This window comes from Phoenix dactylifera, chromosome 8 (assembly GCF_051530095.1).
Source record: "Phoenix dactylifera cultivar Ajwa chromosome 8, Ajwa_hap1_PhDact_Kaust_v1.1, whole genome shotgun sequence".
Taxonomy (NCBI): domain Eukaryota; kingdom Viridiplantae; phylum Streptophyta; class Magnoliopsida; order Arecales; family Arecaceae; genus Phoenix; species Phoenix dactylifera.
Window position 1 is genome coordinate 24,026,011 of NC_143197.1, and position 72,089 is coordinate 24,098,099.

General features: G+C 44.5%; 1 protein-coding gene across 12 annotated transcripts; it reads left to right on the forward strand.

Annotated features, from left to right (window-relative positions):
- The first annotated feature begins 21,811 nt into the window (after positions 1-21,811).
- LOC103707037 (pentatricopeptide repeat-containing protein At2g13600-like) lies at positions 21,812-51,092 on the forward strand. 12 transcript variants are annotated; one of them, XM_039124686.3, is made up of 5 exons: positions 21,812-23,882; positions 36,234-36,558; positions 36,735-36,791; positions 43,570-43,689; positions 49,803-51,092. In XM_039124686.3, exon 1 carries the CDS (start codon positions 21,907-21,909, stop codon positions 23,623-23,625), a length of 1,719 nt encoding a protein of 572 aa, XP_038980614.3. In that variant the 5' UTR covers positions 21,812-21,906; the 3' UTR covers positions 23,626-23,882; positions 36,234-36,558; positions 36,735-36,791; positions 43,570-43,689; positions 49,803-51,092. The 12 variants fall into 12 exon arrangements, with proteins under 12 accessions (XP_038980614.3, XP_026660426.4, XP_008789586.4 ...); XM_026804625.4 differs by having other exon boundaries at positions 50,379-51,092; XM_008791364.6 differs by having other exon boundaries at positions 43,624-43,689.
- Positions 51,093-72,089: the final 20,997 nt, after the last annotated feature.

The following is a 72,089-nucleotide window of genomic DNA, read 5'->3' on the forward strand; positions in this document are numbered from 1 at the left end:
TCGACTCCTAAGGAATTCGAGTCGACTCCAATGGTTGCCGAGTCGACTCCAAAGAAAGCGAGAGTCGACTCTCAGTGGTACACAAGGGAAAACTCAGAGAAGCAGTTTTTGGACACTGAGATTCGAGTCGACTCCCACAAAGTCCGAGTCGACTCCAAAGACAGAACAACCCCAAGACAGAAGACGGTATTTTCGTCTCTGAGAGGGGAGTCGACTCCAAGACAAGTCGAGTCGACTCCAAGGCAGCGCGGCTCCAAAATACAGAGGATCAGTTTTCCGACTCTGAGATTCGAGTCGACTCCCAGACAGCTCGAGTCGACTCCAAGGCAGCGCTACACTAAGATGGCAGAAGACCAACTTTCGGAAACTGAGAGCCGAGTCGACTCCAAGGAAGTTCGAGTCGACTCCAAGACTGGATGAGCCAAAAGACAGAGAATCGGGAGTTCGGGCTCTGAGATTCGAGTCGACTCCCAGGACAGTCGAGTCGACTCGAGTGGACAAAATTCAAATTTGGATCCACGGACTACAGAGGATGAGCCGACTCCAAAATTGCCAGGTCAGCGCCAGAAGTTGGCGAGTCGACTCCGGGTTAAGTCGAGTCGACTCCCAGTCAAGACGGCAACTTTAATTCAAACTTGGAACAGTTGCCGAGTCGACTCCGGAAAAGCTCGAGTCGACTCCTGCTACAGCCGAGCCGACTCCTGATCGCGCGAGTCGACTCCAAACCCAACGGTCATATTGTCAGGAGCTGCAGACTGGTTCCAACGGCTCTATTTTTGGCTCTAACGGCTATATTCTTGTTTCCACGTTATCAAAAGCTATAAAAACAAGAAGAGAGCTAGGAGAGAACGGATGGAAGTGGGAGAAAACATTTAGGAAAGAGATTACAAGGAAAATCTCCCATAAGCACAAAAAGGGCCATCCAAAGAGAAATAGAGAGAAGAAGAGCTTCCAAGTGAATCCCAAAGCTTCCTCTCCATCAGTGTGCTGCCTCGGTGATCCTCTACTTCGTGCCAAATCAGAAGAGGGTCAAGTAAAGAAGAAGTCGAGCTCCTCCATCTTCAAAACTCGTTTGAGGGCTTCTCTTTACTCTGTTTGTTTATATTGTTATATTTGCTTGTTTAAGAAGCTTTGATTTGTTTTAAACTTTGTTTTATTATCTTGTAACTTGATTCAATCACGGGATTGAATCAAGGGGTTAAGGTTTGTTGGTGAGCCAAAGGGAAAACCAACGGTGTAAGGTTTGTTGGTGAGCCGAAGGGAAAACCAACGGAGATAGGTTTGTTGGTGAGCCGAGGGTAAAACCAACGTGAAAGGGTTTGATTGTGAGCCCGGGAAAACAATCGGGGTTGGTTCTAGTCGGTGAGCCTGGGAAAACCGACCGAGTTCGTTGTGATCTCGCAAAACAACAAGTTGGGTTGTGAGCTTGTAAAACAACCGACTGTAATCTGTAGGATTATAGTGAAATTCCCAAGAAGTCTTGGGGAGTGGATGTAGGTGCTGGGGTGCACCGAACCACTATATGTTTGCTGTGTTTGTAATGCTTTTTGTCATTATCTAACTCACACACTTACTCACTTAGATAAATTGCTTGCTTAACTATTATCCGCGAATTCTTTAGTTGCAAGCATACTCAATCAAGTCACATTCTATACATCAAACTGTCGCTAAGTTTAACTTTCACTGCGCATATATACAACTTAGCATAATTAATCAAAAAGTGCTAGAAGTAGCTTAAAAGTTTTAAAAGACCCAATTCACCCCCCCTCTTGGGTTGTATCTACTGGGAAACAGTACCCCAAGGAAACTAGGGGTTATTACTTCTACCTTCCTAATGAACAAAAGGTGTTCGTAGGACTTAAGGCAACCTTTTTGGAAAGGGAATTTCTTAGTGAAGGAATTGTTGCCTCTAAGGTTGAACTTAGTGAAGTTCAGCAGGTGGAAGATTTAACACAATCTACTGAACCCACAGAACCGGATTCAATTAGATCAAACCCGAAGCCCAATGTAGAAGCACCATTAAGGCGATCAGGTAGAGTACTGCGTCAAGTGGATAGATACCATGGTTTCTTGGTCCAAGACACAGATCCCATTGAGCTCGATGAGAACAATGAGGATCCGATCACCTATATGGATGCTATGCAGAGGTCCGACTCTGAGTTATGGCTTAACGCCATGAGATTCGAAATGGAATCCATGGAAATCAATAGTGTATGGACACTAGTTGATCCACCCGAAGGGATAAAACCCATAGGGTGCAAATGGATCTTCAAAAGAAAGAGAGGCGCAGACGAAAAGGTGGAGACCTATAAAGCCCGTCTGGTTGCCAAGGGGTATCGTCAACGTTATGGTATCGATTATGACGAGACTTTTTCCCCTGTGGCAATGCTAAAATCTATTCGGATCATGCTAGCTATAGCAGCATATATGGATTATGAAATCTGGCAAATGGATGTGAAAACAGCATTTCTAAATGGAGAGCTGGAAGAAGAGGTGTATATGATACAACCTGAGGGTTTCATATCCACAGACGAGTCCAAAGTATGCAAGCTGCAAAAGTCCATTTATGGACTTAAGCAAGCTTCTCGAAGTTGGAACATACGTTTCGATAAAACTATCAAAACGTATGGCTTCGTTAAGAACGAAGAAGAACCTTGTGTTTACAAGTGGGCTAACGGTTCAGTGATCATATTCCTTGTCTTGTATGTGGATGACATTCTCTTAATTGGGAATGACATTCCTGCATTACAAAATGTGAAACTCTGGCTGTCATCACAGTTCTCCATGAAGGATCTGGGAGAAGCATCCTACATCCTAGGGATGAAAATCTATAGAGATAGATCTAAGAGGTTGCTTGGATTATCCCAATCCACGTACATCGACACTATGTTGAAGCGGTTCAACATGGAGCATTCCAAGAAGGGCTATCTTCCGATAGGCCAAGGAATTTCTCTCTCTAAGAAAGATTGTCCGACAACTTCCGAAGAAAGAGAGCGTATGAGTAGAATCCCATATGCTTCTGCAGTAGGTTCTATCATGTACGCCATGACATGTACAAGACCGGACGTTGCTTACTCACTAGCAGTAGCGAGTAGGTATCAGTCTAATCCGGGTGAGAACCATTGGAAGGTGGTGAAAACCATCCTTAAGTATTTGAGAAATACTAAGGACCAATGGTTAATCTATGGAGAATCCGACTTAAAACTTGTGGGGTTTACAGACTCTAGTTTTCAGTCAGACCATGATGATAGTAAGAGTATGTCAGGATTTGTGTTTACCCTGAATAGAGGAGCAGTCTGCTGGAAAAGTTCCAAGCAGCATTCAGTAGCCGATTCCGTATGCGAAGCAGAGTATGTTGCTGCATCAGATGCGGCAAAGGAAGCTGTTTGGATCAAGAAGTTTGTAAATCAACTTGGTGTTGCTCCCTCAATCAATGGTCCAGTTCTTTTGTATTGTGACAATACTGGAGCCATTGCACAAGCAAAGGAGCCAAAGTCCCACCATAGAACCAAGCACATTCTGCGTCGCTACCACCTTGTACGAGAGATCGTGGAACGAGGTGACGTCAATCTTCAAAAGATCGATGGAAAGGAGAACCTAGCTGACCCATTCACTAAAGCCCTTTCTGTAAAGGAGTTCGATTATCACAAATCGAAGATGGGTATTAGATACTGTACAAATTGGCTTTAGTTCAAGTGGGAGTTGTTGGAAATTGTGTCCCAAAGCCAATTTTTTAATTGTAAGAAATTGAATTATGTATATGTTTTATTAAAATGAATAAAAATTTATTCTGGCAATTTTCTATTCATCACAAGTGTTGCATCTTCAAATTGAACTCCTGTGTATTGTGATGAAGTCCTTAGGACTAATTTAGTGGATAAAAGAGGTTTTATCATTTAGTCCTTGAACCAGTTCGCGATCAAATGACGAGCTGTCAATTGGACGATAGCTATGTCAAGTATAGGTCGTTGTGTGCCATTTAGTTGGTTGTCCTCTTAAACCAAGGAGTGTGGAGACCCTGTATGGCATACAGGTGAGATGTAGGAGTACATCGTCACTGAATAGTGACTCACCTGAGTAGCACTCCACTGTCGGGAGTTAGCTCGTAAAACGTATGGGCATAAGTACCCCTTAGACCTGAGACTGTCACGGTGACTTGCAAGCAACTCACTGTACTTAGGCACTGGATGACCTGAATTTCTAATTCAGGGATCAGAAGGATGCTGGGTGCAGTCAAGTACTCGCGAAGTCTGTGTATGAGTCAAGATGGGATTGACCGCTCCAGATTTTAGGAGTTGATGTCTCACTGTATTTCAATTCAGTAAAACCTTGGCCAGGGTAAACCAAGTGATAGGTCACTTGATTTGATTATTTGAAATACACTATGGATGACCGGACCCAGAGGTCGACAGTCCACTCTGAGGTCATCTTGAGCATCGAAGGTCATAGGGATGAATTATGCAACAACCATACGTCTAGGTTCTTGAATGTTGCTTTGCATATTCGACCTATCCGGACGTCGGGTATCATTGCTAGATGGTCACCTCGATTAGTGCATGGAGTAGTCCATGTACTACCGGCTTAGTGTTCGAACCTATCGGAGTCACGCACATAAGTCAAGTTAAGTAGGAAGGACTTGATCCAATTTAATTGAGAATTAAATTGTGGGTCATTTGAGATTTGATTTTGTCTATGTTCAGCTAGCACTGAACATGAGGTACATACTGAATTTCATGGATGTGTATTTAATTATGTCTGTATTCTGGCTTAATCAAGTTTCAATTAATGTAATTGAAATTGATTTGGACTCATTTGTTGAGTTTGTTTTTGAATTGGATTCAAATGAATGTAATTGGGCTTCATGATGATTTTATTAGAATTTATTCCATATTTATTCTAGTCCAAGTGTGACTTGGATTGATCCGAAAATTGAACTAATTGGAGTTCACATGAATCAGATTCATGTGGAATTTTTCCGGATCCAAAACCTTTCAAATTGGTCTTCAATTTGGTTTAGAACCAATGATGGACCCAAGCCCATTTGATTCAGCCCATTTGAATTAACCCATTTAAGTCAAGTCTGGAAATTTACGTGTTTGCCCCTCAAATTGAATGACACGGTTTAGTTCTGGTTTCTTCCTCGGTCCATGGACCAATTTCTCTGCAAATATTCTCCCGTGGACCGCGTTCTTCTTCTTCTTCCGAACACATCGAAGGCCGCTTGATCTTCCCTCTTTCGGCTACCATTTGAAGATCCGAAGAGACGTGTCTCTTCGGTTTTGAAACCTCTTTAACATAGGACTGATTTAATTGAAATCAAACGGTTAAAAAAATTCAATAAAATCATGAATCGTTTGGCGTTCACTCTTCCCTTTTGGCGTTTTCTCTTCCCTGGTTCAGTCTTGTCTTTGCCTATAAATAGGCTAGCTTTCTCTTCATTCTGTGCTAGAGATTTTATCTGGGGAGAGGGGAGATTCGTGATCTTTTGAGTAGCTTGAAAAGAGAGGAAAAGGAAACGGGAAGAAAGAGGAAAAGAAAGAAAAGAAAAAAAAAAGGGGAAGAAAGAATTTTTGAAATTCTTTTCTTCCAGGGGTTTATTTGCAAAAAGGGTTTTTGCACTATACAGACATCATCCTACCTTCCTGCATTTCTTGGCGTGCGTGTGAAGTAGAGGGTCCGTACATCCGGGCCTCGCATAGCACCAGATCCATCAGTACCAGATCCGGCACCAGATCCAGTTCCAGATCCAGTTCCCGATCCAGTACCAGATCTAGCATCTGATCCAGTATCTGATCCAGCACTTGGCCCTGTACCAGATTCTGTTCCTGAGTACCTTGACCATCTTCCGCTGCGGGATCGAGGTATGGTAAACATAATATAGTTATGTTATTTATTTAATATTCTTTTTCCAGCACTTATCAATGTTCTTAAACGGATAACTACTTGTTTTACCATGAAATTGAATAAACAATGAAATAAATTTAGATTATGGTAAGAGGTAAATAATACTTTTCTTAAAACAGACTCTGAATTTGTCTCTCTTCTGGTTGAGATCTTTCATAAAAACATATACGGAGGAGATTGTGTTGACCCGAATTATTAACCTGATGGAGTTGCAATCAAGCTAAGGGTATAATTCAATGGGCTTTGGTCCTGGTTAGATTGAAAGTTATAATTATATGAAAAAATATTTGATTAACCCTTTTATTAAGTCACGGTCTGATCTGGTTGAGTTCAATCTGAAGCGGTATAGAATGAATTAAATGTCATTGGGCTCGAGAACAAATTCAAGCAAATCAACAATCATGACCCACCTCAAACCCAAAGTCAATTCCCAACCAATGCCTTGCGTGCCTTCATATAAAATTTATAATTTTAAAATAAAAAAATAAAAAAATAATAATAATAAATAATAATAATAAAATAATAAAATAAATAAAAATAATTTCGGGAAGAATTACTGTTCATATGAACAGTATCCCGTGAAAACACTGTTCATATGAACAGTGTTTTTACAAATATATATATATATATTTATGTATATATATAAATCAAATAATAAATAAATTAATAAATGATATCCCACTGTTTATCTTCTTTCCCCCCTCCCCCGCAGTGCATCCGGGCCGTTCCGCTTCTTCCCGTTGATCCCGCGTCGATCCGCCGCCCGTGCCAACTCCCAGCAGCCAGCGATGCAAATCCTCCACGCGGTGCAGCCGGCGACCAGCTCCTCCGCGATCATCGTGCGTGCAGTCAGCCTCCCGTTCCTCCGCCTCTTTCTCCGCCTGCATCCCCGCCTCCGCGCTGCCGTTCCGAGCATCCAAGATCCCGGCAGTCCAGCCTCTTCCGTCGTCCATTAACCACCCGGATCCACCTCCCGGAACTCCAGCACCCCAGCAAAGCCGCAAGAATCGGTCCGAATTTCCTCACGCGCCCGTTTCTTCTCCCACCAGCCCACGGGTCATCACCAATCCTCACGGCATCCCGCAACGTCCCAGCTTTTCCGTGACCCAAGCACCGCATCCGGATGATCGCCTCCTCCTCCGCCTCTGCTTCCGCCGTGATGCAGCCAGCTTCATCATCCACGGATCACCTCTTCCGCAACCAGCTCCCGAGATCCAGCCCTTCACCTCTTTGTTCACGGATCTAGCTAGTATGCACTTGGAATTTGAAGTTTCATCAATTGAATTAAAAAAAAAAAAAAAAAAACAACAACAACAAATTAATCATAACAATAAATGATATTGAAGTTTGTGGGTATCTTCACTGGAAATCCTCACGAGACTATAACTCGTCCACTAGGGTAACCTAGGGGTTTAAAGCCTTGTTGCATATGGTAAATGCAATCGCGATGCCTGCGAAAGTGAGTTAGAGCTTTTCTTTAATTTCATTTTGCTCGAGGACTAGCAAAACATAGGTTTGGGGGTGTGATAAGTGCTGATTAATCTATAATTTAATATTCTTTTTCCAGCACTTATCAATGTTCTTAAACGGATAACTACTTGTTTTACCATGAAATTGAATAAACAATGAAATAAATTTAAATTATGGTAAGAGGTAAATAATACTTTTCTTAAAACAAACTCTGAATTTGTCTCTCTTCTGGTTGAGATCTTTCATAAAAACATATAAGGAGGAGATTGTGTTGACCCGAATTATTAACCTGATGGAGTTGCAATCAAGCTAAGGGTATAATTCAATGGGCTTTGGTCCTGGTTAGATTGAAAGTTATAATTATATGGAAAAATATTTGATTAACCCTTTTATTAAGTCACGGTCTGATCTGGTTGAGTTCAATCTGAAGCGGTATAGAAAGAATTAAATGTCATTGGGCTCGAGAACAAATTCAAGCAAATCAACAATCATGACCCACCTCAAACCCAAAGTCAATTCCCAACCAATGCCTTGCGTGCCTTCATATAAAATTTATAATTTTAAAATAAAAAAAAATAAAAAAATAATAATAATAAATAATAATAATAAAATAATAAAATAAATAAAAATAATTTCGGGAAGAATTACTGTTCATATGAACAGTATCCCGTGAAAACACTGTTCATATGAACAGTGTTTTTACAAATATATATATATATATATTTATGTATATATATAAATCAAATAATAAATAAATTAATAAATGATATCCCACTGTTTATCTTCTTTCCCCCCTCCCCCGCAGTGCATCCGGGCCGTTCCGCTTCTTCCCGTTGATCCCGTGTCGATCCGCCGCCCGTGCCAACTCCCAGCAGCCAGCGATGCAAATCCTCCACGCGGTGCAGCCGGCGACCAGCTCCTCCGCGATCATCGTGCGTGCAGTCAGCCTCCCGTTCCTCCGCCTCTTTCTCCGCCTGCATCCCCGCCTCCGCGCTGCCGTTCCGAGCATCGAAGATCCCGGCAGTCCAGCCTCTTCCGTCGTCCATTAACCACCCGGATCCACCTCCCGGAACTCCAGCACCCCAGCAAAGCCGCAAGAATCGGTCCGAATTTCCTCACGCGCCCGTTTCTTCTCCCACCAGCCCACGGGTCATCACCAATCCTCACGGCATCCCGCAACGTCCCAGCTTTTCCGTGACCCAAGCACCGCATCCGGATGATCGCCTCCTCCTCCGCCTCTGCTTCCGCCGTGATGCAGCCAGCTTCATCATCCGCGGATCACCTCTTCCGCAACCAGCTCCCGAGATCCAGCCCTTCACCTCTTTGTTCACGGATCTAGCTAGTATGCACTTGGAATTTGAAGTTTCATCAATCGAATTAAAAAAAAAAAAAAAAACAACAACAAATTAATCATAACAATAAATGATATTGAAGTTTGTGGGTATCTTCACTGGAAATCCTCACGAGACTATAACTCGTCCACTAGGGTAACCTAGGGGTTTAAAGCCTTGTTGCATATGGTAAATGCAATCGCGATGCCTGCGAAAGTGAGTTAGAGCTTTTCTTTAATTTCATTTTGCTCGAGGACTAGCAAAACATAGGTTTGGGGGTGTGATAAGTGCTGATTAATCTATAATTTAATATTCTTTTTCCAGCACTTATCAATGTTCTTAAACGGATAACTACTTGTTTTACCATGAAATTGAATAAACAATGAAATAAATTTAAATTATGGTAAGAGGTAAATAATACTTTTCTTAAAACAAACTCTGAATTTGTCTCTCTTCTGGTTGAGATCTTTCATAAAAACATATAAGGAGGAGATTGTGTTGACCCGAATTATTAACCTGATGGAGTTGCAATCAAGCTAAGGGTATAATTCAATGGGCTTTGGTCCTGGTTAGATTGAAAGTTATAATTATATGGAAAAATATTTGATTAACCCTTTTATTAAGTCACGGTCTGATCTGGTTGAGTTCAATCTGAAGCGGTATAGAAAGAATTAAATGTCATTGGGCTCGAGAACAAATTCAAGCAAATCAACAATCATGACCCACCTCAAACCCAAAGTCAATTCCCAACCAATGCCTTGCGTGCCTTCATATAAAATTTATAATTTTAAAATAAAAAAAATAAAAAAAATAATAATAATAAATAATAATAATAAAATAATAAAATAAATAAAAATAATTTCGGGAAGAATTACTGTTCATATGAACAGTATCCCGTGAAAACACTGTTCATATGAACAGTGTTTTTACAAATATATATATATATATATATATATATTTATGTATATATATAAATCAAATAATAAATAAATTAATAAATGATATCCCACTGTTTATCTTCTTTCCCCCCTCCCCCGCAGTGCATCCGGGCCGTTCCGCTTCTTCCCGTTGATCCCGCGTCGATCCGCCGCCCGTGCCAACTCCCAGCAGCCAGCGATGCAAATCCTCCACGCGGTGCAGCCGGCGACCAGCTCCTCCGCGATCATCGTGCGTGCAGTCAGCCTCCCGTTCCTCCGCCTCTTTCTCCGCCTGCATCCCCGCCTCCGCGCTGCCGTTCCGAGCATCCAAGATCCCGGCAGTCCAGCCTCTTCCGTCGTCCATTAACCACCCGGATCCACCTCCCGGAACTCCAGCACCCCAGCAAAGCCGCAAGAATCGGTCCGAATTTCCTCACGCGCCCGTTTCTTCTCCCACCAGCCCACAGGTCATCACCAATCCTCACGGCATCCCGCAACGTCCCAGCTTTTCCGTGACCCAAGCACCGCATCCGGATGATCGCCTCCTCCTCCGCCTCTGCTTCCGCCGTGATGCAGCCAGCTTCATCATCCACGGATCACCTCTTCCGCAACCAGCTCCCGAGATCCAGCCCTTCATCGTCTTCGTTCGCGACTGCCCTCCGGCATCACGCCCCGAAATCAGCCACCCATAATCTCTTCTCCCTTCCCAAATGAGCACTCCGGACGGCTATAAAAGGAGGAGGGCGTTCGGTGGCAAAAGGGGGGGGCTCGGTTCGAAAGAAAACAGGGGAACCCCTGTTTCGGTGAAGAAGAAGAAGGAGAAAGCCGAGAGAAAGAAATAAAAAAAGAAGAGAGAGGGGAGGAGAGAGAATAGTTTGTGATATATTGGGAAGAATGGGAGGTGAAGGCTTTCATTTGAAGATGGAAGGACATCCGGCCACCATGCGCGGCTAAACGTCTAGTCTAGGGCTGGATGAAGCCCTAGCAATGTAACAGGGCATTGTAGTTCTTACTCTTTTAATCTTTTTGGAGTTTGTTTAAATTCTCATTCTCAATGAAACATTATTTTATGATGTTTAAACCTTGAGCATGCCATTTACTATTCATGTTTGCTAAAGTAGTCTAAGATGATCCATGCCTAGGAAGATGAGATGTGCTACACCCTAGATTAGCATACTTAGGTAGACACTTCATGCTATACCGAAGATGGATCTTCCTAAAACTCTTTATGTTTTTATTTTAAAAGGCTTGTAGCCAAAATTGCATGCCTCTCCAAAAGATAAAAACTAAGAACACAATCCTTGATGCAATGCTATGTGGTGGATTCCAAACCCTAGATCTATTTACTTTGATAAAATTTCAATTCGTACTCATAGATTAATTTAGTTAAATCAAGTTAGCAAATCCTTCTTTTTGATTTATTTTTAAAAGAAAAATAACTTGTCTCCAATCCCTGTGGACCGACACCCGTAATCACTATCCTACGGGATACGTGCTATTGCGTGGTTTATTTTCAAAATTGAAAGAACCGATCAAGAGGCCACCCGAATCCGTAGGAGAGGCCCCGAGGCAGCCATGGGTCCTGCACTCGGACGGGTCTTCGACCTCGGAGGGTAGCGGGGCCGGACTTATCCTCACCAGTCCAGATGGAGTGGTGGCCGAGCAAGCTTTGCGCCTCGAATTCCCGGCCTCGAACAATGAGGCCGAGTATGAGGCTCTCATCGCCGGGCTCAAGCTGGCGAAAGAACTAAGAGTGGAAGACCTGACGGCCTTCAGTGACTCCCAGCTGGTGGTGAACCAGGTCCAAGGAGATTTTGGAGCTAAAGAGCCATCCATGCAAAAGTATCTCCAAAAGGTGCGGGAACTCATATCTGCCCTGAATTCTTTCAATATTCAATACATCCCCAGAGCGGAAAACCTCAGGGCAGACCAGCTATCCAAATTGGCAACCTCCCACATGAGCGAGCTTCCCAAGGGAACAGCACTCGAGTATCTTCAGATCCCCAGCACGGAGGAACCCGAGCCCACCATGTGCATCGACTCCGAGCCGAGCTGGATCGATGGGCTCGTCTGCTACCTTCAAGACGGAACCCTACCTCACGATGAGATGGAGGCTCGCCGAATCAAGCGCCAGGCTCCCCGGTATGTCTTGTACGAGAATAAACTCTATCGACGATCATTTACTTCTCCCCTTCTCAGATGCCTCCGCCCCTCCGAGGCGGACTATGCCCTCCGAGAGGTCCATGAAGGGATCTGCGGAAATCACCTGGGGGGTCGAGCACTAGCCCATAAAGTCCTGCGACAAGGATATTATTGGCCCACACTCCAGAAGGATGCAACGGATTTCGTCCGGAAGTGCGATCGGTGCCAACGAAACGCCAATGTCCAGCGCCGACCCTCAGCTCTGCTGACCTCCATCATCGCCCCTTGGCCGTTCGCCCAATGGGGGATCGACATCCTGGGGCCCTTTCCCCTGGCCACCGGACAGAGAAAGTTCCTGGTCGTCTCCATTGACTACTTCACCAAATGGGTCGAGGCCGAACCCGTCGCCCGGATCACCGAGCAAAAGATGCGGGACTTCGTGTGGAAGTCCATAATCTGCAGATTCGGACTACCCCGTATCCTTATATCTGACAATGGTCGACAATTTGACAATGGGCTCAAGGCTAGGCTTGATCGGTCCAAAGGACAGTGGGTCGAGGACTTGTACAATGTCCTTTGGGCATACCGGACCACATTCCGACTGCCCACAGGAGAGACCCCCTTCAACCTAGCATACGGCACCGAGGCCGTCATCCCGTTGGAGATCGGCCTGCCTTCTTCAAGGGTGGAGCATTACGACCCCGACACCAATTCTTCCCAGCTCAGGAGCAACTTGGACCTCGTCGAAGAGACAAGAGAGGTTGCCCGGGTCCGCATGGCGAGATACCAACAGCGAACGGCCCAATACTACAACTCTAGAGTCAAGCCCAAGCTCTTCAAAGTGGGGGACCTCGTCCTCAGGAGAGCCGAGGCTTCTCAACCAACTGAGCAAGAAAAGCTCGCCCCAAATTGGGAGGGGCCGTATCAGATCGCCCGGGTACAACGACCAGGGGCGTATAAATTAAAGTCCCTAGAGGGGACCCTGATCCCGCGAAGCTGGAACTCCGAGAATCTACGAATGTACTACCAGTAAAACCCCTAGGGGTTCAAGACAATCAGGACAATGGACTCATCTTCCTTTTCGCAAATAATTCTCTTATCCTGATGGCTGTAATTCTCTTCTAATATTGGGTCGTCTGTGATCCTCAGATTCCCCGGCCAAAATCGGGATGCCTCGAGGCTCGACCGTAGAGTCCCAAACTCCCTCGACCTCGGGAAGAATCGCAGGACGATGAAATATCGACTTGGCGCGAAATTTCCTCGACTAAGGTCAGAATGCCCCGGTTCGTCGGGATGCCCCGGCTATAGGGATGCTCGAGACGTCAAGATATGAGTACGGTCCTCTCTGACCAGACGAGCTCGGCTCGTTCTCCATCAACTTCCATCTATGAGCACGGTCCTCTCTGACCAGACGAGCTCGGCTCGTTCTCCATCAACTTCCATCTATGAGCACGGTCCTCTCTGACCAGACGAGCTCGGCTCGTTCTCCATCAACTTCCCCCTATGAGCACGGTCCTCTCTGACCAGACGAGCTCGGCTCGTTCTCCTACCTCGACTAAGGTCGGGATGCCCCGAGGGTCGACCGTAGAGAACCAGACTCCCTCGACCTCGGGAAGGCGCCGTGAGGGGTGGAAAGGGTGGCTCCACCCGGGGCGCCACGAAGTGGACCCCCGGGAGCGGTCGACGATCTCCGATCCCCGAAGCGAGCGATCCCTCGACTAAGGTCGGGATGCCCCGAGGGTCGACCGTAGAGAACCAGACTCCCTCGACCTCGGGAAGCGTCGCAGGTCGGTAGAGCGTGCCCAGACCCGCCGACTTGACGAACGATCCCTCGACTAAGGTCGGGATGCCCCGAGGGTCGACCGTAGAGAACCAGACTCCCTCGACCTCGGAAAGGCGCCGTGAGGGGTGGAAAGGGTGGCTCCACCCGGGGCGCCACGAAGTGGACCCCCGGGAGCGATCGACGATCCCCGATCCCCGAAGCGAGCGATCCCTCGACTAAGGTCGGGATGCCCCGAGGGTCGACCGTAGAGAACCAGACTCCCTCGACCTCGGGAAGCGTCGCAGGTCGGTAGAGCGTGCCCAGACCCGCCGACTTGACGAACGATCCCTCGACTAAGGTCGGGATGCCCCGAGGGTCGACCGTAGAGAACCAGACTCCCTCGACCTCGGGAAGCCGCCGTAAGGGGTGGAAAGGGTGGCTCCACCCGGGGCGCCACGAAGTGGACCCCCGAGAGCGGTCGACGATCCCCGATCCCCGAAGCGAGCGATCCCTCGACTAAGGTCGGGATGCCCCGAGGGTCGACCGTAGAGAACCAGACTTCCTCGACCTCGGGAAGCGTCGCAGGTCGGTAGAGCGTGCCCAGACCCGCCGACTTGACGAACGATCCCTCGACTAAGGTCGAGATGCCCCGAGGGTCGACCGTAGAGAACCAGACTCCCTCGACCTCGGGAAGAAGCCGTAAGGGGTGGAAAGGGTGGCTCCACCCGGGGCGCCACGAAGTGGACCCCCGGGAGCGGTCGACGATCCCCGATCCCCGAAGCAAGCTATTCCCCGACTAAGGTCGGGATGCCCCGAGGGTCGGCCGTAGAGAACCAGACTCCCTCGACCTCGGGAAGCGTCGCAGGTCGGTAGAGCGTGCCCAGACCCGCCGACCTGACGAACGATCCCCCGACTAAGGTCGGGATGCCCCGAGGGTCGACCGTAGAGTCCCAAACTCCCTCGACCACGGGAGGCACCACAGGTCAGCAAAGCGTCCGCGGACTCGCCGACCTGACGCAAGATCCCTCGACCAAGGTTGAGACGCCCGAGGTCCTACCATGGGGTCTGAAACTCCCTCGACCTCGCAGAGAGCTACAATTCAATAAAGCCTCGCCAAATCCTCTCAACCTCGGTGGGCGCTGTTGGGTCCGTGAGAAACCCGAGCCCCCCTTTAAGTCAAAATGACTCCGGAGGTCAACGAGGAAAGGAGGCAACCTACTCCACCATGCGAAGCGTGACTCGGAGAATGCAGGAGGTACATCCAACTAGACGCCCTCCTTGTTAAATTTTATCTACATATTGCTGGGCGGAATCCCAACGTTGGAGTCTTGCCTCGCCCCAAAGTCGGGCCTCTCTAATGGGTCGGCTTAAGATCGACCCCCTAACTACATTATGAAGGCTCCGTTCGTCAAGTCTCCGCAATCTGTACGAAGGCTTCATAAATTAGGGCCCAACTCGGCTCTTCTACGTAAACTCCGACATCTAGCTGAGAAAGTGGTCTCGACCACGAGTGTGTCAGCCAAACATGGATACCAAGGCAATTTTCGGAAATCCCAGCCCTGCTCACCGAGATCTCGGCAGAGTCCGAGAACGATAACTACGAAAACCTTCGACGATGACTTACTTATTAGCCCGCGCTCCCTACGAGGGGTTCGGAGTTGAGTTCGAAAACCCGACTAAAATCTCCGAAGGGCTAAGGCCCGACCTCGATGCCTTGGGATTTTCCTAAAGGCTAAACGTGATGACTTCCACGATTCTTAGATCCGAGCTATGGGACTTAGAGGAATTTTCTAAAAAACCTAAGACTCGGAGCTCCTTTTGGTCGGAGTGACTGGAACCCGAGAAGGCTAAGACATAGCCCAGGAAAAGGGGACAACTTCGTTAAGTAACCCAAAAACTAAGATCTGAAGTTAGAGGTCGTCGAGGCAGTTAGCTAAGGCTCTAGCCTCGTTCGCAACAAAAAAGAAAGGCAAACACATAATGATGAAAGTGTTTTTCATTAACAGAAGGCCGAAGGCCGATTACAAAATTGGAGGTCGACCATTTAAGAGCCGACCTCGGATACAATGAAAAAGAAAGGAAAAATACGCTAAGTCCTAAGCGGCGGGAGCAACGTCCGGGGGGTCGTCCGGCACGTTGATGATCTCGAGGTTTTCAGCCGGCACAGGCTCGGGATTGGGGGCAGGGGCCTCGGGTACCGCCTCCGGGATGGCGTCCGTCTCGGCCGCCGGAGCCGCCTCTATGGTGCCAACCGCCTCGGCCACCCCCGTCGAAGGCTCGGCGGGGTCTTCTTCGTATATCCCCGCCTCGGATGTCAAAATGGCGGGGAGGGCTTCCACATCGGACCCCAGGCCCAGGTCCTCCCTCGGACGGATCGTCGAGAGGTCGTACTGAGGGCAGTACCGGCGCATCTGAGCCCGGAAGTTCTCGAAACCTCGGAGGAACCCGTCCACTGTCTCCTCCTCCAACATGTCGCGGAACTCTTGCGACTCCTTGAAGAGCTCCACGGCATGTTCGGCTCGCTCGAGTGCCCTCCTCTCCCGGGCCTCAAGTTGCTCGATTCGGAGGCGGGAGACCCCGTCCTCATACCTGAGGGCCGCGCCGGGACGAGCTGGTACTCGGCCAGCAGCTGGCTCACGAACTCGTGGGCGGGAAAACGCAGGCCAGCCCAAAGTGTCTCGCGGAAGACCGCGATCCGACCTGGGGGCGGCTGCGTCACCCTGTCCTCCGGCCCCGCAGTTTCAAGACGAAACCCGGGCTGGAAGAAGAACCGGGAGCGGATCAGCTCCAACTCCTCCCCCGATAGGCTCGATCCCACTTCCTCAGGACCCAAACCCATTCCTACAGAAGAACGAAAAAAGCGGAAAATGGGAGCTGGGGAGGAGAAGAAAAGAGGAAACCCTAGTGAAAACAGGGTGAGAACCTACTGGACATCGCCGGAAATCGCTCCGGACACCGACGGCAAGGTTCGGTTGAGAAAGGAAGCAAGGAAAAAAGGCAACGAAAATAAGAAGCAGCCAAATAAGACCTTTAGGGCAACCTCGAGGGGTTTATATAGACCCCCCTGACGGCCCAGATCGGTGGGATCGGTTCCCATCCCCCGATCGGGTTGCGCCACGTGTCGACCTCGGAAGCCGAGGCACCATATTCACTCCGGATTAATAAATCGGGTACGAAATCGAAGCGTTGTCCCATCGGATCTCGGGGCCTCATCATGGGTCTGCAAAATCAAATCGTCTTGAGGAACGAGCGGACGCTGCCCCGCTCCCCCCATTTAATAAGATCTGGGACACGTGGAGCCTCGATGTGGCCTCCACCTCTCCGGAATTGTGATCCAGTAACACGAAATCGGAAGCGTCCGACCTTGGGTCATGCCGCGTGTCCGTTTTAAACCCCGTAACGGCACACTCATTAATGAGCGAGAAGCCTCGATTACGGGATTGAGGCACCGCCTCGACGAGCTCGAGGACCCCCATCATTAATCCGCCGTAAGGCGATCCTGGCGATTCAAGAGACGCCACCTCCGCTTCAAGAAGCGTAATGATACGAGCTTCGTCATAAGCTCACTGAATAAAGCAGCCTTGAGACGCCAAAGGGCGCAGGTTTCGCCATGAAAGCTCCGAGAAGCGCAAGGGGGCGGACGAGACTCGCCCCCCAACCTCAGGGACAGACTTTACTTCCCACGTCCGAGCCCACAAGTCGCTCGAACTCGGAAGTCGGGGGGTAGTGTTGGGGGGAATAAGATTTTTTCCCAAATGACATAAATGCCCCAAGAAGCCGTACAACTTCCGACCCCGGACGGCCGAAGTCGACGTCCGACTTCGGAACGCCCGACCTCGAGACCTCCGACCTAAGAAAAACCCCGATGTTCGAGGTCTACTCTTGTCAGCCACCTACTACGGCCGTGCGCCTCAGAGGTCTGGCCGAGGACCATACCCTGATGCCCCTCTGGCATTTATTGCGCATGGTCGCTGTAACCCTCCGGCTTACTCCACAATAAATGCGGATCTCCGGCTTACTCCACAATAAATGCGGATCTCCGGCTTACTCCACAATAAATGCGGATCTCCGGCTTACTCCACAATAAATGCGGATCTCCAGCTTACTCCACAATAAATGCGGATCTCCAGCTTACTCCACCATAAATGCGCATGGCTCCTGTCATCTACGGACTCTCAGCTCTCCACGGCAAATCAGCCCAGCAGAGTCTAGTCAACTATGATAAGTCTCCGATCTCGGCCATACCTCCGACACCAATGCAATAATTCGTCTGACAGCGTGCTAGTTCGGGTTATACGACGCCCTCACCGCCGACATCAGAGCAATGATTCGCCTGACCATGCGCCGACCTGAACAACATGCCGAGCCGTACTACGGCCTCGCCCTGTTACATCGCAGGTAAACCGACCCCCGCCTATAAAAGGGAGCCTTGGCCTCTCAGGAGGGGGTTGGAAGATTGATACACTCTACAGACATTATTTATCTCCCTTTCTACACTATTTGCCCCCTCCCTGACTTGAGCGTCGGAGGGCCGGCGCCGGAAAACCCGGCCACCGGTTCGTGTGCAGGCACCCGGACGGAGGACGCCGCCAACTGACGGATCGCCGCTTCGCCACGAGGACCTGCCGCCCCTTCTCTCCGACCGCCCCAGACGGAGGACGCCGCTCGCCGACGGACCGCCGCCCCGCCGTGAGAACTCATCGCCGCTCCCTCTCCTCGACCGAAGACTGCCCCCGGGTCCAATTTCCAGCAACAGGAGCATTGTTCAAATACATATAAGTTCTCAATCCAACATGGCACGAGGGGATTGGTGCAATTTGCAAATGTTCCGATTGATCATATTAATATCCTAGCAGGGTGCTAATGACCGACCATGCAATCATTTTTATAATTGCATAGGTAAGTTATACGTCGGCAGATAAATTGTGCAAGTACTCAACCTTGGTTGTCTATGATGCTAGTGTATTAAGCATCCAAACATTTTTGAATTGATTCAGCCACATAACCTAGCTCGGAATAATAGACTACAAGGACGCACGTGCACCAAACAGAGCTTGCATATCATCACATTTAATTCTTTTTTCTTTTTTCTTTTTTCTTTGGCTGAAAGCGGGTGCTTCTTACAGTGCATCACATTTAATCTTCGCCAAAAGACCAAGAAAGGTATGAACAGAGTGCATATATCAAGAGGCCCTATAATTTCTGTGATTATGATAATGGCAGCAGGGATTTTTACTTGAGTTCATAAGATCACCATGATAATCTACATGAGAGGATTAGTTACTATCAACTCTTATTTTTTAGTCTTATATTCAGCTCCATCCTTTAGGATGGAAGCTTAAAATTGCTCCAATATTTTTTAAAACTAACCATTCGCTTCTTCATTTCCCATTGTAGTCTCTAAAGTCACTATACATGAATAACACTTATACTGAGAGTTCTTCTTTTTTTTTTTTTTTTTTTTGCTAAGGCATACTGAGGGGACGGTGCAGGCTTTGTTATATAGGGCCCGCACTCCAGAATGGTGGCAGCAGGTGGTTGCCAGCTGTTTGACACGTTGGTTCCGGGAGCAGAGCTGCGAGCTGCTAGGCGAGTCTTCGATATGCACGGGTGGTGTTGCAGACCAGTTCGATCATTCTGGAGTGCGACTCGGTCATGGTTATCGGATGGATTCAGGGAGGATCGAGGGGTAAGAGCACGGACCACCCTTTGATCTATGACATAGGGATGATGATGAGAGATGGGGGGCCTTCCAGGCCAAGCATGTATTCAGAAAAGCCAATGGGACGGCCGACTGGGTGGCTGCCTACGCGGCCCACCACTTAGAGTATACCCTTTGGTTAGGTGAGAGGAAGTTGCCACTGGCACTCCGCGAGCTGTTGTATTTTAACTTTATTGGGTGTATTCATATATGCACTGTATGAAACACCTGTTTAAGCAACAAAAAAAAAAGAAAAAGGCATACTGAGAGTTCTTTGAGCTTTGGTAATTGTTGATCTTTGTTTAGTTGGCCTAATAAAATTTTACATTGTATCGAATCCCATGAAAAAACATATATTTTATTATTGATTGGATTGAAATGCCACTTTGGAGCTTATTCATTTTGACAAGTATGGATTCATCACTAATAGGGGGCGTTTGGTAACCCCAATAGGATCACCATGGTGATCTAAGATCCCTGGTGATCCGAATATTGGGGTGATTTGATCCCCGGTAATCTAAGATCAATATGTTTGGTAGGCCATGGTCCCATGATTAAAAATTTCCGGATATCCATGAGTAACTTGTTTGGTATGGTACGGAGATCCAAGATCACTGACTATATAATACCACAAATACCCTTAATATATCTTAGATGAATTTTTTATGTATTTTTAATTCTCATGAATTAAAAATATAAGTCAATATACTAATTTCTATAATAGCTCCATAATTTTTTCATATATTCTACTTTTAGTAGCCCTTATCATATATTTATTAATCATATAAAATATATTATAATAAAATATTAATATATTTATTAATATATTAATTATTAATATATTCTATAAAAATATATTTATTACTCCTATAAGTTATTAATCTTATAAGAATATGTTATTTTTCATTATAGAATTAATATTTTTATTTATACTTATAAGAGATTTTTTAATACTAATAATTATTTTGATTAGAAAAATAAGGTTAATAGGAGTAATATAGTAATATATTAAATATTTTCATTATATAAATATAAAATATAATAATATATTTCTACTAGAATTTAAAATTATTCTTCAATATAATAAATATATACATAACATTAACATAATATATATATAACATTAACATAATATATTGATGGTATATTGATATATCAATTTTTTTGCTAACTTGAAGGGTATTTTTGTCTTTAACTTTCAACCAAAGATCACTGCCCTGGGGTGATCTTGGATTTCCGACCTCAAGGACGGAAATCCCATCACCGAGTTGGGAGGTGATTTGAGGAGTGGAGGTGATTTAAGATCACCGCCACGTAGGATCACCGTGGTGCAATCAAAAGCGGTGATCTCATCACCGCCACGTAGGATCACCGTGGTGCAACCAAAAGCGGTGATCTCATTACTCTACCCACATCACTCTTGATCCTAGGACGATCACCCCATACCAAACACCCCCTAAGAGTTATAAAAAATAAGGGTATTTTTTGTCCAATAAAAAATGGATAGATTGATAACCTACCATTTGAAAGAGTGAGTTAATGTGGGATTGAGTTAATGTGGGATTGATATCCATCCCTATATATATATAGGGTTGATAATCTACTCTTTGTTATGGTAGGTTATCAATCTATCCATTTTTTCGTAAACAAAAAATGCCCTTACTTTTTATAACTCTTAAGAGTATTTTATGTCTTTTTACAATCCCACATTAACTCATCCTCTCAACCCCCTAATTAATACTCCCTCTCTCCTCGGTATATGTATATATATGTATATATATACACACACATGTAAGTATGTATATGTATGCATATATATATATATATATATATATATATATATATATATATATAGGGGATTGATAACCTACTCTCTATTATGGTAGGTTATCAATCTACCCATTTTTCATTAGACAAAAAATACCCTTACTTTTTATAACTTTTAAGGGTACTTTATGTCTTTTTACAATCTCACATTTACTCACCCTCTTAACCCCTGAATTAATACTCTCTCTCTCTCATACATATACATATACATACATACACATACATACATACATACACATACATACATACATACATACATACACATACATACATACACATACATACATACATACATATACATACATACACATACATACATACATATATACATACATACATACATACATACACACACATATACATACATACATAGACATACATACATACATATACATACATGCATATGTATGTATGTACATACATGCATACACACACCGGAGAGAGAGAGAGAGAGGGAAAGAGCATTAATTGGGGGTTGAGAGGGTGATTTAATGTGAAATTATAAAAAGACATAAAGCACCCTTAAAAGTTACAAAAAATAAGGATATTTTTTATCCAATAAAAAATGGGTCGATTGATAACCTACCATAATACAGAGTAGGTTATCAATCCCCTATATATATATATATATATATATATATATATATATATATATATATATATATATATATATATATATATATATATAGCCATAAAATGTATTATTATTTATTAGCTTTCTGATAGGTATATTTTTTTATTTTCACGCTAGTCCTTTATTCACCGGAAGAGACGCCTAAGTAATTTTTGCGCAAACCCAGCCCTTCGTCAACTGGACGTTCTTCTCGTGGCTTTCCCCTTCCGCACCATCGTATGCTTCGAAAGCTCTCTACTTCCCTCTTGAGATCAAGCCACCGAACCCATGCCTACGCCCTCCTCTCCGGCCACGCCCGCTCGCGCCGCGCCGACGATGCCCTCGCTCTCCTCGACGCCACGCCCCACGCCGACGCTCGCTCATGGAACGCCGCCGTCTCCGGCCTTGCCAAATCCCGCCAACCCCGCGAAGCCCTCACTCTCTTCGTCCGCATGACCCGAAGTCCCTCAAAACCCGATGACTTCACCTACGCCACCATCATTCCCTGCTGCGATTTGGCCGTCGGTCGTCAAGTCCATGCGCAGATCGTCAAGGTCTGCTCGACCTCGGACCCTTTTATCGGCACCAATCTGGTGAGGGTGTATGCTGACGGGGGCGAGATGGGGGACGCGAGGAAGGTGTTTGATGAAATGCTTGAAAGAGATTCTGTGTCTTGGAACGTTTTGGTGCATTGTTATGCCAAGTTTGGGGCGCGTGAGTTGTTCATGCAGCTGTTTCGGGAGATGGTTCGGGATGGGATTTGGTTGGATGAGTTCACCCTTGCAATCGTTCTGAATGAACTCACCGGTCGCTTGCGAGTTCTTGCAGGGATGCAGGTGCACTCTTTGATGGTAAGACATGGATTCTGTGTCGATCGCTTCGCTTGCAATGCTTTGTTGAATTTGTATTCCAAATGTGGGTTTGTTGCTTCGGCAGTGAGATTGTTCAATGAGATGCCTGAGCAAGATGTGGTTTCTTGGACTGCGATGATAGCAGGGCTCTTGGCGAACGACCATGAGAGGGATGCTTTGGAGGCTTTTTGTTCAATGCGGATGGCTGGGGTTGAGCCTAATTCTTTCACATTTGGCAGCTTGATTGGGTTCTGTGCGAGTACTAGTGCCTGTGAAAGGGGGATGCAATATCATGCCCTTGTGTTGAAGTATGGATTGGAACTCGATGTTGTTGTGGGGAGTGCACTGGTGGATATGTACTCAAAGTGTGGTGAGATGAACGATGCGTTGAGACTCTTCCAGTGCTTGCCTGAGAAGGACCTTGTTTCATGGAATGGAATGATATGTGGGTTTGCTCAAAATGGAGATGCTACTAAATCTTTGCAACTCTTTGATGAGATGACAAGATTACATCAGCCATCGGTCACCCCAAACCATATCACTTTTGTGGGTGTCTTAAGTGCATGCAGTCATGGGGGCTTTGTTCACGAGGGTTGTAGCTTCTTTAATGACATGGTCCATGAGTACTCAATCGAGCCCCAGGCTGAGCACTATGCTTGTATTGTTGATCTTTTGGGCCGAGCAGGACTCTTAGAAGAGGCCGAGGCAGTTATTCTAGCATTGCCTTATGAGCCTGATGCGGTGATTTGGGGTGCATTGCTAGGAGCTTGTAGAGGGAGTGGGAATCTGGTCATGGCAGAACGCATTGCAGGGAGACTATCCATGGTTGAGCCCAAGGATTCTTTCAATTATGTCCTCCTGGCAAATATGTATAGTGTTAATGAGGAGTGGAATGAGGCATTGGAGGTTAGGGAGGTTATGTGTGCCAATGGAGCTCAGAAATTGATGGGGAGCAGTTGGATTGAGATTAGGGGTCATGTACATTCTTTCACATCAGGTGGTTATGTTCATTATCCACAACTTGAAATAATCTTTGAGCTGTTGCAGAAGTTACAGCTGATGATGTTAGAGGAAAGGTATCAGACAGACTCAATTCATGTGCAGTAGAATTACAGAGCAATGCAACCTGCATTCAAACAACTTATTTCAGCCCCAGAGAAGTAGAGGAGATGATGTCTTAATCATAAGGGGGACCCATATTTTGGTGTCAAACATGCCTTAGTTCTGCACCTGATCTGGTATTTACCTTCTCTCAGTCTTTACTCTTTTCTAACCGGAATCCTTGAGTTTATTATCAAGATAGCTGACCAGCGAATGACAGAGCAATTTTTTCTGTAAGCAGTGACAAAGAATATATACAAAGGGTACCATATATAACTGATCCATCTTCTTGCCAATTTTCTTGATTTGAACTGATGTTATCATTTTCTCTGCAATATTGACCAAAAATTGTGTTGCTGGGGGTTCAAACCGAGAACGATTGGCACAGCGGTGTGAACGGGGTTCCCTTGGAATTGCTTCGGTTGCGCTCCACCTTCCGCCGGGAAACCTGCAAGCAAGCCTCGCACCACCACCGGGGTAGTGGGGGCCCTCCGACGATCAAGTTAGGGAAGATCGAAGGAGAAGGAGAGGTAGCAGGTAAGATGATACTCTGGAAAATCTTGCTTACCCTCCCCCTTCCCCCCCAGCCGCATATATACCAGGCTGGGGGGTTCTTTTGGGGATTGGTCATCGTGTGGCGCGATGGGGTTGCCACTGACATGGCCGTTACAGGGCGTCGTGGGGCAGCGCTGGGTACGGCTATGGCAGGGCGTAGTGGAGTTCCGCTTTGTACGGCTGTTACAGGGGATCGTGAAACAGCGTCGGATACGGCCGTTGCAGGGAGTAGTGGAGCAGGGGGCCGCGGCGTGCCTCAGGGGAACAGTCTGTTGTTGTCAGAGATTGCCGACTCGGGGTCGGATTGCTGGATCAAGGGGCAGCCGACTCGGGGTCGGGCTGCGGAGCCGAAGATATCCGACCCGAGGTCGGATTGCTGGATCAAGGGGCAGCCGTAGTCTTCCCGGGCGCGCGTGCCGGTCACGTGGGGCATGGTGGCTAAGTTCCCCCGTAACAGTAGCCCCCCACTTCCGAGCCTGGAACCAGGAGGGGAACGGGTGAAGGGAGTGATGCTTCGAGATTGCCGCCATTCCTCGGAAAGGCGCGCGCGCTTCGAGCTCCCCGCCTTCTTTACGGCGTATGGCGGTTGTCGCTGATCTGGCGGTCTGCGGATTTCGGCGGACATCCTTCCTTAATGGCGTCGATTCGCCTTTGGGGCGCGAACGAACCTTCGGCAGCCAGGCGTCCTCTGGCGTCACCGAGGCGTCACCCGCCTTTCCGCCTATTTAGCCGGGGGCCCTCCCCTGTCTGCCTTTCTCTTCACAGGCATCCTCGAGTTTCTCCCTTGTGCTGCTGCCGTTGCCGTCGGACTGTTCGTTCGCTCCTCCTTTGGCGCTCTCGGAGCCGTTCTTCCTTCCCTTCCGGTGAGTTGCCCCACTCTGCAATTTAGGGCCCTCCGTACTTTCTCCTTTCGTATTAGTGTACCCCAGTCGTTCCGGTCCCTTCTCCCCTCTTGACCCCGTCCTGACCGTAGATTCACTGGCCGTTAGGGATGGACGAAGTAAGAGCAGACCGCATTCAGTCGGAGCTGGTCCCCGAAGACCTAGATAGGTTCGTGGCCCGGTACCACCTTCCCGAAACCTGCAACGTTACGCTCCCGGGGCCTGAGGAGAGGATGTCCCATCCTCCTCCAGGAAAGGTCGCCATCAATGAGGACATCCTTCGAGCTGGGTTCCGCCTTCCCCTCTCGGACTTAGTCGTGCAGGTGCTTCGAGGTTTAAGAGTGGCGCCGACGCAACTGGTGCCGAACTCATGGCGTACCCTGACGGCCTTCCAGGTTCTCTGCCGCATGCACGAGGTTTCCGCCACCCTGAACGTCTTTTGGGAATGCTATGGCCTGAACGGCCACCCCCGGGACAGAGGGTGGTGGTGCTTTGCGGCGCGGCGAGGGTGCGGCCTCGTCAAGGAGACTCCTTCCTCCATTCATGGCTGGAAGGAGCGTTTCTTTTTCATCGACGTAGATCCCTCTTGGGGAATCGGGACAACCTGGGAGACGCCGATGAAGTCCCCGATCGGCCTATCGAGGTTGTCGAGGGAGGAGTCCGATGGCGTCGCCGTCTTGAGGGGGTTGGTTGCCGAGGGCCGGCTTCCCCCGGTGGCTAGCCTTATTTCCGAGGATGCCTTGGTGAACGTCGGTCTGAGCTCGGTCCCCGCCGACCGTGAGCCCGCCACCACTTCTTCTTTTTTAGCTCTTTTCTCCTCTTTCCTTTCTTCTTTCCATCGGTTTCTTAGTTTCTAACCATCTCGTCCTTTTTGCAGAAATCGACGACGTCATGCAGTCGGACAAGGCAATGGCTGTTAGTAGGGCGTCCCTACTGGAAGCGGTCCGGAGGAAGAAACGGACTCCTCCGAGCGGGGTCCCACCGGCGAAGAAGCCCCGCCAGCAGGCGACTCCGACGCCGACAGACGGGTCCGGGCCCATCGATCAGGGGGACGCCGCGGGCTCGGACCGACAGTTGACGCCGTATCAGCCCTCCGGTGATGAGACTATCGTTTTTCCGGAGGTGTCATCCGAGCGCGCCCGGGGCGGCCGGGTCGGACGCAGTCGGTCCCCAGCCCGATCTTCGACTCGGTTGGCTTCGGATGATACGAGAAGGGGGGGCGCGCCGAGGCCCCGGCCGATCGGGACCCTGTCGATCTCTGGCGCGGCCCCTGCCCCGCGCACGGTTGGCATGACTCTCTCCCAAGCGATGGGTAAGGATAAGGCTGCAGAACCACCGTCCGGCTCCGGGGCGAAGTCGGGGTCGGCCTTCACTTTTGCCGGCGCCCGAAACCTCGTCGAGACGGTGCTGCTGGAGAGGGACCGTAGGCAGGTCCGGCAGATGAGCATCCCTGAAGTCGGAGCTGCCAGCTGCGTCTGTCTCATGTCGGTGAGTGTTCTTTTGGTCGCTTTCGTCGTTTATAGGCTCTGTTGATCCCCGTCTGACGCTCTCATTTTTCCTATCTCTTAGCTCGCCCAGTACATGATCCGCCTGGAGGAGAGCCACGAGGAACAGGCGAGGCTTCTGGCGAGGACCGAGAGCCGACTGAAAGCTGTAGAGGAGGGAGGCCAGGCTGCGGCGGGGAGGACGACCAGGGACCTCGAAACGAGGCTCTAGGTGGCCGAAGAGCGGGCACTCGGCTTCGCCGTCCTCGAGAGGCAACTGTTGGATGCTCAGGAGCAACTCAAGGTTGCCTCGGGTCTCGAAAGCGAGATCAGGAAGGCGGAGGAGCGGGCCGAAAAGCAGTCCCGGAAGGCTGCCGACTTCCGGGAGAGGTGGGAGAAGGCCCAGCAGTCGGCCGACAACGCCCGCAACCGAACCCGATCTCTTGAAGCCAAGCTGGCCGAATTGGAGTCGGCCTTGGAGGGGACTCGTGCGAGCAACCAGGAGCTTCATTCGCGCCTGGAGGAGGCTGAGGCTGCTCGCGTCGCTGCCGAGGCAAGGCACATGGAGGCTCGGGCCGATCTGCTGAGGGTCTCCTCCGAGGCGGACGACCGGATTGTGGCGAAGGTCATGAAAGCGAAAGCTCAGATTACGGAGCGAGCGGAGGCTGCGCTGGCCGAGAAGAGCGCGGAGATCGGGCGTCAGGCGGTACAGGCCTAAAGTCAGTCCGCCGAGTTCATCCGTGACATGTCGGACGCGGGGTCCGACTCCTTTGCCTTAGGCTTCGATGAAGGCCTGGCAAGGGTGTCCGCTAAATACCCCGGAATTGACCTGAGTGGGGTCTCCCTCCTCGACTCCCCTCCGATGCCATTGCCTGCCGATTCTCCAACCGTCTCCCCACCCTTCGTGGACGTGCTCGCCGTTCCCGACTCAGGGGTTCCTCCAAACTGACTCTCTGTACTTTTCTTTGTTCTTTTCTTTGTATGTTGGCGTTTTGCCATGTTGTATGGGTCTCGGCCCTGATGCAACGAAAGTTAATGCAAACAGAGTGTTTCCTCATTTCACTTTCGTCCTTCCTCTTCTTAACTCTTGGTAGCGTCTCGCCGACTCCTGACTCTTGAAGTTCTTCCGGCGCTAGGCCAGGCATCCGAGGGTTAGGCCTCAGGAAATTCTTCCGGCGCTAGGCCAGGCATCCGAGGGTTAGGCCTCAGGAAATTCTCCCGGCGCTAGGCCAGGCATCCGGGGGTTAGGCCTCAGGAAATTCTTCCGGCGCTAGGCCAGGCATCCGAGGGTTAGGCCTCAGGAAATTCTTCCGGCGCTAGGCCAGGCATCCGAGGGTTGGGCCTCAGGAAATTCTTCCGGCGCTAGGCCAGGCATCCGAGGGTTGGGCCTCAGGAAATTCTTTCGGCGCTAGGCCAGGCATCCGAGGGTTGGGCCTCAGGAAATTCTTCCGCTGGTCGGCCAAGGCTGGCGCAAGCCGAGGCGACCGGTCGGGGCTTCAGGCTAGTCTGCTCCCGGGATGATCATCGGGTTAGCCTGGCATCCGAGGGCCGAGCCTCGGAAAATTCCGCTCGTTGGTCGGCCAAGGCTGGCGCAAGCCGAGGCGACCGGTCGGGGCTTCAGGCTAGTCTGCTCCCGGGATGATCATCGGGTTAGCCTGGCATCCGAGGGCCGAGCCTCGGAGAATTCCGCTCGTTGGTCGGCCAAGGCTGGCGCAAGCCGAGGCGACCGGTCGGGGCTTCAGGCTAGTCTGCTCCCGGAATGATCATCGGGTTAGCCTGGCATCCGAGGGCCGAGCCTCGGGGAATTCCGCTCGTTGGTCGGCCAAGGCTGGCGCAAGCCGAGGCGACCGGTCGGGGCTTCAGGCTAGTCTGCTCCCGGGATGATCATCGGGTTAGCCTGGCATCCGAGGGCCGAGCCTCGGAGAATTTCGCTCGTTGGTCGGCCAAGGCTGGCGCAAGCCGAGGCGACCGGTCGGGGCTTCAGGCTAGTCTGCTCCCGGGATGATCATCGGGTTAGCCTGGCATCCGAGGGCCGAGCCTCGGAGAATTCCGCTCGTTGGTCGGCCAAGGCTGGCGCAAGCCGAGGCGACCGGTCGGGGCTTCAGGCTAGTCTGCTCCCGGGATGATCATCGGGTTAGCCTGGCATCCGAGGGCCGAGCCTCGGGGAATTCCGCTCGTTGGTCGGCCAAGGCTGGCGCAAGCCGAGGCGACCGGTCGGGGCTTCAGGCTAGTCTGCTCCCGGGATGATCATCGGGTTAGCCTGGCATCCGAGGGCCGAGCCTCGGGAAATTCCGCTCGTTGGTCGGCCAAGGCTGGCGCAAGCCGAGGCGACCGGTCGGGGCTTCAGGCTAGTCTGCTCCCGGGATGATCATCGGGTTAGCCTGGCATCCGAGGGCCGAGCCTCGGAAAATTCCGCTCGTTGGCCACGCGCCTGTCACTTGCCGCTCGACGGGGTTTCTCCGTGGCCAGCTGCGATCGTGTTTCTCCCCCTCTCGAAGCGTCGCCTGGGGAACACTAGAAGGCCATTAAATGCTAATTGAGGCGTTACCTGGGAAATCGGACCGGCTAGTTGCTGCTTGCGAGGAGTGCCAGTTAAGCGGCCGCGATACGCGCGTTCTTCGAGGCGGATGCGGCCTGGGCGCGTGCGGAGATACGTGGGCCGCGGAATACACGCCGTCCGGAGTGTCCTGCACGAAGAATGCAATTAAGGAGAATGATGCCTAGGAGATCGTGGGGGGATAAACCTCGAGAGCCGGAACGGCTCCGGATTCGATGTGCCCGCATTTATTGGAGCCACCCGCATCGGAACGACCGGAGGGCCACAGTTTGGCTATAAATATAAGCGCAGGTGCGGTGGAGCCTGCTAAGCCGGAGCTGTTCAGGTTGCCATGGATCGTGGACCTCCTCTCCGGCGCGTGGCTGGGAAATCCCAGCCGGAGGAACGGGAGGCGCGCCCCTCGCGACTTCCACCAACTAGCCGTTTCATCTGGGATCAACGGGAGGATTCTCCCCGGTGGAACTCCGCTCTAGGCGTTTCATCCGGGATCACGCCTCCTCGCGCTCTTCTCCCTTATATTCCTTTCCTCCCCTTCTCCTGGGGAGGACCGGAATATCCCTTGGAGGCGGCGTTCCTCTAGAAGCAGTGTGAACTTCTTCGTCCGCGCCGGCTCTTCGTCTTTTGCGTGAGGCGTCGATGGTGCCTCCGGGGGGAAGCACCCACGGCCAGTGGGATTGCAGCTGCTTCGGGCAGAGGGTTCGGGATCCCAGATCTTCAGCTCCACGGAGTCCCCACCTCTTCCTTAGTTTCTTTACTCCCCAATCCCCCTCTGGGAATTCTTTGTAATCACATGAACACGCCATTGTAACCAGGAATTATTGAAATGAAAAGAACTATATATTTTTTGAGCTGTCTTTCTGGCTTTGTTTTTCTACTGGTAATATACCCGCAGGTTAGCGGAATTCCAGCTCCTTGAAATTTCTCGACCATCTAGTGCCTCCAACTGGTAGGAGCCTGGTCGGTTTACCCAGCGAACCCTATACGGGCCTTCCCAATTTGGCGCCAGCTTTCCACCTTCCGCGGACTGAGATTCTTTGGCCCGCCTTAGCACCAGATCTCCGATTCTGAAAAGTTTTGGTCGGACCTTGGAGTTATAATACCGGGCCACCCTCCGCTGATACATCGCCATCCGGACCTGCGCCATTTCCCTCGCTTCTTCCAAGAGGTCCAGGTTCCCTCGGAGCTGCTCCGAATTGGCCTCGGGTCGGTGCGCGGCCACCCGGGGCGAGGGGAGTCCGAGCTCCACGGGGACGACCGCTTCCGTGCCATAGGTTAGGCCGAAAGGCGTCTCCCCGGTAGGGGTCCGATGCGTGGTCCGATACGCCCAAAGGACGTTCTCGAGTTCTTCGACCCAAGCTTGCCTCGTCCGACCGATTCGCGCCTTAATTCCTTGGAGGATTGTCCGATTTGTCACTTCGGCCTCACCGTTGGTTTGGGGATGCGACACAGATGTGAACCGATGCTCGATCCCGAACTCCTCGCAGAAGTCACGGAAATGCTTGTTGTCGAACTGTCGACCATTATCCGAGATGAGGACCCGGGGTACCCCAAATCGGACAATGATGTTTTTCTTTACGAACTTCCGGACTTGCGCCTCCGTGATAATGGCCAGCGGCTCCGCCTCCACCCACTTGGTGAAGTAGTCGATTGCAACAATCAAGAATTTCCGCTGGGCGGAAGCGACGGGAAACGGTCCGAGGATATCCATTCCCCACTGTGAGAAGGGCCAGGGTGCGGTGATTGGTGCCAAGGGGACAGAAGGGACTCTCTGGACGTTGGCGTGGCGCTGGCAGGCGTCGCATTTCCGTACGTGATCCTTTGAGTCCTCCAACAAGGTAGGCCAATAATAGCCTTGCCTCATGATCTTGTGCGCCAAGGACCTAGCCCCCGAGTGCGATCCGCAGACGCCCTCGTGGACTTCGCCGAGGACGTAGGCCGCCTCCAAGGGGCGGAGGCACCTTAAGAGGGGGGCGGTGAACGAGGTCCGATACAGCCTCCCTTCACAGAGTACGTAGTGGGCGGACTTCCTGACAAGTCGCCGAGCTTGATCTTCGTCTTCAGGGAGGATCCCTTCGGCGAGGTAGGCGACGAGCGGGTCCATCCAAGACGGCTCCGGATCAATCGCCATCACCGCCCCAGCCTCGCCGATGCTCGGGGCATCCAGGGTCTCCAGGTAGATTGCCCTCGACAGGTTGCGCGCCTCTGCGCCCACCAAGCGGGACAACCTGTCGGCCCTGGCATTTTCGCTTCTGGGGACCTGCTGGAGGTCGACGCTGCCGAGGTCGGGAATGAGTGCTTGCACCTTCCGGACGTAGTTCTGCATGGTCGGGCTCCGGGCCTCGAACTCCCCACGGACCTGCCCGACCACCAGCTGGGAGTCGGTGAAGACCTTCAAACGCCGGATGCCGAGCTCCCCGGCGAGTTTGAGTCCCGCGACTAGGGCCTCGTACTCCGCCTCGTTGTTGGTCACTGGAAATCCAAACCTCGAGGCATACTCGGCTATCACTCCATCAGGACTGGTAAGGACCAGCCCGGCCCCTCCACCCTCGGGGTTCGACGACCCATCGATGTGAAGCGTCCAGGTCGGGAGGTCGAGGCTGGGCGTTTCCGGCGGTCTAGGTTCTGCCACCTGCACCATGCACTCAGCGAGGAAGTCCGCGAGTACCTGGGCCTTGATGGCGGGCCGAGGCTGGTAGCGGATGTCGAACTCACCGAGTTCTATTGCCCACTTCACCAGCCGTCCCGCATTCTCGGGGTTGCTGAGGATCTGTCGTAGTGGTTGATCAGTTAAGAGGGTGACAGAATGGGCCTGGAAATAGGGGCGGAGCCTCCTGGTCGCGGTCAGCAGCGCGAAGGCGATCTTTTCAGCCTTCGTATACCGCGCCTCGGCATCCCGTAGGACCCGGCTGATGTAGTACACGGGCTTCTGGAGCTTTGCCTCTTCCCGAACCAGCACCGCACTGACCGCGGTTGGGGAGACCGCCAGATAGAGGTAGAGCATCTCCCCTTCTTGCGGCTTGGACAGCAGGGGAGGAGACGCCAGGTATTCCTTGAGCTGGTCGAATGCTGCTTGACATTCGGCCGTCCAGAGGAAGTCTTTCGGGCGTTTTAACACCTTGAAGAATGGTTGGCAGCGTTCGGCCGATTTTGCCACAAATCGTCCGAGCGCGGCGACCCTTCCAGCGAGCTCCTGAACCTCCTTCACTTTGGTCGGAGGGGACATACCTTGGATGGCCTTGATTTTGTCCGGGTTGGCTTCGATACCCCGCTGGTTGACAATGAAACCGAGGAACCTCCCGGCCGAAGCGCCAAAGGCGCACTTCGCTGGGTTCAGCTTCATGCGAAACTTCCGCAAGGTGGTGAAAGTCTCCTCCAGATCCACGATGTGCTGGTCTGCCGGGCGGCTCTTCACCAGCATATCGTCCACGTACACCTCCATATTCCGGCCGATTTGCTCTTTGAAGATTTTGTTGACGAGGCGCTGGTAAGTGGCGCCAGCATTCTTCAGACCGAAGGGCATTACCTTGTAGCAGTACAGCCCCCGGTCTGTTATAAAGGCAGTTTTCTCCTCGTCCTGTGGGGCCATCATTATCTGGTTGTAACCGGAGAAGGCGTCCATGAAAGACAGCAGCTGATGTCCGGAAGTCGCGTCGACCAGTTGGTCTATCCGCGGAAGCGGAAAGCTATCCTTGGGGCACGCCCTGTTCAGGTCGGTATAGTCGACGCACATCCTCCACTTCCCGCTCGCCTTCCGGACAAGTACGACATTTGCCAGCCACTCGGGGTAACTCACCTCCCTTATGAATCCTGCCTCCAAGAGTTTGTCTACCTCCTGGTCGATCACCCGGATCCGATCCGGGGCACAGTGTCTCTTCTTCTGCTTCACTGGCCGGTGGGTCGGGTCGACGTTGAGGGCGTGAGAGATGACCTCCGGGTCGATCCCAGGTACATCGGCCGCCGACCAGGCAAATACATCGGCATTGGCTCGGAGGAATTCCACCAACCGGGCCCGAGCTCCCGGGTCGAGATTGGCGCCGACCCGGACCGCCCGGTCCCGGCGGCCTTCCTCGAGGGGAACTTCGACCACACCCTCGGCCGGCTCCCCCTGCCGCAAGGCCACCTCGTCTCTAGCATCAAGGGACTCGACGCTTAGGGCTTCTGCGGGCTTCTTCCCTTTGAGGGTCGCTAAGAAACATTGCCGTGCGGTCGGTTGGTCACCTCGGACCTCCCCGATCCCGACCGTCGTGGGGAACCGCATGAGCAAGTGGTACGTGGAGACCACCGCACGAAGGGCGTTCAGCCCGGGTCGTCCGAGGATAGCGTTGTAAGCCGAGGGAACACGGACGACCAAGAACCCGAGTCGCACCGTGGCTTCTGCGGGTGCGACGCCCGCAGTCACAGGCAGCTCAACGACACCTTCCACCGGGACAGCGTCACCGGTGAATCCTACGAGGGGGGTGGACATTTTGTGCAACAATTGTCTGGACAAGCCCAGCTTTTGGAAGGCCTCGTAAAACAAGATATCAGCTGAGCTTCCACTATCCACAAGAACACGCCTTACATCATAGTTTGCCATGGTGAGGGAGATTACCATGGCGTCATCGTGGGGGGTCTGAACCCCCTTTACATCCTCATCACAAAAAGTGATTACGTTGCCGACCCTCTGCCTCTTTGCGACGGCCGCCCCCGACGCCTTCGTCGAGCCCCCTGCGTTTCTCACGGGTCGGGGGCAGCCCCCAGTGATAGTGTGGATCACGCCCGCAACGAGTCGATTCTGCTCCCGAGGCTCCGGAGGAGCCGGGTCGGCCGGACGCGGGTCTGCGGGGGGACGTCGGTCGCTCACATATCGACCTAGACGCCCCCGGCGGATGAGAGCCTCGATCTCGTCCCGAAGCTGGAAGCAGTCTTCCGTGTCGTGGCCGTGGTCTCGGTGGTACTCACAGTACGCCCGGGAGGGCCTCTTCCCAGGGATCTTCCGCATCTGTCTCGGGGCCGGGAGGTCCTCCCGCCCCTTGATCTCCATAAGGATCTTGGCCCGGGGAGTCAGGAGAGGGGTGTACCGGTTGAAACGTCGGGGCGGAGAACGAGGGCGTGGGGCGCCGTGGTTCTTCGCCGGCGACGGGCTTCTGCGCCGACGCTGGGGCGTCGGGCTCCTCCTCTGGCGTGCCTCTTTCCGCCTTTTCTTCCCAAGCTTTGGAGGGATCTCGGCGGCCTCCTTGCTCCGGTGGGCTTACTGGTTCGCCCGGGACAACAGCTCTGGGAAGCTCCGCGGCAGGCGTTTGTCCAGGGAGAAGGTGAGTCTGCCCTTCCGGAAGCCACGCTTCAGGGCTGAAAGAGCTACCTCCTGACTCAGGCTCCGGACCTCCAGCGTAGCCCTGTTGAAGCGGGTAAGATAATCCCGCAGGCTTTCTCCCTCGTTTTGCCGGACATCAAAGAGGGAGTCGGAGACCAGTCGCCGCCGGCTACTGATGGCGAAATGAGTGACGAAGAGGCGAGTGAACTGGTCGAAGGACCGGATTGAGTCAGCCTCCAGCCCGGCGAACCATGCCCTCGCCGGGCCACGGAGGGTTGCCGGGAAAGCCTTGCAGAGAAGGGGATCTGATGCTCCGTGAAGGAGCATAAGGGTCCTGAAACTCTCGACGTGATCCCGCGGGTCCGCCGCCCCGTCATAGGGCTCGATCGCCGGCATTTTGAACCCGGCGGATTCGGGGTCCGCAGGATCCTCGAGGCAAGCGCCGGCTAGGAGGAGATCTCTAAGTCGGCGAAGGGATCTTTGGAATGGCCCTTCAGGACCTGGAGTTGTCGGTGGAGATCGTCCACCCGCCGGTCCAGGGAGCGCGACCGGTGGGTGGGAGACAAGGAGCGGCGAGAGGGGGACCGACTGGAGCGCGGGTTCCTCGAGGATTGGGGGGTCTGGGAACGCGCCCGGGCCCGCCTCTCGGACCCCGCGCGGCTCCGGTGGGAAGGTCCCGGCAGAATGGAGCGTGCTCGAGAATCCTCCTCGCGCCGGCGCTCATCCCCATGGGAGAGGAAGGAGCGCGGGTTGAGGAGGACAGGCGAATGTTCAGGCCGCGGCGGCTCCTGAGCCCGCTGCGGCGCCCGGGAAATCGCACCCTGCAGATTCTGCACCGCCTCCGCGAGGGTGCGAACCTGCTGGGTTAGTTGGTCGAACTGGGCGGCTTCGACCGTCTGAACGGGCGGTGGGGAGGTGGAGTGTTGCTGAGAGTGTGTTGGAGATGCAGCGGCCTTCCGGCCAGAGGCGTGAGAGGCCCCGCGACCGGAAGCATTGGAAGCTCCACGACCACCTCGCCGTGCCATTACGATCGCTCTGAGATCCGGGCCCTTCCTCTAGCGCCAACTGTTGCTGGGGGTTCAAACCGAGAACGATTGGCACAGCGGTGTGAACGGGGTTCCCTTGGAATTGCTTCGGTTGCGCTCCACCTTCCGCCGGGAAACCTGCAAGCAAGCCTCGCACCACCACCGGGGTAGTGGGGGCCCTCCGACGATCAAGTTAGGGAAGATCGAAGGAGAAGGAGAGGTAGCAGGTAAGATGATACTCTGGAAAATCTTGCTTACCCTCCTCCTTCCCCCCCAGCCGCATATATACCAGGCTGGGGGGTTCTTTTGGGGATTGGTCATCGTGTGGCGCGATGGGGTTGCCACTGACATGGCTGTTACAGGGCGTCGTGGGGCAGCGCTGGGTACGGCTATGGCAGGGCGTAGTGGAGTTCCGCTTTGTACGGCTGTTACAGGGGATCGGAAAACAGCGTCGGATACGGCCGTTGCAGGGAGTAGTGGAGCAGGGGGCCGCGGCGTGCCTCAGGGGAACAGTCTGTTGTTGTCAGAGATTGCCGACTCGGGGTCGGATTGCTGGATCAAGGGGCAGCCGACTCGGGGTCGGGCTGCGGAGCCGAAGATATCCGACCCGAGGTCGGATTGCTAGATCAAGGGGCAGCCGTAGTCTTCCCGGGCGCGCGTGCCGGTCACGTGGGGCATGGTGGCTAAGTTCCTCCGTAACAAATTGCAATGTGGATTGTTATCAAACATAGAAGATCCTTTGATACTGCATGCTTACATCATGCTTAAAAACTACTTATAAGGAAATCTAATGCCTTTAAGCTGCTTGTGTTTTCCCAGGACTAAGATGATGCAATAGCCAGCTCCAGTTCACAGTGGATCTATCTTTTTAAGTATTCCTGTATGCCTAGATTCAGCATTTGTCTTCTTCGCTTACCTTTGCTGTGCACTTGCAGTAATAGTGAAATTGGAGCTTACTTGACACTATGCGACCATTTGGAAATATTCTTCAGTAAGGCCCTATGTGCCTAGATTGAATGCTCAATTGGCTGTATTCTGTTTTGCTGGGAGCCTTACTGATTTGTATCTGATGGACCTGTAAGAACAATGAAAACACTTTGTCTGGTATATAAGATTGTGGACTTACAGCTGCATCTGGTAACTGGTACAATATCATCCATCTATTTATATTACTGATTACTGGTGTTACCTGTCTTAATCATTTTGTTGAAACAATATTTTGTACCTTTATTACCTTTGGATGCAAGTTATTTGCACCTTCTTTGTTTAGTTGTGATTTGTTGCATTATTCTCATCTTTTCTGCACTACAATATATGCAGGAAAGATCGGAATAGAATATATAATGCTGGAGGTGAATGATAATTGTTCAACCTCAGGTATTATCTGCGCCCATTTCTCCATTATTAATGTCCTTGAGGCTTGAGGATCTAATTAGCTATACCTTTATAGGTGTTTGCTATACAATTCAATGATGATGCCAATGCAGCTTCAGTTGTTATTGTTACTCACAGTTTAATATATTAAATAGGAAACTTCTGCCTGCGATGCATGTAGCCATGTTAAGTCATGATATCTTTGTTAAGGGACTGACAAATTTCAAAATTTGCCACTTTGCAATGCTAGCATTTTTTATGTGGTGGACATAGATTTCTGACTACAGATAGTAATCGACATTCTCTGCTGCCTGCCATAGAGGGTTTGCTTATGCACATCAAAGAGTTTCATCACCTTGGCACCGGATATACATTGTGTAGAAACTATGGTGTAATTATGTAAAAATGTTACGCTTATAGAACACTTAAGCAAATGGCAATCTGCACAGATTTTCAATTATGTGTGCCGGCGTCTAGCTAGGTAATAAATGTTTGATGTTTGTGTTTTATATAGGATCCCAAAAGGAAAAAAATAGGCTTGAATGCTGGATTTCCACCTGGGAGGCCCATTGATTTACTTAGAGTTTATTATTTTGGTTACACTATTGATGGACTACATGAATTCCAACATATGTAGTGATTTTCCAGGAAGCCAATGGTTCTAACTTTTACTTTTCTCAACCTAGAACACTAACATAAGCTGTTGTTACTAGGCACATACCATGGTTCTAACTAATGGTGTTATAACCATTATAATGACCGCTATAGCGGTTTCGGCTTCTCGCCATTATGTTATTGGGATAAATAATGGCTGTGATTTCCATTATTTCCCGTTATTTTTCCATTATAACAGGATGTTATAACATATATAATGGCTGTTATTTTGACTTTTTGCCTCAAAATTCCCTCGAAATTTTTTTTATGGTCCAAAAAAGACTATAAACTTCTTTAACTAATATTGATGGGGAAAGTAACAACATTATTTTTCCATCATCTTCCTTTATTTCCTGTTATAACACCGTTATAAGTTATAACAGCTGTTAATGTTTAAAATGTCAAAAGTTAGCATTATGACCATTGTAAGGGTCAATAACGGTTTTGGTGGGAAGCTATTATAATGGGATAAAGCATTGTTCCAAACCTTGGCATGTATATAGCAGAATTAGTATTTCATGGTCATGGAATTATGAAATCATGTTCTTTACAGTGGGCACTTTTTTTTGTAGGATTTTGCAGATAATCTTCTAGTGCATAATGGTGACTCCACTACATTTACACTAGTATACAATGGTATGCCACGTTCCAATATAATGGTGATGATAATGGTGAGTATTATAACGATAATGGGGTTACTAATGGTGGTGCTAGTGTTGCATAGACATAATTATATTGAAGCCAAGGAACATTCATTCAGGAGGTCATGCTTGAGTAGTATACACAAGATGCTAATTATGATTTGCAGGACAGTGCCACTAATTGTGAAGCTTCCTACAATAAGGGATATCAAAGCTAGAGGTAAGGGAAAGGGAAAGATGTAGTCCTAAACAATAACCATAACAAGCCTTGTAGATCTAGGAAAGGCATGTAAGCTCATACGGAGACCTTCAGTTGATTCAAATAATGAGGGAGAGTGTGGAAGATGATTATTCACGTCAAGATTCTACGAACCAGTACGAAGGGTTGTACTAGCTATCTAATTGTTTGGTACATTACTGGTATGTGTTGTACTAAGCCGAGGTATATTGAAGATGAAGTATTGGGAGAAGAGAAGCGGAGAGTGAGAGAAACTCCAATCCTAGCACTAGAAGGAGGACCGGAGGGAGAGAGAGAGAAGATGAAGGGAAGAAAGAGGGAGAGGGAGAAGGAGAGGGAGGGAGAGAGAGATATATCAGTTTGACTGCTTGGAGGGAAAGGGCATTGGCATCGACATCGATTGAGGGCGACAGTTCTAGTGTCGGCATCGATTGAGGGCAACTGCATAGGCATCTGTTTAACGTCGGCATTAGCTCGGGTTCAAAGAAGAGAGGAGGTGAGATCCAAACATGGTCAGGGGGGTTTAATTTATATTGAGCTGAATTATTTTGATTGCCCGAATTGTCTCGGTTCCTGGCTGATTTGGTTCCAGTTCTTGATGATTCAGCATACCCTGGTTCACATTGTGTGGGGAGTATCCCCTATTGCTGCATCATGTAAGTGTCAATTAGCTACCAAGAGGTTAAAGACTCAGACATTGTTCATCATCCTAGTTAGTTTCTTGTTAAACATGGCATAGTGCATACATTTATATATCAAAAAGCCAAATAATGCTAACACCCCGTGACTAGCAAAAGTTAGTCTTATGTTAATAATACTTCAGCTATATGATATTACCAATCCTATCTTGTCATTATAAATGTTGCTATTGTCGATGAGTATTGGTGGTGATCACCATTGCTTGGATTGTTTGGATTGCTAAGATGATGATACTGTCAGTGATGCTAGAAAACCAACTTCACCCAATATCAACAGTATCATAGTGGACGTTTTTTGCACATATATCCCTGTAAAATGCCTATTTGTGTATTTACCTCAATATTGCACATGCATGCGCGCGCGCGCGCACATGTATTCTTGTCATTTTTCGCGCGCACGCACATGTATTCTTGTGATTTTTTTTCTTAATGGTTATACCCCCACAATTAAATCTGGCCGATCAATTTCACTAGCTCTTGTAAAATGATAAAATGCTCATTTGTGCTAATAATACTTTATTACCTAGCAATCATCTAGCTGAAAGTAGAATGCTGGTTTTTACCTTTTTTGGGGTACATGCAAGCACTACCACTCTGTTCTTCCAATGATCAGTTAGTTGACACTTTACAAGGGTTCTTCTGGAACATCTAAGTCTATATATAAGCTCTGGCCTCCAGTTGTTGATGCTAACAATTCCTCAGGGGCATAAATCCTGAGCAACTCCATCCATCTCATTGGACACACTACCCCCCTCCCTTCCCCACGTATCCTCAAATAAATTCGAAAAGCAAGCTTTGCACAACCCAAAAGCTTTCTTATAGTACATAGTAAAACTTAAGATTTGTCGAACCGGGCCGAACCACCCAGTTTGGCCCGTATCGAGCCGGCCCGGTAGGGGACCGGGTCGGTTCACCTATTTTTTTAGAACTGGCTCTGAACCGATCGGAACTGGCTCCGAACTGATAGAAATCGGCTGGAATGGGTCAGAACCGGCCGCGAACCGCACGGACTCGGTCCAAACCGGCTAGTTTTGTGCAGAACCAGCACGAACCGTCCGGTTAGCACCGAGTTGGACCTATTTTGAATCGGTCCCCTCCCCTCTCTCTTCCTTTTGTTTTGAAGGTAAGTTGGGAAGGCCTAGGAAACTTAGAAAAATACGCTGATTCAGCACCAATTGAAAGAGGACCCAACTTTAAATAAGGTATGCTTCCTCTCTCTTATCTCATTTTCTCTCTTTTTTTATACCAAAAAATATCTTGAAATTTGCAAAATAAAAAAAGATCATGCCAAAAGTTTTGATTTGGGCTTAATTTTATGATATGTTGTAGATTTATAGATGATCTACACAATTACATAAATTTTTTTAATTTTCATATATATGTTTACATAATTTTTAAAAATTAAAAATATATTTTTAGATTAAAAAATAAAAAAATAAAATAAAATTTTAAAAAATATAAAATTAAAGCGTATTTAGAGGTATGCAAGCTACTCTCCAGCTAAATTTGGTGTCCATTTATTCAATATTTGATGCGATCATACGCATTGTAGCCTAGGCCTAAATTTTTAAAAAATAAAAAAATAAGTAGTCTTTGATGCATACTCATGGGCCTAGAAGAATATATGTAGCATCCATGGTAGGATTTTATGGATCTGAGCTCAAATTAATTTTTTAAATTATTTATAATTAAAAATAATTTTTTAATTTAAAAAGTAATTAAAAATATATAATTAACACCCAAAATTATGAAAATTTAGTAGTATGTAATATATATTTCAGAAGTATTTCTGAAGTAAAAAATATTTTTTGACTGTATGGTATGTGAACATAATTTTTAATTTAAAAATTATTAAAAATATATAAATAAATAAAATAATATGAAAAATTAGTACGATGTATTAAATAAATCAGATGTATTTTCTAAAGTAAAAAATATCTTAATAGTAAGTGTTGGGGGAATGAATGTCGCCCCCTAAGCACACGAGCGCACCAACGGCCCACGGCCTCGGAATCGCCTGACCCCGGACGCCCGAGCTGGCGCCCCACCAGGCGTCTAGCTTCAGGGCTCTTGACCTCGGAAGTCCGACCTCGCCGCCCACCTACCGCGGTTGCATCCTTCTGAAGTCCGGTCAGGGGCCATACCCTGCCACCGCCTCCAGCGTTTAATGCGCGTGGTCTCTGCAAACCCCCGACTCACTCAACAATTAATGCATATCTCCGACTCACTCAACAATTAATGCATATCTCCGACTCACTCAACAATTAATGCGCGTAGCTCCTATTATCTATGGATCTTCAGTCCTCCACGGCAAATCAGCTCGGCAGCGTTCGGTCAGCCGTGACAACTCTCTGATCCCAGCCTCACCTCCGACATCAAGATATTAATTCACCTGATCGCGCACCAACTCAAGCAATGTGCTAAGTCGTACGGCAACCTCGCCCCATCACATCACAGGTAATCCAACCCTCCCTATAAAAAGGGGGACCCCTCCTTCCTAGAGGGGGTTGGACTTTGAAACCCGGTAAAATATATCTTCCTCCTCTCCCCTCCTCCACATAGGAGCCCCCTCTGACTTAAACATCGGAGGGCCGGTGCCGGAAACCCCGGCCAACGGCTTTTTTGCAGACCTTCCGGAGGACGCCGCCCGCCGACGGATCGCCGCCCGCCAGTTCTCGCCGGAGCTCCTCCTTCCCAGCGGACCGGTCGCACCCGGGTCATGTTTCCAGCAACAGTTGGCGCTAGAGGAAGGGAGGAATCGCCGCAGAGCGTTGAGGACCCTCTGATCGCTCGCCGAGGGCTCGGAGAGCCTGTTAAGGGCCTTCAACCGGGGGTGCCCCCATCTTGGGTCGAATCCCCATGGCGCCTCGGACGCAAGAAAGAAAAATTTTCCCTTCCACTCATGAATAGAGGAAGAGGCACCTCGAAAGAGTGACATACCACCCCGACAGGCGAAATATAGCCACTCTCCATCCGCCGGATTTGTCTTTAATAAGAAACCACGACGAAAAACGCTCACCGAAGCCGGAATCCCGTGCGCAAGGCAAAGGGACAAGAATCCGACGATGGTCCTCCATGAATTCAGAGCGAGCTATGCTGGGACGAGTTGGTACTCCACCAGCAAGCTGTTCACGAACTCATGAAGGGGGAACCGCAAACCGGCCCAGAGCGTCTCGAGATGGATTCCGATCAGACCTGGGGGCGGCCGCGTCACCCTGTCCTCCCGCCCCGCAGTTTCGAGATGAAACCCAGGCCGGAAAAAGAACCGGGTACGGACCAATTCCAGCTCCTCCCCCGACAAACTAGATCCAGCCTCGCCCGGACCAAGACCCATTTTAGAAGAAAGAAAAACGACCAAAAGAGGAAGGAGACGGAAAAAAGCAAAAAAAAAGGAAGAAAAAGAGGGACCCCCTAGCTAACGCAAGAAGGAAACCTACGGGAGGAATCGTCGGGAATCGCTCCGAGCACCACCTGGAAGGCTCTGTTGCGACTGAGAAAGAAGACAAGAGAATAGAAACGGCGGAAATCTAATTGATTTCCTCACTAATTGATTTTAGGATATTTCATGTTGTTTCTCGTAGCATATAATATCACACTAATTATTTCATATTTTGTATCACTTGAAAATAACAACATGCATCATTTAGGTTATACTAGGATCATAGAAACATCAAATTATACTTGAAATCATTGAAAAAGTTGAAAAAAATTGATTACTGAATAATCAAACTTTAAAAACTTTTTTTAAAAAAATGGGCATGCCGGTTTGGAATCGGCAAGCCCAAGCGTACTGTGTCCGTACGGTACTGTACCGTATCGGCTCGCCCACCGACTGGTATGGGTTCCGGTACCGGTTCGGCGAACCTTGGTAAAACTCATTACTTTGATTGCAACAAGCGATGCCACGTTCAGGTTTTCAAACAATCTGGAACCAAATAATTTCTTGCCTAGATGATGTTCACAATACCACCATTAATTTGAAGTATTAGCTAGCTAGTGCCCAAGAAACAGAAGATAATCAATTTAGTGGATTAAAAAAAATTACCTTCCTCCTTTGTTTCTTTGTTGTGTACTTGTATCATAGTGTTGTATGTGATATGTAGAGCATTTAAATTTCAGAAGGAAAGAATGTTCTCTTCTGGCATTGTTACAGAAAATTATGAGCCTAACTAGAAGCCTGATAGGTTTGAGATTTACCAAGTGGCAAATAACTCATATCTGAATTTTGGCATTTATTTATGTGATGTCCAAACTAAACACGTCTTGTTTTTATGCACTTTTTTGGTGGCCCCATTTAGATCCATAATTCTTTTCCTTTGGTCTGCCAACTCACCTGCATAACATAAAGGGCATCAACTTAAACCTTGCTTCAACTTTGATGTACTTGCTTTTTCTGGGAAAAGTTCCAAATTCTGCTGCATCATATTTGTAATTTCCCTTCTGACATGCTAGAATTGAATGCTGCAGTGATACAAGGTAACCACAGACTTGCTACCCACAATAATTTCATTGACATTGATCTAGAGCTACTTCTATTCCTTTATTTGCAGATCCTTTGAAACTTGCCATTTTAAGTCAGATTTTTCATCTTTTCTATCCTACAGTATTTGGAGGAAAATTTATTGGGTAGAAGATAGTGTTGGAAAGGGACCAAAATTGTTGATCCTCAGGTATAATGTACACCTTTTTCCCCATTTCTGATGTCTGTTGGGAATTTGATATATATATATATATATATATATATATATATATATATATATATATATATATATATATATATATATATATATATATATCTGTGAGCGTTTTCTATTAATACCAATGTTCTCTATTCATGTTATAGGTTTTTGCAAGCATTAGGGGAATTGGTATCTGTGTTGATTAAATTCAATGGTGTTGTTAAATTAGATTCAATTACTACTCATTCATGATTTACAGAACATGGAACTTAAAAACAACCCTGTGATGTATGTGACATGTTGAATCATGATTTAGGGGACAAGCTTCAAAATTTGACACTTTGCATCACTGATATTCATCATGTGAAGGACAAGTCTCCAGATGTACACAAACACACATCCCATTTCCAAAAGTATACATGTTGGATTTGAATAGTGGGTTTCCAACTAGGAGACCGATTGATTTACTATAAAATTTATTATTTTGACTGCATGAAAGTTGGACTATGGCGACTCCATGACATGCTAATAATTTTCCGAAATGCCATTTTTTAAACCATTACTTTGCTCAACCTATTACACTAACACAAAGTACAACTATATTTAGCATATGTTACATAACATTAGCAAGCTGAAGGTACTGTATTCATAATTCTTGTTATGGATAGTGGATGTGCATCTTTTAGGTTTTCGGATTTGTGGATAGTTTGCTAGTGGATAATGAGAAGTCCACTATTTTTGCACCTTACCTAGTAAAATGCCATGTTTTAGGAATGAGGATAAGGGTGATATTTTAATGATGATGGGGGCTGGTATTTAACAAATATAATCCCCAAAAATACCAAGGATATTCATTCAAGAGGTCATATTTGACTAGTGCATCCAAGATGCTAATTATGATTCTCCTGCCAATGTAACTAATCTTAAGACATCCTGCAGTTGTGGTCATCAAAGGTGAGGCAAGGATAAGGGAAATGGCTGTACTAAAAAAAACAACCACAAGAAGCATTATAGGTCTAGAATTTGGAAAAGCCTCCTTAAGGCTCGAAGGCCAGGAGGTTGGCCTTCAATTTACCTAGAAAGAAGTTGGAGCGTGAAAAATGATTGTGCGCATATTAAGTGGATTCCTTGTCATTGTTTTATATAGGTATCATTTGCTTTACATTGTGAGGAGATTCCTCTCTCTTGTTATTTTCTTAATTTGGGTGGAGATTGCAAAAGGGTTGGGACACGATTAGGAGGAAATTTAGAGATGAGAATCTCATCTGGGGGGATTGATTATATAGGTTGGAGAAATAGGGAGAAAAAGTAGGGGTATGGAAATCAGGGAGACATACAAGAATGGAAGAATAATGTAACCCCTTGAGAAACATGGTCGGACAGCAAGATTTTTCTTCTTTTTTTATCTTTTCATAGAGAAAGGAAGAACTTTTCTCTTTCTTCCTATTTTGTCTAATACTTGGCTTAATATTGTAGTATAAACACACGAAAGACATTTTTACAAGGTTATATATGCAAAGAAACCTTAATGGTTTTCATGCTTTGATATTAGGGATGGTTTTGGTGGTATGTGAGAATTTTCTCTTAGTGTGATTAAAGAGGTGATAAAGGAGAGGTAGAACTGAGTCTCCTTTTCTTCAATTGAAGGGCCAACCTTCAATCAAACTGAATCTCTTCTAGGTTTACCAATATAAAACCAAGTTCATTCTACTTTTACTAGTGTGATTTGGAATCCAAGTTTGATTCAAATCTAGGCTAGAAAAACGTATATTGTCCTATTATGATACAAATTTAATCCTCATTCAGTTTTTGCCACCCCTAGGCCACAATTGGTTACAAGATAGGAAAAGGTGGAATAGCTATCTCTATCCTTCGGTATCCATGTAAGGTTTTGTTATTCCTAGGTTAAATCCGAATGCCATTTTGGTGCAAATCTATTATCCCTGATTATGATTGATGGAATATTTAGAAATGTTATTTAATTGAAGGTGTTGGAATGAAGGATTAAGGGGCTACTTTTGCATAACTGGATAAGAATAGGTTTTTTCCGTCAGATTAATATGGAATCCTAAGCTTAGATTTGTTGCCTCCACCTTAAAAAGGCTGAATCCAATGACAAATATCTTGACATGTGTACAGAATATGTTCTTCAAAATAAAATGTTTGACCATAGTATATGCTAGACCGAAGCATAATGAAAGGGCTAGACCGAAGCATAATGAAAGGGCTAGACCTAAGCATAAAAATGCAATCCACAAAAGCATTGCATTTATAAGGGGTAGCAATTATTATTCAATCCTCCAACCAACCTGCAACAAACCTGGGATAAGCAAGCTCTAGTTGGGCATAAATGCGTTCGGGTCATAAATGGGTTGACCCGACTTAGCTGGTTCAATTTAGAGTCATGATGTATCTAACCTATTCTGAGCCATCGAATAACTGAATTGGGACAACATATTTACAACTCGAAGCGTTCAAAACTCATTGAAGCCATTTGAACTTTGAACCTTTTAAGACCCCGTTAACATATTATTACTAACCTGACTTGATCTAAGCTCTTAACTAAAAGGTTGGATCCATAATTCAAGCCTACTAAATATTGGCAAACATGGTGCATTTTCACATGGTATTTGGCATTCACTTGCTTATTAATTGTATACCAGCTGAGATACTTTCAACACTATTTTCACTATCAAATTTTGGTTCCCTAATCACTAAACATCAAAAATCAATGCCTAAAACTAAATTTTATCTTAATTTTACTATACTGGCAAACATTTGGTTGTGTTAGTCCTCTTAGAAAGCTTTTGGCCTACCATAATAAACCTATATCTAGGTTCATCTGGGCACCACTCACCTACCAAGATAGATAAGATATTGGACAATGAAGGCCTCAACTTTTTTTTTCTTTTTCCGTAGGAAAAATAGCTAATTACCTTGTTGGATGGACCTGTCATGGCTTCATGAGTAGGAATCGGCAGCTCACATGGGCCAGAAGGCAGTCGAGAGTTGTGACTTGTGCCCTCATCCACAACTTCATCATCACTATCCCGTTCAAAATCCTCATTGTTATCTCTAGTCCAAGTATTGTAAACAAATAAAAAACCTTTTTTCGTTAAAAAGAAATTTCAAAAACAAAGACAGAGAATGAAAGAAAAGGAAAAGGAGGTTGAAAGAATGAAGTAGAGAGATGATATAATGATCAAAGCTTTGGCCGTGAAATCTCACTGTTGGAAGACGAAACCTCTCAAGAAACCCTTCAGATTAGCCAAAAGACCCTAGGTCGAGAACCCTAGAGTCTTCCAAACGGCTTACAAAGGCAAGAATGCCATGTGGCAACAGTGCTGGATGAAAATTTCTGTCATTAATGCATTCTTGATGGAGCCTGGGATCAAGATTTCCATCAAATGAAGGGGGAAAGAGAAGAAGAAGGTAGTGGCGATATCACCTACAAGAGTTTAGGGTTTTACGGTGGGAATGTTGCTGATACCTTGAGATTTTAGGTTCTATAGGGGAGGAGAGGAGGAGCTCCGGCTGCCTCTGCCTACACCCAAAACCTCTTTGAGATCTCTACTTTTATTTCTTTTTTCAAATTGTGCAATAAGGGAAGAAACTGAAAAAGGAAATAGGGAGTACTGAGAACAAGGAAATAAGAGAGAGAGAGAGAGAGAGAGAGAGAGAGAGAGAGAGAGAGAGAGAGAGGGCGGGGGGGCTCCTGTCACCTTGTCTTAGGACACTTGTCAGTTCTTGAAAATAGAAATTAGCTAGCCGAGTTATTGTACCATCCATCTTTCCAACACCGTCTATCTAGATGTGACCTCTCAATTAATGAATTTGATTGAGGGTTCATGAAATTAAAAAAATAAGATATGTCCTGCCTAGTCCAATCATTTATTTAATTTATTAGACTACTAATTAGAGCTAAAAACATGTTGGATACTTATCCAATGTTCATTACCAGTATATCCATAGATCTTTATTTGATAAAAACAAATACAGGTATAAATATTAGTCGGATACAAAAATTCATATTCATATTTGCTTTAAATAGATATGAATATAAATCAGATATGGAAAATTTGGATATAAATATGGATATAAGTCAGATGGTTGAACTTTATGAGCATTAATCAAAAGATATCACTAAATGAAAGGTAGATTAAGTTAATACCATGCTAATATAGTCAATTATTTCTTTTAAAAATTCAGGAGTACTATATTAAATTAAATATGATTACAAGCAAAACTAGATATTCAGGTACTAATCTGATAATTAAATATCCATATCTGTACCCATGGCAACCATACCTATGGCGATCCAGATCCTTGTGGATGAACCATACCAAGCATGCTCCCCATTGCAATTAGTGTAGCATCATTGTTGCACAAATTTATGGTTGTAGTAGCTGCATATAGGTGTTTATTGGCCACCCATGAAGCAACCAAAAGTCAATCAAAGGTTATGCAAGCGGTATTTATGTATTTCAATCTTATAAACTACGTGCAAAACTGTATAATATATGAGAGCATGAGAAAAGGAATAAGAAATGCATCAGATGAACCATAAGTAGTTACATCCATGTGAGCTCCACATTGGGAAAAGGACTGAAAATCAACCCTCTAGGTTTTAGCAATATTAGCAATGCTAGGTGCTGACTTGCTTGATTTATAAAGTCACTAGGTTGGGTATTAATGACGTGGGCTCAAATCCTGCACACACTGAGGTGGGGGCTGGTAAAACCCCTCCTGTTTCTCAAAAAAAAAAAAAGTTAAGCAGTCTCGAAGAACAGGGAGTTGTGAGAAGGATAGCAGTTCCAAGGTTGTTAAGGCATTTAGGGGTAGCTGCCTAAGCACTACTGAGGCACCTAGGCGGATTGCTTAGTGACTTAGGAAGTTCATTAAAAAAAGGGCAGAAAAGTGCATTAAAAGTCAGAAAAAAATGGCCTGTTGCTTTGTGAAATATCTATACCAATATACTATGAGAAGTTGGGAGCTCTTAAGCATCCATTGTTTGTCAGACATTCAGTGAACTCATTAGGTGATCTCACATCATTAGATTAGGTGAAATTTTTTTAGAAATCCATCCTCGTCTCATCATTCAATTTTCTTTTTTTTTTTTACTTTTCATCTCATCAAATTCCTAATGCCTATCTCTGTGATTACTTTGCAATTCTATCAAATGTGCACAGATGAATATCTTAGAAGTGTTTATCAGGAGCTCTTGGATTGAGAGTTTTCAAAAGAACATGAGCTCACTCCTATCTCTGTAACTAATTTCAATAGATTCAACTCCAGTAGAAAGAGAAAAAAAATCATACTCTAATCTCTTAAATAATCTTTGTTTTAATACAATAGAGTGATTACAGCGATCTACTCTCTTGCATGCATGCCTATGCATGCAGACCTTTTTATTTTTTTCATCACAACCACTTATCCTCTCTCCCACATATTTCGCAGAAGTATTAGAAAAGATGTATTAAACAAATTGAGTAGAGGAGAAGAGGAGTAAGAGGAGAAGAAAAGAGAAATAAAGAATAGAGAAGGGAAGAAGTGGAAGCAGAAAAGCTAACCACTTTTGTTATTCCCTTTTTGACATCTTAAAAACTAGTCTAATCGCTCTCTTTCTCTCTTTTTCCTAATCCCCTCATGTTCTTAGTAACTGCCCCTCTCTTTCCCACATCTCTTTCTCTTTCCGTCCCTTAATATGTACTTTACATGTACTCTTCTTAGCAACCATAACTAACATCCTTCATCTATCATTTCTAATTTGAGAATAAATACTAACCTAATTTTCCCCTCTATGTTAACGTATTCTTTCTCTCATGCACTGTGCTGTGTAAAAAAAATAAAAGAAAAGAAAAATTCTTGAGTGGTTCCAAGCACAGAAAATGCAAAAGGTGAAGAATGGGGTGCTCTTGATGAATGTGTACAATGAGGAGGTTAAGCTGCTCGATGTGAAATGCATTCTTTTTTTTTTCTTGTTTGATGATTAAGTGTGAAGGACCCTTTGGCATGTTAAAAAAGGATGGTTGCCCTGATTTATGATTTTTATTGTGTGGTCAAATTATATGTTCATTATAGTTATGCAAGCTCTATGAATACAGCTTGCTTATCATGGTGGTGCACATAATGATCATGGGCGGCAAATGCAATAATTAGTTAAGGGTCATTTTTTATTCATTTTGGAGCAAAAGGAGTCTAAGAAGATGGATGTGAAATCTCTCTCTCTCTCTCTCAATTGGAACTTCCTAGGCCAAACTCTTGGAAACGCTTCTGCAGGTTGGAAGCCATAACCTCCCATCTTCACAAGGGTTTTGGGGGGTCAGGGTTATCTGGGGAGGGCGACCTTTCAGGTAGCTCATTGCCTACGGATCCTTCTATGAAAAAAAGAATTTAGTTACGTTATCACTTGGTATTTGTAGCATGTAATCATGTATTTTCTTTTGCCTGTATTGGAAAGACAAAGGCATGGAACTCTCTTTTGGCCTTGGTTATGCTGTTTTGATTTGTTATTCCTTAAAATGTTTTCCTTTCTAATAAGATGGTGAGCGTATCTTTAATCATTCCTTATGTTGTACAATTTTGTGTTGACAAGGAAGGGTAAGTGTTGATGTATGATTTTATGTTGTCAGTATGATAAATTTATCTTTGATATAATTGTCCAAGTTGCCATGCAACAGGTTTGTCATCATGATTCTGCATGGGCGGACCATGCACAATAAGCTTGTTGAGGTAGGGATGAAATTCATAACTCTTTTATTATTTTTGGAGCATATGAGAAGTATAACAAGCCATATGCGAAATCTCTCTCTCTCTCTCTCTCTCTCTCTCTCTCTCTGTCTGAGAATTACCTGGGTCAAACTCTGGGGACAAATGTATGTATTCATTTATATGAATGCTTATTTCTGTCTTGTATATTGGGGAAAGGAAAGATATGGATGTCTCCAAAAAAGGGAAAGAGAAAAAAGGCACTGGTTATGTTATTTGGACTTCTTTCTTTTTTTATTCATGGGGTGACCCCAATCACTTTTCACTTGTTTCAGCATACTGTTTATTCATGGTTCAACATCAGGACAAGAAAATTTAGGAAGAAAAGTTATTTAACTTCTTCCCTTTCGTTAACAAAATTGTTTTTTGTTTCGTATTCTTCATCCGCTTAATTCTTTCTTCATTTTTTTGTTACTTTTTGTTCATGTAATTTTTGAATATCCTTCCTCTTTTTGTAAGCCATTGTAGAGGATAAATTGTTGCTTTAGAACATTACTATAACTTCTGAAGTAAAAAAAACGTTACTGTGACAGGGCTGCTTTGCTTTTATAGTTGGCAATTGTTGTTGATACTGTTAAAGATGGCAAGGTATGTAGTTGCTTATAAGTAGGGATGTGGTAGTTGAAGATCAATGATTTGGAAGGCATTTAACACTAAATTATCTCTAGAGTTATTTATGAATACACTTTTTTCTACAAGAGAGACAAGATTTGATCTGCTGATAATTTGTATCTATGGTACTCCAGAAGCATTAGGATAAAATCTGACGATACTAAAACTTCCTGATCAACTTTTTTGTTTTTTAAAAAATGAATTCTTAACATGGAGAAGTTTTAATTCACAAATCTCTCTTATGTTGGAAAGGTAGGAAGGTTAGCAAGATAGATCTGTATTTTCCCTATAGATCTCTGGATGTAAAACTCCTGTTTTCACTGTCCCACTAAATTCTGCTTTTTCCTGATAAACTTTTTTAAATTTTATGTCTTCAATAATCATTTTTTTATAAAAATGTTTACTAGATACATATAATGCAAGAGTCATTCAAGAGGAAATAAGATTATTACGCATGCAATGCACAAGACTTTTAAAGACAAAGGGATATTTGGTGAATGACTATAATCCTACTAATTGATGCAATTTTGGGATTCTAATTTTCTGCTGGCAACCTTCTTGTGAAGGCTATAGGAAACATGCTGAAATTGACGAATTTACGAGGAACCTAATCCACCATGGTACTTGTTTCCTTTCCAACAATCAATAATAAATTTAAAATGTGTATGATTTTGTAGAATCCTAAGCCATAGTATTTGCTTTAAATTCTAAAAACAAGACATTGCCAACTGAACCCTTAGAATCACAAACTTTTCTTTAGATTATATAAAAGGTATAAGTGGGTTGGGGCTGCGGCAATGTCTAACCTAACCCAAACTCCAGTCAAATTGGCATTGGGTTTGAGTTTACCATTAGGTTCTAAGACCATGACACTGGCCACTGCTACCGCCAGTACTAGTAGTGAAAGACCAGAGATGAAACTTGTTAGACAATATAAGTAAGACATTTGATATAGTACATGTTTGTTGATTTTATTTTTTATATCATTTTCTATAACTAATTTTACATTTTTAACAAAAAATAATTAGAAACAACTAAGAAATATTTTTGAGATTTGTTTTCTTTTCAAATATATATTTTTCGGGTCCACGGAGCCCCTGTTGCTTGCCTTTTCCCTTCTGCTTGAATCAAAATCTACAGCAGCTCGCCAGACTCCATTCTTGCTCAATACATTAAAGAGATCACACAACAAGCTTGGTAAGAATCATGTAACAATTTAAGACCTCATCTAAAAAGGCTAGCCGGAAGATATTATTTGAGTTTTTTGATCATGTATAAGTATTCAAAATCATACACCTGCACGGGTCTTCACAAATCATCAACGTGCCCAAACGTTGGCCAGGTCAAAAAGTCTAACATTTGAGCTGAGCGATGAGCGATGAGTTGTACCTGATCTTGGGACTCAACTGTTGATTGCTTTCCTAGTGCTTGCAGACTCTCTCTTTTTCTCTCTCTCAAAGTCTTTCTCATAAGCATGTCATCAATGCTAAATACTTTAACTCGAATAAACTTTTGGTCCCAAGAGGTGCAAATGTTCTTCTTCCAACATGAATGACATCGTCATCATCTTACTAGAATATCCAAGTAAATAATTAATGCGAGTTAACATCACATTTTTTGCTCTTTGACAAACGTGCGGGCATGCGGAGTCGTGTTGTTCACTGCTTGCTCTTTGCTCATGCCATTGCTATCGCCTGCTCATTTACAGATCGGCGGCAGTAGCGACATGAGGCGAATGCAAACAAATTCAGTGTTTGCTTGTGCTTCGTCCCTATCATAGCAGTGTGTGCTCCGTGCAAAAGTATAAGTTGGGAACGAACATTGTTGCCAACTAAGTCAAGAAAAATTGGTAACAGAGCTGTCACTTTGTTCGTTTTCTGAAACCATCGAATCTTTCATGGATGTGGATGCTTTCAGCTTTCCAATCACTTCTTAATACCATCTTCTCGCAGTTCCTATCAACGATCATACCATGCTTCCACCCTCCTGGAGTTCAGCTTTTCAAAAAAAAAAAAACAAAGAAGAAAGAGGCTCACAATTAATGTATCATGAGTACCTCTGACCAAAGGGAAATCTCAAAAAAATTAGAGCTTCTTTTTCTTCCTATATTTTTGCAAGGAAATTTCTCTAATCAACATTATTGCATGGCAATCTGCTACAATTACATATATGCATATAATTGTGATAATATGGCATAAATCTTCGAGATATTATACATTTTTTTATATCACATGTACCACCATAGTGAACCTAGTTCATCAAACAAAAATGAATTACGCAGTGCAAACTAATTTGGACCAACATAGAAAGCAAGAAATTAAACCAGGCTTCAAGCTGTTCATTCTCTTTGCAAACTTCAAATCATTTCGTTCTCTAAGAAATAATCCATCCAAATGATAATAAGAGCCCCGGCCGGAACCATCGATCAAGAGTGAATTAGTTTTAATTTGTGCTCGACAATCGAATCATCCAAATCAGTACCTTAGTGGAATTAGGTTAGGCACGGTGCTTTCTGGACAATTTGACTGTTCATCACAACATGGCTACATATTACACCTTTAAATCTGTCCAGTGGATCTCCCATACTGTAGCTTCTTAAAGGTCGATCGTGTACTTAGTTCAGGAGTAAGTAAAGGTGGAAGAGAAATTGTACCCAAAAACAATAAAAAGGTGGAAGAGAAATAGTAATGCATGATAGAATATTTCTGCGATAAGTTATACCTTTTCTTATTTGGCTATAATTTTTGGAATAAATTTCAGTCATGGGTGCTTTTGTCCATTTGGAGAGAGAGAGCGAGCGAGAGAGAGAGAGAGAGAGAGTTGGCATGCATGAATGATGATTTTATGCTGCGAATAGCTTACGATAATTTTTATTTGAGATAGCTATTTCTGGCATAAGCAAGTTTGGTTAGCATGCAATAACTATTCCTTGCTTCCTGTTTTCCTTTCCAAAGCTGTTTGGCCAGCTTTCTTACCAAAGTAAATGCTTCCCAAGGCAGTGTTTTGTTGAAGAATAAGAAAGAGTGGAATTAGAACAGTTATGCCTATTACAATAGATACGAGCTACCTTTTTTTTCTTATTTGGCCACCATTAGAGTGCTTTCCTCCAGTTAAAAAAAGAAAAGGAGCATGTACGCATATCCAGTTACACCAGATCATCACCACCATGGCTATCCAAGATGCATGTCTTTCAAACTAAATATTTAGATGGGACTCCCACTTTGGTTGGTGTAGTCTGGTACACGGTACAAACATGCATATCTTAACCATCAATCACACGCATCATTCTTGCGGCTTTTTCTGTTCGCATGCATGCAAGCTTATCTTTAATTAAAATAAATAAAGGGATATATAGAGGAAACTGCAGTCGGCCACATCTCATTTCTCGTCCATCTCATCTGGATCTAAAGAACCTTCAAAGCCAATCTAAGAATCCAAGGACATAGTAAGATATGCCCGGATTCTTGAATTGACGCCTGTCGTTGTGATTGCCACCTACTGGCGATGGTACCAGCACCTCAATTTCACTCGTTCAAAAGGTCCCCATCCGTGCCGTGCTGTCTCAAAGTTATCTCCTCCTCGAACGCTCTCCCACCCCCACCATAGAAAACCATCATAATGACTTAATCATCTCATCTTCTGTTCTGCTCCCCCTCCAAATCACAGTGCCCCATTTCATCTCCTCTCCCTCTCCTCCTATTCGGCTGTCCCCCAAATCATGGGCCCCGGCACTGCAGCAAAGCCAGCGGGTTCTTTTCAGCAAAAAAAGCCAGCGGGTTCTTATCAGCACTGCGGTTAAAAGACGCCCATCAGAAAACGACCTGACGTGAACAGCCTCGCTCAGCGACGTGCGTTCCCTTAAGATTGATACAGCTACTGGTGCTGGCCAGTCTGCTTCGAGAGCAACCATCTCCTACCCTTTCTCGGGTTCCTGTCTGTAATTTTCACTTGCGGCCATCCTCTCCCCTCTTTACAGTGGAGTTAAACCCGAGTTATCTTTTTATCACAGGAGGGCCACGACCGCGACCACGCTTGGATGGTAGGATAGAGGATGGACCCTGGGGCCTCAGCCATCTTTTCCAGCTTCCCATGAAAGTTAAAATTCCCACAACTGTTTCCTTTTAGATCAAGAGCAACCTCCCGAGGAGCAAAACTTCTCCTTTCGATGTTCGGCACGCCAGAAATGGGCCAACGTGGTCGCCTTGTACAGATATCGGTTGTTCTCGGCGGAGGTGCAAAGCTGCAGAAAACTTAAAAAGAAGCGTCTGTCAGTCAATGTAGGAGAAAAGACAGTGTGTCAATCTGAGCAATGCTTTTTGAGTGCCCACCTAGTCGCACGCACATACATGCATTCAAAAAGAAAAAAAAAAGGGGAGAGAGAGAGAGAGAGAGAGAGAGAGAGAGAGAGAGAAAGAGAGAGAGGGTGGGGAGAACAAGAACAAGAAAGAGATCCTCATGCCATGCCCCATGCTTGAATTGTTGCGACTTGCGAACATTGGTGCAGTGCATGGGAGTTGGTTGAATAACGAGTTATCATGCCAGTGTTACGTGCACCCGAGCAACTTTCTTTGTGATTGAGTGACATCTCGGTGCATTTTTTTTCTATGTTTTTGTTCATTCATATATATATATATATATATATATATATATATATATTCATTCAAATCCATTATATGACATGTAAAGAAAGAAAAAGTGATGCCTTTAGGTGGGTACCTTTAAGATTTACTTCCTCAAAGTATCAAGAAAATAGGACGCTTGTCCTGGTTGAGTCCTAAACCAAAATCCAAAAAATATGCTCAAGATAAGATTCTCGTATGAAATCCATGCAAGAGGAATGGACAACACACACACACGCACACAAAGAAAAGAGTTTTCTCTTGCCGTACTCGAAATTTGAATGGGTGTGACTCACGAAAATTGGTGCGGTGCATAAGAGTTTGGTTGAATCCGGAGCTATCATGCCAGCATTAGGTGCAGCAGAGCAACTTTCTGTATGATTGAGCGACATATCAGAGAATTTTTTTATGATGCTGTGCAGTGGTATTTATTCATTTAAAAATCCATTATAAGATTGATAAAGAAAGAAAAAGAAATACCCTGGGTAGGTATCTTAGGATTTATTTGTTCAAAGTGTCCAAGATACTGTGCTGGTTCAAAATAATATTCTCATATGGAGTCCTTATAAATGAACAACTCTGTTTCAGACTTCTTGATGTTGACAAGTTATGAAGGAAGATGTTGCACCCCTCCGTTCTGGATTCCAATTATTGGTGGTCCTTCGTTCTAGACCAGAATTAACCAAAGTAAGTTATTAGGTTTCGGACCATCTCATATCTGCCAACCTCATTATAAATACAGTGGGTCCCAGCCAAAACTACTGGCGGCCCCTCCTCCGCCCCTCCACGCGGCACTTCATCCACATCCCTCCATCGGCCATCTGCCATCTCTTCTTTGCTTCTTTCCTTTCCTTTCCTCTCCTGCTTCTTCCTCTCTATTTTCCTCTCTTTTATTCTCCCTCTCCTCCTCCATCACTAGTTTCTCAGTTTGCTTGCCAAAACCATTCCGATCCGTCACCAACACTATTTGGGACCCCACAAATCAGATAATTTGGGATGGTTCCACCGTCTTTGGTGGAGATATTATGTTCATAAGTTGTCAGATTCTTTTCTACTTGAATACCTTCTCTCTTTTAAGTACTTAAACATGAACAACATTTTCTTAGTCTTATTTTATGCTTACTTTTAAAAGTAAATATGCTTGATCTTGATTATGTTTATAGGCGGTGTACCAGTATATATAAATATAAATATGCTTGATGTAAATTCTCCCTTCAATCCTACTACAAATAATTAAGAAATGAATTGAAGATTTTTTAGACACCCAAATCTTACACAAACGAAAAATCAACCCAACATAACCTATTGCCACCCATAAGGCAAAGGAATTTTTGAGAGTAGATTTTTCTTTTTTAAAAAAAAAATTTAAAAAGAATTTTTTTGAGACCAGAGTCTAACTCATTATTAAGTTTTTGGGATGGCTCGAGACTTCAACTCATAGATCTCATTAGGTGAAATCACACTTGTAAAGTTATGTATCTAAACCCAATGCTCTCTAACTTAAGAGGGCTATGTATGACCACCGAGAGTTATCTCATGGTCTTATTTTTTGGAAGAAATTATAGCCATTTGAGAATGGATAACTTTAAACAAATAGGTTTACCAAATAAAAATATTTATAATAAAATTTACATTAGATCTGAGTAAATGACAACCACATAAGGGCCTCTTTGGTATCACTTTTATTTTTTATTTTTACCTTAAAATAAAATCATAGAAACCAAGATAAAAATATATTTGTTGCTATTATTTTTATCTTTTATTTTTTTATAAATTATTATCATTATTTCTAGGAATATTAAAGTAAGAAACTATTATTTTACTATTTTCAAAAAATGAAACTTGTATCTCTTATTACCATAAAAAAACACTACCTCCACACTCACCATCATTTTCACCACCACCTTTGCCATCTCCACTACAACTATTACCAATAGCATCATTGCTACTGCTATCATCTCCATCACTACTAATGCCATCGCCAATGTCGCTAACACTATGTCGCCACCCTCTCCGTATTTGCCACACCACTATTATCGCCACGGTTTTTGCCATACGGTCCTTGCCACCATGATCTATTAACTGTGCCTTGAATTTTTCGGTCTACCCAGCTCCATGACTCCATTTTAGAAATTTGTAGACGCCTCGGCAGCAAGCATGCATGCAAGGCACAACACCAGCTATACACCCGTGCATACAGGACCCGTGTGGCAAACAACGCTGGCGATGGCCCATGTTGGTTGTGCGTCTCAGCTACACGGGACTCAAGATAGAAGCATGCAAGGCACACGTGCTGTCTTCCTAGGTCCCAAGTCCCATGAGCACGAGTCAAAAGACCACACAGGACACAAATGCCAGTCGTATATATGGGTGGCAGGTCCCTTGTGCACGATTTTGGAACATGATCTAGTTTTCAATGTGTATCTATTTTTTATCTCATTAGGAAAGTTTAAGACTATAAGTGTATTGGGATTAGAGTATTATTAATAGGTAGCTTTATTGTTGTACTCCATTCTTTTGATTGTAGTAGAATTTCTTCTTCATCCTCGCCCGTGGACGTACTGTGGTCGAACCATGTAGATTTATGTATAATATTATATTTTTCTTTTTCTCTATCTTTTCGAATCTCTTTATTCTTCTTTGGTTTCATCAAAATCCATAGAACAAACGGATATCAAAGCTGCAAGTTATTCGATTGAATCCTGCGACGTCGATGAAACTCGAGATTTAGAAGTTCCATGCATGTTATCTTGATGCAACAAAGGTTGCAGAAGGCACTTTTGGGGAAGGAGAAGATGCCCAATACTTTGACGGATGAGCAAAAAGAGGATATGAATGAAAGAACTCTTACTATGATTCAATGCTACATGTTTGTTGAGATTTTGCTGGAAGTCTCCAATGAGAAGACGACTGCTAGATTGTGGCTTAAGTTGGAGTTCTTGTATATTGCAAATCTCTTACTAATAAGATTAAAGAAACGTTTGTTATGTTGCATATGGTAGAAGGTACACCTATTAAGGCCCTGTTTGGGAGAGCTGTTGGCAGTAGAGCTGTTAGAAGTAGAGCTGTTGGAAGTAGAGCTATCTGAAGTAGAGCTGTTATAAAAAGCTGTTTGCTGTTTGGTAACTATATTCGTAAAGTGCTGTGGTACTTTGTTTTGTGTTTGGTAAACAAATTGAGAAAGTACTTTTGTATGACAAAATTACCATAAAGGACATTGCATAGTATTATACAACAGAACATAATAAAACACAACATAAATTAATACGTAAATATACGATATAGTATAATATTATTGTAATATAAAATAATATTATGTTAATATAGCATAATAGTAATATAATTATTAGAGTAAATTAATATTTGGTAATATAACATAATATTAAATTATTTAACATAACATATTAATGTATTATGATATAATGTAATATATATTATATTTATAGTATAATACAATAATAAAAGTATAAAATATTATAATTATTAGTATAAATTAATTTCTCATAATATAACATAATATTAAATTATTTAAAATAACATATTAATGTATTATAATGTAATGTAATATAATACAATATTTATAGTATAATACAATAATAAAGGTATAAAATATTATAATTATTATTATAAATTAATTTTCCATAATATAACATAATATTAAATTATTTAAAATAACATATTAATGTATTATAATGTAATGTAATATAATATAATATTTATAGTATAATAAATAATAAAGGTATAGAATATTATAATTATTAGTATAAATTAATTTTTCATAATATAACATAATATTAAATTATTTAACATAACATATTAATGTATTATGATATAATATAATATGATATTATATTTATAGTATAATACAAAAATAAAGGTATAAAATATTATAATTATTAGTATAAATTAATTTCCCATAATAATTTTTTATAAAATAATTTTTCGCGGTCCAGGGGCTCTTCTTCGTGGTCCACGCTCGAGGAGGACCTTAGCGTGGGCCGCGAGGTTGATGATAAAAAAAAATAATAGATTGATTTTGGAAGGTATGGAAAATGATTAAAAATTTTTTCTTCTAAAATGTGGTTCAAGAGATGCATACAAAAATTGAAAAGAAAATACCTTTTCTTACGGAAGGGAGTCTCACGGCTAGGGTTCTTGGCTCCAGCAGTTTTTTAGGTTTATAAAGGGACAAACTATGTAATTATGTTATTTTAATATGGGCATTTTTGTTAAAAATACAGCTTTCCGAAAAAGCTGAAACAGCTTCCTCCCAAAAGCTCCAAATTGGAGCTTTCTCCCAAAAGCTGTTTTCAGCTTTCCGCAAAAGCTGAAACAGCTTTTTGAAAAATTTACCAAACACAGTTTTTCATCTAAAAGTACTTTTGGAAGGCCAGAAAGTACTTTCTAGCCCTCCAAAAGCTCCCCCAAACAGGGCCTAAATCTCATCTTGCAAAATATAATGCCATAATTATGGATCTGAAGAATATTGATATCCAAATTGATGATGAAAATCAAGCTCTCTTGTTATTGTGTTCTTTACTTCCTTCATATAAGCACTTCAGAGAATTCTTCATCTATTGTGAAGACTATTTCTATGGAAGATGTTAAAGCATATTACTTTCAAAAGAATTGAATGGGAAAGATGTTATTGAGAAAATGAGTGAAGCTCAAGCAAAAAGCTTGGTTGCTAGAGAGAGGTCTACTAAAAAGGACATACACATAAAAGGACTTTCCTCTTGCCGTACTCCGAAATTGAACTATTGTGACTCATCAAAAATTGGTGCAGTACATAAAGAGTTGGTTGAATCAGGAGCTATCATGCTAGCATTAGGTCCAGCAGAGCAACTTCCTATATGATTGAGTGACATCTCAAAGCATTTTTTTATGATGTTGTGCATTGATGTTTATTCATTTATAAATCCATTATAAGATTGTTGAAGAAAGAAAAAGAAATACCTTCTAGGGAGGTATCTTAAGATTTGTTTGTTTGAAGTGTCTAAGATAATAGGACTGTCTTAGTTGAGATCCCAACCAAAGTACCAAAAAAAATATGCTCAAAATAAGATTCTCATATAGACTCCGTACAGAATGAACAACTTTTTTTCAGACTTTGATGTTGACATGTTATGAAGGAAGATGTTGCACCCTTCTCCAAGTGAAGGAGGTTCTATATTCCAATTATTGGTGGTCTTTCATCAAATATTTGACTTTTTTGATCTAAACTAGACCTATCCAAATTAAGTTAGACTATTTAATGTTTTTTGTAACCAAATTATGTTTGGGAGATATGAGAGCCGGTCCAATTGAACCAGTTCCATATGGGTCCTTAATCAAATTAAATCGGCAAATGATTTGCCAATTTCATCAAAGAACGTTGGCGGATAGTTTGCCAACATCACCCAAAAGGAGTTCGGCAAATGATTTATTAATTTCATTTCAAAATTCAGAAAAAAACTATAGAGCCCCTCTTATTCAAAACGAAATAGGTGCACCCTCCTGTTTTAGCCAAGGCAATGGCGAGTTGCCCTGCCACCTCGTTTTGCAATGCCCACTCGACCTTGTGGTGCGCACCAGAGGATTGAGGCGTGTGCCATGAATTGCAATGCCCCTCCATCGAAATTATCAACGATTTCTAGGGAGGCTACCACCATCCCCAACCAACCTTTTGTTAGACTATAATAGGTGAATGAAAAATGTTGCAGAATTAAATTTTTCTGCTGTCATATCTGAAGCAAATTTGGTTTCCAATACCAAGACATGGTGGGTAGACACTGGGGCTACTCGACACATATGTTCTGATAAGAACATGTTCACCTCCTATGAAACAGTTAGTGGTGAAAAACTATTCATGGGTAATTCTGCCACTTCAAAAGTTGAAGGCAAGGGCAAGGTTATATTGAAGATGACTTCGGGAAAAGAACTTACTCTAAACGAAGTGCTGCACGTGCCTGATATTAGAAAGAACCTCGTGTCTGGGTCATTGTTGAGCAAAAATGGCTTTAAGTTGGTTTTTGAGTCTGACAAATTTGTACTCACTAAAAGTGGAATTTATTTAGGCAAAGGGTACATGAGCGAAGGGCTCTTTAAGATGAATGTAATGACTATTGTACCATCTATTAATAATAAGAATTTATCTTCTGCTTATATTATTGAGTCCTCAAATGTGTGGCATGGTAGATTAGGACATGTTAACTTTGATACTATGCGTAGATTGGTAAGTTTAGATTTATTGCCTAAATTTGATATTAATACTAGTAATAAATGTGAGACTTGTATAGAATCAAAACTAACAAGATCCTCTTTTCATTCAATTGAAAGAAGTACTGAACCTTTAGAATTGATACATACTGACATATGTGATTTGAAAAATGTTCAAACTAGAGGAGGAAAAAAGTATTTTATTACTTTTATTGATGATTGCACAAGGTACTGCTATGTGTATTTACTTAGAAGCAAAGATGAGGCATTAGATATGTTTGTCCAATATAAGGATGAAGTTGAAAATCAACTTAGCAAAAGAATTAAGGCAATTAGAAGTGATAGAGGTGGTGAATATGATGCACCGCTTAATAAGTTCTGTCAAGAACATGGCATTATTCACCAAACTACTGCGCCTTATTCACCTCAGCAAAACGGCGTTGCTGAAAGAAAGAATAGAACTCTAAAAGAGATGATGAATGCTATGTTGATAAGTTCAGGATTACCTCAGAATTTGTGGGGGGAAGCTTTGCTTTTTGCAAATTACATACTCAATAAGTTACCCCATAAGAAAACAAACAAAATTCCTTATGAAGCATGGAAAGGTAGAAGACCTTCCTACAAATATTTAAAAGTGTGGGGGTGTTTGGCTAAGGTATTAGTTCCTACTCCCAAAAAGAGCAAAATAGGACCTAAAACCATTGATTGCATATTTATTGGATATGCAAATAATAGTAGTGCTTATAGATTTCTTGTGCATAAATCTAATATTTCTGAAATACATGTCAATACAATTATTGAATCTAGAAATGCATCATTTTTTGAGAATATTTTTCCATGCAAAAATATAAGTGATACAAGTTCTCATAAAAGAACTTATGATGTTGCAACTAGTGATATGGATCATGAGTCCATTGAAAAAGAAAGAGGCAATGAAATTAGACGCAGTAAGAGGGCAAAGACTGCAAAGTCATTTGGTCCCGATTTTCTAACATATTTATTAGAAAATGAGCCTCAAAGCTTCAAAGAAGCAATGTCCACTCCTGAAGCACCTTTTTGGAAAGAAGCTGTTAATAGTGAAATTGAATCCATTATGCAAAATCACACCTGGAAATTGGTAGATCTTCCACCTGGAAGTAAACCTTTGGGTAGTAAATGGATTTTCAAGAGAAAAATGAAAGCTGATGGATCAATTGATAAATACAAGGCTAGACTTGTGGCAAAGGGTTACAAGCAAAAGGAATGTATTGATTATTTCGATACCTACTCGCCTGTTACGAGAATAACATCCATTCGTATGCTAATTGCTATTGCAGCATTGTATAACCTTGAAATACATCAAATGGATGTTAAAACAGCTTTTCTAAATGGTGATTTAAATGAGGAGATTTATATGGAACAACCTGAAGGTACCATTGTTCCAGGACAAGAAAAGAAAGTGTGCAAACTTGTTAAATCCCTGTATGGATTAAAACAAGCACCTAAGCAATGGCATGAGAAATTTGACAAACACATGATCACAAATGGATTTAAAATCAATGAATGTGATAAATGTGTTTATGTCAAAAATGATAGCCAAGCCTATGTCATTGTTTGCCTCTATGTGGATGATATGATCATTCTGGGTAGTAATAATGAAATCATTAAAACTACCAAGAGAATGCTATCTAGTAAGTTTGACATGAAGGATTTAGGTGTTGTAGATGTTATATTAGGAATTAAGATTTCTAAAATATCTGATGGACTTATATTATCTCAATCTCACTACATTGAGAAAATACTTGAAAAGTTCAACAAAGAAGATAACAATGTAGCTAGAACACCTGTTGACATAAATCTTCATTTAGCCAAAAATACTGGAGAGTGCATTTCTCAAGTGGAATACTCTCGTATAATTGGTAGTCTAATGTATGTCATGAATTGCACTAGACCCGATATAGCATACTCAGTTAGCAAATTGAGTAGATATACGAGTAATCCTGGAGTTGATCATTGGAAGGCAATTATTAGAGTGCTTAGATATTTGAGATACACTCTAAACTTTGGTTTGCACTATACAAGATATCCAGCTGTACTTGAGGGATACAGTGATGCAAACTGGATATCTGATACCAAAGATACAAAATCCACAAGTGGTTATGTATTTACACTTGGTGGTGGTGCCGTGTCTTGGAAATCTTCTAAGCAAACATGTATTGCAAGATCCACAATGGAATCTGAATTCATTGCTTTAGATAAAGCAGGAGAAGAAGCAGAGTGGCTTCGATATTTTCTAGAGAATATTCCAATATGGCCAAAACCTGTGCCAGCAATATGTATACATTGTGATAGCCAATCAGCAATAGGAAGGGCACAGAGTAATATGTATAATGGTAAATCTCGACATATCCGTCGAAGACATAATACCATAAGACAATTGCTCTCAAATGGAATTATATCGATAGACTATATAAAGTCTAAAGAGAATCTTGCGGATCCGCTTACTAAAGGTTTAACTAGAGAGCAAGTAAATTGCACATCGAGGGGAATGGGATTAAAGCCTAAAATTAAAGAGTCATCATAATGGCAACCCAACCTAGTTGACTGGAGATCCCAAGATCTAGGTTCAAAGGGACAACCAAATTATGTGTGGCTTAACATAAGCACTAGGGAGACAAAATCTCCAACCTATTCCTAAGATTAACTAGTGCTGCCTGCAGCGTTTATAATTAAGGGTAAGCTTCGCTTTTAATGAACTCTTATATCTTGAAAATCTAAGTGGGATATAGCAGGATATTCCTAATAAGAGTCACCTATATGAGTGTGAAGGGGCCGCTTCTATGAGAATTTTTATAAGGCTGAATTCTCTAGAGCACTCATGAATACCAGGAGTTGTTCAGGGCCAAAATGAACACAATCATGAGAACTAACTGTGTTAGAAAAGAGACTTTGTGAAGTCTATTTGATTCGATTTACTTAATCAGCTGAATAGTTCAAGACATCTTGTTCACTATTTAGCCAGTAGATCCGATAGCCTTTCACTAGAGAAGGTTCAAGGCCAAAAGCTACCTATCTCGATGCAGAATCTTTTCGCAATGTACTCTCTTAAGTGTCTGCATTAACATTTACATGCATTCAGCCAATTTTCTATTCATGTGGGGGATTGTTAGACTATAATAGGTGAATGAAAAAATAGGCTGCAAAATGACCCACTTGAAAAGGGTGCTTTTTAGAAGAGGTATGTCTCTTCAAAAGAGTTACATCTTTTCATTGCATCTTTGTATGGATGCATCTTTTCATTGCATCTTTGTGTGGATGCATCTTTTCATTTAAAAGACATGACTATTAGCATGAAAGATATAACTATTCATAGGGATGTGTCTATTCATTTGAATAGAAAAGACATGTCTCTTCACTTGGTGTCTATTCTGAAAAGTCACCATGAACTCTATAAATAGAGCCTTCCTCCAACCATTCTAAAAATGGAATTTTTTCAATTCATCTAGTTCTCTCATTCTAGAGTTCTTAGAGAGCATAAGTGAGTTCATTCAAAGAGAGTACAAAAACTCAGTTTTTGGTTCGCCGTACAAACAAATTGGTGTGCTCCTTTTGTTTGTGAAGATCATTGTATCCTGGGAGGCAGACGCTCACGAGATCCAAAGCACCTGTGTGGAGGGCGAAATCTGTCTTAAGGACATAGTGTCAAACACTAGCCTTGATCTAACATAGTTGAATCTTCATTTGAGGTCAGATTTATTTATTCATATATTTATTATTTAATTTATTTTACAAATTCACAATACACACAGACAACACCTTTCCCTTACTAGCTACTAGAGAGGTCATCGCCTCTCTCTGAACCATCTTATAGGAAGGCCATCACCTTCCCTCACTGCCCTCCTTCCCTATTTAAACCTATCGAGCCCACTCCACCGTGTGTCACTCCTTTTTTTTTGTTTCATCTACGAATCCCCTATTTCTGACTTTGCACTTGAGACCGCCACTTCGCTCAACACTGAAGTCGAATACCTCTTTCTTTACCACCTTCTCAGCTTGCTAAGCCCTCACTAATAGGTCCTTCCTCTTCCTCTTCTTCTACTTCCCTCCTACTCGCATAACCATGGACATCACACCTGGTATCCATGATGCCCATAGCCAAAATGTCAGGAGCCAAGGCCGCCTCGATGGCAAGCCTTGTCCCATTTCCTCTTTTCTCCTTTCTCTCTCTCCTTCCTTTCTTCTCTATGTTTCTTCTCGTGGAAGCCCCATCCCCTGCCTCTCGCTCTCTCTCATTCCCTTTCTCTCAAGTCTATCTCACATCTCTTTCTCTCTCTATCTCTCTATCTTTTTCTTCTTTCTCTCCACCTCGGTGTTGGTGAGGTCGGCAGGGTAGGTCTTTTGCCTATCCTACAGCCACATCGTAAGTCATGCACAAGGTAACTCGATCTCAGTGATTGCGAACCCTCTCATTAGATCGAGAGATAGTTAGTAACACCCGGGGCTAGTTTTATACTTGGGGATGCACATCTAGATCTTAACTATTGGCTGATGGATCTAGAGTCACAACCTCTAATCTAGAAGGATTTTGAGATATGGACTCCTGAGTGAGTTTTGCAGATCTGGAGATCGATTTCCAAGATCTTAAAGTAATATCTATATTTGCTTTAGAGAAAATCTAATCATTTATATATTCGATCTAGGTCATGGGTAACTTGGTTGAAGATATTCTCAGTATTTCATGAGTTGATCTATAAGTACCTCTACCTCTAGTGATTTTATATACATTCCTTATACTCTTACTTTAATGCATACATATACGTTTAGTTACAAAAAAAATTTGTTGCTAAAAGGTAAATATTGTCGCTTTATCGCACTTATAGCAATAAATTATGATTTATAGCAAACTATTTTACCGTTGATAGACTATTTTCTTATAATATCTAATTTAAAATTTATTTTGCATAGCTATATATCTATGTATATTTGAAATTAAAATTTTATGAAAATAATTTGTGCATATTTATATTTAATTAGATATTCTGCATACTCTGCATAAAAGAATAATTTTAGGACTATGGATCAAGCAGGAAGTACTTCACTTGAGCATGGCCATTAGCATGATGAATAATTTGCACATCCATATTTTAAAGAAATGTTAAAACCTGTTTTGAAGCTGTATGGATATATGTTTGAGCATGATCATAAGTATGATAACAAATTTACACAATATAGTATTCGAAACAAGATGTTTAATCCTGATTTAATATCGATATGAAAGAATTGTACTCATTATTTTTTTGAGAAAATTGGTTTTACAATGGATTTATTGATTATTCTCTAGTCTGACTATAATTTGCGTCTAGCCAATGGATTGATTAATATTGGATACACATTTAGAAACTAGTTTTTTCAGTCCTAGCCAATTGAAGCTAATCGCCGGCAGAGCTAGTTTATTTCGGGCCTAGCCAATTGGGGCTGATTACTGGCATATGCTGATGGACAACATATTTTGTACTAAGAAGCCAGTCTTTTTGCTTTGTCATAAGATGAATAGCAGCCATGTGAACTAAAACTAGTTTCTTTCGGGCATATATGCTAGTTTGGGCTAATCGTTGGCACATGCTGATGGACAATGTGTACTATATTGAGGAGTTAGTCTTTTTCGGATCTTGTCCTAGCATTGATTGGCACCATAGTTGTAAAAGCTAAGAGAGAGTAGATGATTTACATACTTTGGTTTGGAAATTTATTTCTTGATTAATTGTATTAGGTATTTTGAAAATTTATGTTGATAGATGCATTAAATATTATGAAATTCTTGTTGACATACTTTATATTTTATAATTATTGAAATATTTTGATTATAATTGAAAAATATTATATTTGGAACATTAATATTTTATGCATAATATGCTTGATCCAACTAAAGAAAACAACATTTTGGATTTTTTCTCCACTTGAACCATCTACTCTCTCAATGTCCGGGGGATGTCCGTAATGAACTACTTATACTTATTCCCTAATCACTTACTTTTTTTAAAGAAGTCAGGATAAGACAAATAAAAGAAAGACTTGAAATACCCTTACAAACTAATGGGTGTAAACAAATAGCGCGCCCCTGTGACCGTGTATATAAATATCTTCGATGCTGTCATTTCGAAATGTACCGCCATGCTGTACTCTTTTGTGAGACAACCAGAAAGACTTTTTCTGATCCACTTGCTTCTGAGTTGAGCAGAATCGCTTTCTTCCAATTAACCATTGTATGCCAAAGCAAAGGAGTTCCTCTTATGGGATCGAAAGTACTATAAAAATGGAGGAGGCCGGAGCTTATCCATGCGGTTATGCACACTTCGAATAGGAATCCATTTTCTGACCTGGCTTTCGTGCTTTGGTGAGTCGTCCGGGGTATCCAAAGTACGAACGAGATGGATGTTTGTTGTCCCAACCATTCTTGTTAGTCCCGATACCACAGCTCCTTTCGGTCGAACCCGCCGGAAAGAAAGACAACCTTACCTTTTTCGTAGATAGTCTTTGCTCAAATTTACGTTTTGTTCCATAAGTCATGGGGGACGATTTGTGAGTATGTGCTTAAGGAAGACGAAAATCCTATAACTTGGGGAGAAATCTCGAGAGAGAATCTCCGACAGACGACAAAAGCAAAAAAAGATCACAAAAGAATAGGTAGTCAACATTTTGAGGGGCTTTTTCTTTCCAAAATGAAAGAAAAGGTCTTCTTCCCGTCGAGCCTCCTAGGCTCTCGAAGATCAGAAAGATTGATCAGCTCGACAAGTCACTCAATAGTCTTTCGCGGAGTACCCCTCTTTTAGTGAACCTGGGGAGCCCGCTTCTTCATCTGTGCTCGTCAAGCCAACTTAGCTTTTTGGGAGGTGAAACAACGGTTGAAGCGGCCTCTCTCATCGGATTAGCTTGGCTACCCGGCTCTAGTAAGACTTCTAAGACTTCTTCCCAATGATTTTCTCTTTCTGTTGGGCGCTTACATCAATCAGTCGATACTAAGCCAAGAGCTTTTCAAGGAGTGCATTCTGGGAATCAAGTTGCTTCAGTCAGACCAATGACCGCCGCCTATCATTTTTAGGAGAACCCGGGTATGTGTAACCCGCTTGCTTCGCTTCGACGTTTGAATGCCCAAGGTTTAGAATCCATGTACAGTCCCAGTCACGAAGAAGCAGTCCCGTCCTCTCTTAATGATATATCTCTATCTGTCTCGCCTTATCCTGCAAACAGCTTATTGGACAAGGCAAGGAAAGCCTAAACCGTGCGTACCCCTTACTCGTACAAAAACTATTTCATTGGCTTAATGGCAGCAGTAAGAGCGCATTCCTTGTCCGATTCTTGACTATGGTCATATTTCTTTTTATCGAGAAATAGAAGAAGCCATACAGGGGTTTTGCCGGGCCTATTCCTATCCCCCCCAACCCCCTCGAGAGGGATCTTCTTCTGGGCAGGAATGATCACCGGATCAAGCACACAGATAGGAGAAGACCAGCGTCAGCAGCAATCCAAGCGGTAGCAAGAATCTTCGATGGTAGCCCAGTGGTCAAGCAAGCACACAGCAATAGGGAAATCATTCTCTGGGCGGGTGTCTCCTCATAGGTTGGGGTTCAAAGGCGATCTTACCTTTAGACTAGGAGGCAGACTGAGAAGGGGGATATGCCTACTCCATGAAAGCACCACTCTCTGGTACCCGTGCCTTCCCTGGATCCTCCCTTTTTGAATGGGATCCCTCCCAGACGGAGTCGAATGCTTCCCAGTGCCGATCAACCGCTGATCTTGTACCAGTGTAGTGTGATAAGCCAGTCATCAAAGAGGAGTTGGTTGGGCTTTCAGTCCCTTGTCCCGGGGTAGCAAAAAAGTGCGCTATAGTATCGCGGTAGCAGCCCTGTTTCAATAGTTCCTTGAGGAAGACCAGAAACCAGACTGATACTAGGCACAGTACACTACACTTGGGTCTCGGTTTTCTCGAGGACAGCTTTCTAGTACGGCTATTGGCCTCTCTTCGTTGAACGGTGATTCAAATGAAATATCAATAAATCCCATTACTTTTTGTATTATTTATTAATTTGATGTATATTTGTAATATTCTTGAATCGTTTCATTCGCATCTTTCGTGTATAATCCTGCATAATCTCGAATATTATCAGTTCCGGTACGTAGACCAAATGATACAATGCAAGCAAAAGTTCCTAGATTCATGGAGATATAGAACAAAGGGTTGTGATAAGAAACGCTCAATTTTTCGTGCTCTTGCTACAGTTAAACGATCTTCTTCGGATAATTCGTCCAACCCAAGGATAGCTATAATGTCCTGAAGTTCTTTGTAACGTTGTGAAGTTTGCTTAACTCTTTGCACAACGGAATCTATGATCTACTCAGAAGCAAAAAAGCCTTTACCGCAGCAGCAGGCAAGATTGGTTATGGGAAATCATTTAAAGAAGATAAGTTCCTTGTTCTTGTTGCTTTCCACGTCCTTTCGAAATCGGGCGAGAACTTTGTTCTTACGTCCAAAACAATTTCCATGAGACATCAGAAAAATGGAAAAGAGGATTTGCGAGATATGCAGATTAGAAGGAGGTTCTCAGGCTCGGAAGCTATCTTTCTCCCAGCTAGTATTTCAGATCATTCTTCTATTCTTATTAAGTTGACGGAGTTGCCCAGGTTGAAGAAACCTTTCAAATTCTTCGACTTTTAGGCGGACCAATAAAAACGAGGAGCCGAAGATGTTAGGGGCTACAGCTATTCATGGAGTCGGAAACATGACGCAGAAGAGCATCGGCTATATCAAGCTCGAGGTTGCTGTAGGAGGGCTGCGTGGAACTCATCGATTTGAGGTCGTGGACTTCAGGCCATCGTACCATATGTGACTGGGAAGGCCTTGGATCCACACGAACAAAGTCGTGCCGTCTGAGCAAATTGACCACTTCCACACAAGACTAGTTTGTAGTTCGAGGTCTGTCCCCCTTGTCGATTTAGCAAACCAATGCCTTAAGCCACTCAGCCATCCTTCCTACCGTATGGGTGTACTCAGATAAGAAGTCAGGGAAGTACAGCTATACGGAATACGATGAGAAGTAGAGCAGGCGAAGCGAAGCGATAACGGATCTTACTGTCTGGAGATCGGGTTACGTCGCTAAGGAAGCTGCAGGATCCCATGAATTCGAAGATTTCCTGCGGAAGTGGAATAAGCCGAAAAATGATGCCTCTCCCTTCTGTCTTGGCTACCATGCTCTTGCGCTAGAGCAATGCGAACAGCTTCTTCTCAAGCAGGGGATTCAATAAGAGTGGATTCTGGGCATCTGGCATTTGTCCTGAGAACAGCTAATGGTGCACTATCCTTCTCCCAAACATTTCTCAGCGAAAGCACTGAGTACAACTTATTAAACGGAAACTACGAACAAGATCTTAGAGCTGTCTCAATCACACAGCTCCTTAAAGAGAAGCGGATATAGAAAGTGTTGTTGCCGAGATCTATCTTCAAGAAAAGTCAAGTCGAATTCTGTGGGATGGTTGACGTGACTCCCCAGGATGCGCTTCTCGCGGAACGTCCTATTGGAGGACAGATGGAGCTTAGGAGATCTTCTGGAAAGAACGATCGTCAGTCTCGTTTATAGTAAAGTCCACTCTTAGAGAAAACTCTTTTTTTGTCTTTCTCTACGAGAGGCCGATGAATATTGAGATACGCAATTCTTGTGAATGGAAAGAGCCTGGTTCGAGAAGTTTCGTTTCGGTCAGCCTTGCGCTTTTGCTTTTGGCTTCTTTTTAGTGGCAAGTCGCAGCTTTCGAAATGGTTCTTTCCCTTTCTACTATTCCCGTTACTATAGGGCCGGCTGCTTATTCAACCAAGGCCAGCTTCTTACTCAAGACAAGATGTCCTCCATAACAGGTACTGGTGCCGCTACCTATGTTGCTGATACTAAGCTGGGATCTGCTTCTCGGTCGGAACTAGTGCTGCTCGACCTTACTTCTTTTTGCAATACAGAAAATCCATTCAAAGGCAAAAGGAAAGCTTACCTATAAATGCAGAATTCTCTCTTTTAAGGCTAAGGCTAAGGCTTATATTTGCTCTCCACTTCTAAGTTCATAGCTTTCGCGGTAGCTTCATCGATGTTACCCACCAAATAAAACTCCGGGAGGATAGAATAAAAAAAATGTTTTAGGTGCTTAAACATAATTAGCCTCTTCTTCTTCCTGTTT

Excerpts from the sequence above, each read along its gene's own strand:
- LOC103707037 (XM_039124686.3), top strand. The coding sequence starts at position 21,907 with ATGCTTCGAAAGCTCTCTACTTCCCTCTTGAGATCAAGCCACCGAACC.